Source organism: Hordeum vulgare, chromosome 7H (assembly GCF_904849725.1).
Source record: "Hordeum vulgare subsp. vulgare chromosome 7H, MorexV3_pseudomolecules_assembly, whole genome shotgun sequence".
Taxonomy (NCBI): Eukaryota; Viridiplantae; Streptophyta; class Magnoliopsida; order Poales; family Poaceae; genus Hordeum; species Hordeum vulgare.
Window position 1 is genome coordinate 247,748,131 of NC_058524.1, and position 72,089 is coordinate 247,820,219.

At 47.2% G+C, this 72,089-nt stretch overlaps 2 protein-coding genes and 1 long non-coding RNA gene across 3 annotated transcripts; all 3 read left to right on the forward strand.

Annotated features, from left to right (window-relative positions):
• Positions 1–39,673: 39,673 nt before the first annotated feature.
• LOC123411504 lies at positions 39,674–41,035 on the forward strand. Its single transcript, XM_045104462.1, has 2 exons — positions 39,674–40,189; positions 40,371–41,035. Exon 2 carries the CDS (start codon positions 40,401–40,403, stop codon positions 40,719–40,721), a length of 321 nt encoding a protein of 106 aa, XP_044960397.1. The 5' UTR covers positions 39,674–40,189; positions 40,371–40,400; the 3' UTR covers positions 40,722–41,035.
• Positions 41,036–41,631: 596 nt separating this feature from the next.
• On the forward strand, positions 41,632–43,174 carry LOC123408689. The gene has a single exon (XM_045101749.1). The coding sequence runs from the start codon at positions 41,632–41,634 to the stop codon at positions 42,391–42,393; it is 762 nt and encodes a 253-aa protein (XP_044957684.1). The 3' UTR covers positions 42,394–43,174.
• A 105-nt stretch (positions 43,175–43,279) lies between these two features.
• Positions 43,280–44,762, forward strand: LOC123407588. The gene is made up of 3 exons (XR_006612640.1): positions 43,280–43,606; positions 43,723–43,971; positions 44,276–44,762. It is a non-coding gene; the product is annotated as an uncharacterized LOC123407588 (long non-coding RNA).
• Positions 44,763–72,089: the final 27,327 nt, after the last annotated feature.

The following is a 72,089-nucleotide window of genomic DNA, read 5'->3' on the forward strand; positions in this document are numbered from 1 at the left end:
ACAGACCTTGGTGTATATTTGAGCTCGTGAACGAGGAAGGTTTTTCTCGTTGATTGCCCTTCAGCCAAAGGCTTCATGAGGACTTCCATCATCCCGTTTGGCAGCTCACGCTCACCGTAAAGCTTCACATCCTCCTCTGAGGGAATTGGTACAGGCAGTTCACGGAGGAGCTCAGTAGCAGGAGCCTTGTAGTGAGTGTTTTGTGTCATCCAGTCAAACACCCAAGTGTTAATGTCTTCAGGGTCGCCAGATATGTGAAGAGTGGCATAGAACTGAAGAATGAGCCCACTGTTCCAATCAGAGATGTCGCAGCACATTGGCAGCAGACCAGCGTCATGGAGTACATTGAGGACTGGCTCTAGGCACGGTATTGCTTCAAGTTCAACGTGAGGAATATGCATGTGCTGGAATATCTTGTTTCTTCCACACAGCACAGAGGCATAGTAATTCAGCTGTGTCCTCGTCCAAAACTTCAGATGCCTCATTTGAGGCTTGTCATAGGTATTCTCTCCAATGAAGTACATACATTCTTCAAAGAAATTCTCCTTTTGAAACTGTGGTCGCTTAGAGAATGGCTGACGTTGAACTGGCTGAAGATTTTGCTGAGGAACAGGAGGGAAGACAACAATTGCAGTCTCGGGGTTGAGCACGACGAAGGCATTGTCTTGATCAGGTGCATTTTCCTCAGCATTGTCCTCAGGGTGAGGAATTTCATCAGCTGGGGCTTCAGGCTGAGGAGTTTGCTCTGGCTGGGCATCAGGCTGAGGAATAGGTTCATCTTGCTCAGGTGGATGAGTTGGGTCAGCCTGTTCCTCATCTTGAAGATTTTGCTCACGTGGAGGATTTAGGTCAGCCTGTTCCTCATCTTGAGGATTTTGCTCAGGACTTTGAATTTTATCAGCTTGAGGAATGTCACTTTGTTCTTCCTCAGCTGGCTTGGTGACAGAGGCAGTTTCATCAGCTGGTGCAGTTGATCCTTGTGCAGTGTCTTTCTAAGGAATGAAGGGCTGAGGACTGTCGTCAATACGAATTTCTTCGTCAGTGTGTTCCTCAGAGGCGGCATCCTTCATTTCCTCATCTGTCCCTTTCGCTTGGTCATCAAGGATGACCATTTCATAAGAAGGAGCGACATTTAGGGGCACAGGGTCCAGTGGAGCAGTATCTTCAAGTGCTTTGAGGCGCTTGGCCTCTGTTTCTTCTTCTGCTGAGGAGGCCTTTCTCTATTTGGCTTCCTTCTCAGCAGCCCTGGTTTTATTCACGTCTGATGCAGACGGAGTCATCTTCTTCACCTTTGAAGCTTTTGGTGAAGGGGTTCTCTCAACAGATTCTTCAGTTGGCTGTGAGGAACCAGCTGGAGGAGAGTCATCAGCTTGCTTTGGTGAAGCAGCTGGGTCATGGGCAGTCTCACCAGCTGCAGCAGGTTCATCAGCTGGAGCTTCCATGGTGATTTCTTCAATAGCCGGTACATCCACACTGCTTTCTTGGGCTATTTCCTCAGCTTGAGGAGTTTCCTCAGCTAGAGCAGATTCATCGGCTGGCTCTTCAATCAAGGACTGGGGAGTTGGTGCTGGAGGTGCAGCCTTCTTGTTGTAGTCATCAACAACTTTAGTGGCCAGCTTGATGAAATTGCTCTTGAGACTCTGACGATCTGACAGCTTGGAGTACTTATCAGCCAAATTCTTCAACTCAGCCTGTGTTGACACCAGTGCATCAGGCGTCAAGTTGAGGAGATTCTGCTTGAGGAATTTCTCCTTTTTAAGCTTCGCAACCTTGGCCTGCTTGGCTTGCTGTTCTTCCCACTTGGCTTCATTGATGAATGTGGCCACCATGTGGCTGATGCCAGGGGGAAGTTTCAAATCATCAAGCGGAGTGTTTGGGTCCTCATACCAGATGTTTATGTAGTCTAGGAGGACCTTGGGGTCCATGGTCAGAGGAATGGCACTACCTGATGCTTGAGCTACCCTTTCCTGCTTGTTTCTGATTATCGCTTGTAGGGTTTGATCATCATATTCATCACTGCCCTCTGATGTAGACGGGACTGTGATGATTTTATTGGGGCTTGGCAGAGTTGCTTTTTCAACAGACACCTGAGTGTTCACAGGAAGTGGTGAAGACTTTGTCTCCGAGCTGGTTGCAGCCGGGAGTGAGGAGCTGGAGGTGGCGGTCAGTGGCTTCATGACCCGCTTCTGTGCTGGTATCTCTTGAGGCTTTGGTGGTGGTGCTGAGGATTTTGGAGCTGAGGGTTTTGGCGTTGAGGGTTTTGTAACTAATGCCTGAGCAGACTTCTCTTGAGGCTTTGCATCCCTTGGTTTTGACGACACAGATTGTGGTTGAGGAATTGCTGAACGAGAGGTCTCAGCGGCAGAGGAAGTAGCTGTAGTTGAGGCAGCAGCTGAGGATTCATTGAATTTCCTCACTGCAGCATCTGCCTGCTTCTTGAGCTTAGCCAGATGCTTTTCCTTCTCATCTGGATAGTCATCAATGGTCTTGAGGCTTGAGGGATGTGCTACTTGATGAGCCTCAAGTGGGGCCCGTTTGCCAGGAGGCTTCAGGGCGAATTTCTTCGCATACTTGGCAGTTACAAACCTGTATTCCTTCCATTCCTTAGCCCATCGGCGTTCTATCTTCCACAGCCGAATCTTTCTCTTGGCCATTGTTTCATATTCATCAGGTGCGCAATAGTCCAAGTAAATATCCTCAGGGATATCCAAAGTTGTGTTCTGCTCAAGTTTCTTTCCTCCCTTCTGCTTTCTGTCATCCTCCATTTTCTTCAGCTGAGGATTTTGCCGATGAGATTGAAATCTTGAGGATTCTGATGAGACTTGAAGATTTTCTTCAAGAAACGTTGCAAATGAGTTAATGTGATGAGAACCGAGAGATTCATCAGCTGACATGTGTGTACCTGTGAATAGAGTATAGTTGCGAGGAATTTGGAGAGGTCATATGCGTTCTCATATTTGAAGAAAATGAAAAAGTTTGACAGGTGAGGAATTTAACCAGTGGTTGAGGAATTTTCCTAAGCATACTGTTCTTGGGTTCCAGAGTTGTACAGATCCAAAAATTCGCACAATTGAGGAATCTCGTGAAAATCTTAGATGCTTAGTGAAGTTCATCAATGGTGTGGTGATAGGCAGTGTTTGACGAATCAAGTGCATATCGATTCTTGAGGAAAAACAGATTTCACATAGGAGATGTAAAATAGTAGATCTAACTTGCTGTAAAAATGGGGTTTTTATTTACCCTTGAAGGCGCGCACGAAGAACACAGAAAATTTGTGGAAAGAAGCTCTTCGATTGCGTGTCCAATGCACCCTAACCCGGCAGCAGAGGATGTCTACGGCGGCGGCGGACGAAGATGGTCCGACTCCGGCGTGGTTTCGACGACGGAGAAGTCGAGGCAGTGAAGCTCTTCTTCACCGGCGACGAGACTTCCAGCGGTGGCGCTAAGGTTCGGTGCTTTTTGCTGTAGTAGGAGAGCGATGGGGCGAAGAAGTGTTTGCCGAGGGGGATAAGGACATATTTATAGCCAGACAGTTACTGTTGGCGCGAAGAATTCGGACCAAACAGCCCCTGCCTCTACGTCTCCGTAGGACACGTGTAGTTCCCGAGCAAGGTGGTGGAGATAGTGGAGATCGTGGTTATCCGAACGTGGGAAGTGGGGTTCGGTTACTGTGCATTAAAGAAACAATTTTTGAAGATTTGAGGATTTTTGTTATAAAATCATCAGCTGACAAGGACGCAGTGGATTTTGAACAAAGTTTCAAGTAGAACGCATATGAAGAATCAAATAGACTGGATGAGAATAGCATAGAGGGAAAGTAGGGTCTGATCACATTCACTTAGAAGAAATATCAACTTGAAGAAATAGTTATAAGTGAATGCTGTTGAGGACTTGAAATCACAGTCTATCTAGTCAAAAGAAAGTCATCAAGTGTTTTTGAAGATTTGAGTAACTTGAGGATTTTGTGATAAATCATCACAATGAAGAACAACTGTTTTGAAGAAAAACACATTTTGAGGAAATGGAACATTTGAAGAAAATCAACTTGAGGAATTTCATGTTGGGCGGTGGCGTGACCCACCATATAAGAATGTTGATTACACACGCCGCGTACAATTGTCGTAGGGCCCTGAGAATCAATTTCTTTGTTGATTTCCTCACATTCAGAATGATATTCTTCATCAGTTGAAGAAAATCGATTCATCATGTGTTGCACATCTAAGTCATCAATTTTTCATAAGTGTTAGGATGTGTGCATGTTTTTATAAAACATTTGAAGATTCTAAGATATTTAGCTCACACCGCAACTTGCAAAACCTTTTCTCACCCAAGGGCTTAGTGAAGATATCTGCCAGTTGATCATCAGTCTTCACATGGTCAATGAGGATATTGCCCTTGAGGACATGGTCCCGAAGAAAATGATGACGAATCTGGATGTGCTTGGTCTTCGAGTGTTGTACTTGGTTGTATGCAATCTTGATTGCACTCTCATTGTCGCAGTAGAGAGGCACATTCTTCATGTTGATGTCGTAGTCCTTGAGGGTTTGCTTCATCCATAGTAATTGAGCACAGCATGAACCAGCAGGAATGTACTCAGCTTCGGCAGTGGAGAGTGATACGCAGTTCTGCTTCTTGAGGACCAGCAAACTAGTGATCTTCTGAGGAAATGGCATGTGCCAGAAGTTGACTTGCGATCCACACGGTCACCAGCATAGTCAGAATCAGAATACCCTACTAGATGAAGATTTGAGCCCTTGGGATACCATAATCCTAGTGTTGGTGTGTGAGCTAAGTATCGAAGAATATGCTTCACAGCCTTATGGTGTGATTCCTTCCGTTTTGCTTGAAAACGTGCACCCATGCAAACACTAAGCATTATATCTGGCCTAGATGCACATAGATACAATAAAGAGCCAATCATAGAGCGATATACCTGTTGATCAAAATCTTTACCATTTTCATCAGTGTCGAGGTGGCCGTTGGTAGGCATTGGAGTCTTGGCACCTTTGCATTCATGCATGTAGAATTTCCTCAGAACATCCTTGAGGTATTTCTCCTGTGATATGAAGATTCCATTGCGTTGTTGACGAATTTGTAGACCTAAGAAGAATTTCAGCTCCCCCATCATAGACATCTAATATTCTTCACTCATCATGTAAGCAAATTCATCACTGTATCGTTTGTCAGTACAGCCAAATATGATATCATCGACATATATTTGACACACAAATAGCTCATTATCATAGGATTTAGTGAAAAGAGTTGGATCGAGTGAACCAGGTTTGAAGCCTTTCTTCATGAGGAATTCCTTCAATGTATCGTACCATGCCCGAGGGGCTTGCTTGAGACCATAGAGAGCCTTTTTGAGTCTGAAGACTTTGTGTGGATTCTTTGTATCCTCAAAACCTGGGGGCTGAGCAACATATACTTCTTCCTCAAGCTTACCATTGAGGAATGCACTTTTCACATCCATTTGATATAATATGATGTTATGATGATTAGCATAAGCAAGTAGTATTCAAATAGCTTCAAGTCTAGCAAGAGGTGCAAAAGTTTCATCGAAATCTATTCCTTCAACCTGAGTGTAGCCTTGGGCTACAAGTCGTCCCTTGTTCGTCACCACTTGACCGGCCTCATCTTGCTTGTTTCAGAAAATCCACTTGGTGCCGATGATGTTGTGCTTGCGAGGATCTGGTCGTTTGACGAGCTCCCATACGTCATTCAGCTTGAATTGAAGAAGTTCGTCTTGCATAGCTTGGATCCACTCTGGTTCCAGAAAAGCTTCATCGACTTTTGAGGGTTCTGTGATGGATACAAAGGAAAAATGCCCACAAAAGTTAACTAAGTGTGAAGCTTTTGAGCGAGTGAGAGGACCTGGCGCGTTGATGTCGTTGAGGATTTTGTCAAGTTCTACTTCATTTCAATCCTCGGATGAGCTGGTTGAGGATTTCGTCTGGGCTGAGGAAGTGGTTCTGGTGCAATTTCCTCAGGAGCATCTTCTTGATTTTCATCAGTGATGGGGATCGTTTCTTCACCAATTTCCTCAGTGGGGACAATGTCTTCTGTAGGTGTGCGAGTCCTTCCCATAACCGAGCATAAAACCCTGTTGATGATATGGCATGCAGTGTTGATTGCTTCAGGCCAAAAGCGACGAGGAGTCTGATATTCTTCAAGCATAGTTCTTGCCATCTCAACCAGAGTCATGTTCTTCCTTTCGACGACACCATTCTGTTGAGGAGTATAAGGAGCAGATAATTCGTGAGTAATACCAAGTTCATCAAGATAATCATCAAGACCAGTGTTTTTGAACTCTGTTCCATTATCACTCCTGATATGTTTGATCTTGATGCCAAAGTTCGTCGAGGCCCTTGAAGAAAATCGTTCGAAGATTTCCTGCACTTCAGTTTTATACACTATAATATGCACCCATGTATATCTGGAATAATCATCAACTATGACGAAGCCATATAAAGATGTTGCATTGGTTAGTGTGGCATAGTGAGTAGGTCCAAATAGATCCATATGAAGCAATTCGAAGGGACGAGTAGTGGTCATGATAGTCTTCGAGGGATGCTTGCATCTGGTCATTTTCCCAGATTCACATGCACCGCAGAGATGATCCTTGAGGAATTTGACTGATTCGATGCCGATGACATGCTTCTTCTTCGCGAGCGTGTGCAAATTCCTCATGCCTGCATGACCTAGTCTTCGTTGCCACAGCCATCCTTCTGAGGTTTTTGCTAGTAAGCAAGTGGCTGGTTGAGGACCTGTAGAGAAATCAACAATGTACAAATCCCCTCTTCTTACACCTTCGAAGACTTTGGATCTGTCAGATTCCATGATGACTACACATCTATATCTATCAAAGATAACAATCATATCAAGATCACAAAGCATCGAGACTAACATGAGGTTAAAACAAGGGATTCAACAAGCATCACTATGTCCATATGCCTATCCTTGGAAATAGCCGCTTTGCCAAGTCCCAATACCTTGCTTTTACCTTTGTCAGCATATGTGATTTGCTTCAGAGGTGATGGAGTTAGTGGCATATTCATCAGCAAGCTTTTATCACCAGTCATGTGATGTGTGCAGCCACTATCAAGAACCATTCAGTGTTCTTGGGTTTGTCATCCTGCAGATGAATTAGTATAGCTTACCATCTCATATGCTTCAGATTTGAAGAATATGATATCAATTTCATCAGATGAGAATTTCATCACAACAGAATTATAAGGACGTGTGAAATATTTATATTTCATCAACATTAGCTTGCGTCCTATCAAGCATTTCCTCAGGTCTCCAGCAAATTCTTCAGATGATGATTTTCATCTGGAGACCTAGCCTGTATAAGTGATTAGTTCGATTTCTTCACCACCCACATCTGAAGGGATGGCAAAGCATTCATCATCCTGAGAGCACCATATGAGAAAGGTGGCATTGAAGCTAATGCACTTCTCTTAACAGTAGGAGGGTTAAAGTACTCATATGAATATGCAGAGAACTGGTTTGAGGATTTATGAGCATAATGATTTGAAGAGTAACGCTCATATTCATATTCCTTGTAGTTTCCATGCATGTTAGACGCATTAGCACGGGTGCGAGCATACTTTTGACCAGTTGAGGATTTTGATCCTCTTGAAGATTTTGGTCCTCCTGAGGATTTTGATCTGGGGTTCAGATTCTTCATTGGTGGTGTCATGAGGACATTCACCTAAAGATTTTCAAAACAACTTTTGGGAACCCATATTTTCCTCAAGGGAGGGCCATTCCTATAGTTAGTTCCAACATATCGAGCAAATACTTCACCAGATTGATTTTTGAACAGTTTGTAGTTGGAGTCAAATGACTCATCTGAGGAATAAGATAATTCACAAGAAAAGCTAGTTAGATTAGATGGATCAAAAGGAGGCCCAGTAGCAGCAACCCATGAGGTTTTGGGATACTTCTCAGGTTTCCAATAAGATCCATCAGCATTTAATTTCCTCTCAAAGGCAATTCCTTCTTTCCTCGGGTTCCTGTTCAAGATCTGCTTTTTGAGCACATCACAAAGGGTTTGATGTCCTTTTAGGCTTTTGTATATGCCCGTCACATACAATTCCTTCAACCCTGCATTTTCATGAGTAACATTTGTGTTTTCCTCAAGTGAGGAAATAGACACTACAGGTGCAGTTGAAGAATTTGCAGCAATAGAAGCATTTGATGATTCTGGTGAAGAATTAGCAGTTTCGCGTTCAATGCATTTAAGACATGGAGGAATGAATTCAGCTTGAGCAGCGCTAATCTGTTGAGCTAGTAATGAATGATTTTCCATACGAAGATCATCATGAGAAATCCTCAGCTTCTCTAGATCAAGCTTCCTTTGAAGAAATTCATAGGAAAGTTTCTCATGATCAGCGAGGAGTGTATCATAACGATCTTGAAGATTATCAAATCTAGACTGAAGACTTTTCACATCTTCAGTGAGGACTTGGGTAAGATTCATTTCATCATTCAACAGATCATCACTTCTATCTAGCAGTTTCTGAAGCTTTTCCAGGGCACTTTGTTGTTTAGTGGCAATGATAGCAAGTTTACTGTAACTGGGTTTTTTATAATCATCAGGTTCACAGTCACTTGAATCAGAGGAGGAAACATCATTTGGTACCTTTGAACCTTTTCCCATGAAGCAATAGGTTAGAGCGAAGTCATCAGCATAGTCATCAGAGTGGATGGTGTTATCATCTTCTTCAAGGTTGAAGATTGACTTGCTGACGAAGGTGGTTGCCAGTGCAAAACTAGCCTGTCCGGATTCTGAGTCTTCATCAGAACCCTCTTCTTCATCACATTCCTTTGATTCTGCCTCGGAATCCATTTCCTTGCCAATAAGTGCCCGAGCCTTTATGAAACTAGTCTTCTTGTGCGATGAGGGCTTTGAAGATGAGGATTTTGAAGATTTCTTCTTCTTCTTCGAGTCATCAGAACTGTCATCCTTGTATTTCTTCTTCTTTGATTCCTTTCCCCAACGAGGACAGTCAGCAATGTAATGACCTGATTTCTTGCACTTGTGGCAGGTTCTTTTCTTGTAGTCCTCAGATGAAGATTCTGATTTCCTCATGTCTCTTCTTGAAGATTTACCGAACTGGCCACGTCGTGTAAACCTCTGGAATTTCCTCACGAGCATTGCAAGCTCCTGTCCAAATTCTTCAGGATCACCAATGTTGTCATCTGAATCTTCTTCTTCAGATGAGGAAATTGCTCTAGCCTTCAGTGCACGTGGTCTAGAATAGCTTGGTCCATATAGATCTTTCTTTTCTTCTAGCTGGAATTCATGAGTATTTAGCCTTTCGAGTATATCAGCTGGATCAAGCATCTTGTAGTCTGGTCTTTCTTGAATCATCAGAACTAAGGTATCAAATGAAGAATCCAAAGATCTCAGCAGTTTCTTCACAACTTCGTGATCAGTAATGTCTCGAGCTCCCAATGCTTGCAGTTCATTTGATATGTCAGTGAGGCGATCAAAAGTGTCTTGGCAGCTTTCATTGTCATGCCTCTTGAAGCGATTGAAGAGATTGCGAAGAATATCAACACGAGAGTCACGCTGGGTTGATACTCCTTCATTTACTTTGCACAGTCTCTCCCAGATCAGTGTTGCAGAGCCCAAAGCACTCACTCTTCCAAACTGGCCTGGGCTCAGATGGCCACAGATGATATTCTTCGCTTGAGAATCGAGTTGCTTGAATTTCTTCACATCAACAGCAGAGACACTAGCAGAGACGATGGGGACACCATGTTCCACAATATACCAGAGATCATTATCAATAGCTTGTAGATGCATTTGCATCTTGTTCTTCCAGAAGGGAAAGTTCTTTCCTTCGAAGGTAGGACATGCTGCAGTCACCTTAAACATGCCTGCAGTCGACATAACTCAAACTCCAAGTGGTTAAACCAAAATCACACAAAACAAGGGAGTACCTTGCTCTGATACCAATTGAAAGTGCGTTATATCGACTAGAGGGGGGTGAATAGGAGATTTTTAGAATTTCATCACTGAGGAAATTCCTTTTGAGGAAATTCCTCACTGATGAAATTCTTACAGCAGAAATAGTAAAGGATCAGAAGTGCAAAGTTTCACAACAGCAGTTTTTCAGAGTGAGTAATGTGAAAATAGATTGCACAGTGAGCAGGCACGTAGAAAACAGATGAGGATTAACTAGCGTGAAGAATTTCGGGTTGAGGAATTTCAGAGAAAGTCTTCAGCAAATTCTTCAAATAGTAGCAGTGAAAGTCATCAACACATAATCTGAGGAAAGTAAGGAGTTGAGGAATTAGAACCCGTTTCACAGCGAAGATAGTAGTTGATGACCCAGTTCCAACTGTTGTGACAGTCGTACATCTAGTTTGGAGCGGCTTGGTATTGAAACCAAAGGACACACAGTCCCGGGACACACGGTCCCTACCCTGTTCTCCTTGGGCTAAGAACACACAGTCCTCACCCAACACTTGTGGTAAGTCTTCAGGGTAGACTTCCAAACCCTCACAAACTTGGTCACCCGGCGATCCACAATTGACAGCTCGAAAGCTGTAGACCATGATGCCTAACCGTCTGGAGGATGCACAGTCCTCAAAGGTAAAAGGCTTCAGTCCCACACAGGAACAACTTCTTCAGTGATGCTCAATCCCTAGGTTTGGTTTGTGGTTTCGGTGTATGGGGTATTTCCTCACTGATGAATTACTCTCGAGGACTTTGAGGAATTGGGTTGCTCTTATGACAAGTGTCAGTTTCTAACGGAGCAGTCAGCCAGCTAATGGTTGTGGGGGCGGCTATTTGTTGCCCGGGAGCATCCCGGCATGATTTGACACTAATGCCCTTAAATAATATGACCGTTGGTGTGGATAAGACCAATGACTTGGCATCGCTATCGAAACGGTCGGAACCCTCAACTGTGAGAGTCCTCACGTCACTCGTATTCCTCACTTGAGGCTTCTGGTAGGATTAGGCTTGGGTTGAGCATCATGAGGAAATTCATTCCAAAGTGTAACTTCGACCCCCTTTAACAACACGGTGTTCCTATTACTCAAATGCGAAGAAAATAAAACAGAAAGAGTAAATCTTCATGCTTCAAAGTCTTCAAAATGATTTTCTTCAGGACACACCGAATTCCTCAATTTCAGTATCTTCATGAGGAATATCACTTTCATCGCAGATTCTTCGCGATTCAATTCTTCAGCTCCAGACCAATTTCTTCAATAGAAGATATATATTTTTAGGGGTCGATATTCATCAAATATCTCAAACTCCTCAGTGACTTATAGATCCCGTGTACACTCATAAACACATTAGATACTTAACCTATAAGTCTTCAAACCACCAAAATCACTAAGGGGCACTAGATGCACTTACAGGTTTGAGACTTAGAGTCATCCGGATCAGTGTCGAAGCTTGCATCGACGTAACCCTTTACGACGAGCTCTTCGTCACCTCTATAAACGAGAAACATTTCCTTAGTCCTTTTCAGGTACTTCAGAATATTCTTAACCGTTGTCCAGTGCTCCACTCCTAGATTATTTTGAAACCCGCTTGCCATACTTATGGCAAGACTGACATCTGGTCTTGTGCACAACATTGCATACATGATAGACCCTATGGCTGAAGCATAGGTGACGACACTCATTGTTTCTCTATCTTCTGCAGTCACTGGTCATTGAGTCTTACTCAACTTTATACCATGTAACACAGGCAAGAACCCCTTCTTGGATTGTTCCATTTTGAACTTCTTCAAAATCTTATCAAGGTATTTGCTTTGTGAAAGTCCTATTAGGCGCCTTGATCTATCTCTATAGATCTTAATGCCTAATATGTAAGCAGCTTCTCCCAGGTCCGTCATTGAAAAACTTTTATTCAAGTAATCCTTTACGCTTCCCAAAAGTTCTATATTGTTTCCAATCAACAATATGTCATCCACATATAATATTAGAAATGTTATAGAGCTCCCACTCACTTTCTTGTAAATACAAGCTTCTCCAAAAACTTGTATAAACCCCAACGCCTTGATCACCTCATCAAAGCGTTGATTCCAACTCTGAGATGCTTGCACCAGTCCATAAATGGATCGCTGGAGGTTGCACACTTTGTTGGCATTCTCTGGATCGACAAAACCTTCCGGTTGCATCATATGCAACTCTTCCTTGAGAAACCCGTTAAGGAACGCTGTTTTGACACCCATCTGCCAAATTTCGTAATCAAAAAATGCAGCTATTGCTAACATGATTCTGACGGACTTAAGCATTGCTACTGGTGAGAAAGTCACATCATAGTCAACTCCTTGAACTTGTGAAAAACCCTTAGCCACAAGTTGAGCTTTATAGGCGGTCACATTACTGTTTGCGTTCGTCTTCTTTTAAAGATCCATTTGTTCTGAATGGCCTTTCGGCCTTCAGGTAATACTTCCAAGGTCCATACATTGTTTTCATACATAGATCCTGTATCGGACTTCATGGGCTCTAACCATTTGTTGGAATCCGGGCCTACCATTGCTTCACCATAGCTCGTAGGCTCATTGTTGTCTAACAACAAGATCGATAACTGGGTGATGGGTGTTAGATTTATTACAATGTAATTCACATGGTGATGTGAGGGCTAGATTATTGACTCTAGTGCAAGTGGGAGACTGTTGGAATTATGCCCTAGAGGCAATAATAAATGTATAGTTATTATTATAATTCCTGTATCAAGATAATAGTTTATTATCCATGCTATAATTGTATTGAATGAAGACTCATTTACATGTGTGGATACATAGACAAAACACCGTCCCTAGCATGCCTCTAGTTGGCTAGCCAGTTGATCGATGATAGTCAGTGTCTTCTGATTATGAGCAAGGTGTTGTTGCTTGATAACTGGATCAAGTCATTGGGAGAATCACGTGATGGACTAGACCCAAACTAATAGACGTAGCATGTTGATCGTGTCATTTTGTTGCTACTGTTTTCTGCGTGTCAAGTATTTATTCCTATGACCATGAGATCATATAACTCACTGACACCGGAGGAATGCTTTGTGTGTATCAAACGTCGCAACGTAACTGGGTGACTATAAAGATGCTCTACAGGTATCTTCGAAGGTGTTAGTTGAGTTAGTATGGATCAAGACTGGGATTTGTCACTCCGTGTGACGGAGAGGTATCTCGGGGCCCACTCGGTAATGCAACATCACACATAAGCCTTGCAAGCAATGTAACTTAGTGTAAGTTGCGGGATCTTGTATTACGGAACGAGTAAAGAGACTTGCCGGTAAACGAGATTGAAATAGGTATGCGGATACTGACGATCGAATCTCGGGCAAGTAACATACCGAAGGACAAAGGGAATGACATACGGGATTATACGAATCCTTGGCACTGAGGTTCAAACGATAAGATCTTCGTAGAATATGTAGGATCCAATATGGGCATCCAGGTCCCGCTATTGGATATTGACCGAGGAGTCTCTCGGGTCATGTCTACATAGTTCTCGAACCCGCAGGGTCTGCACACTTAAGGTTCGACGTTGTTTTATGCGTATTTGAGTTATAAGGTTGGTTACCGAATGTTGTTCGGAGTCCCGGATGAGATCGCGGACGTCACGAGGGTTTCCGGAATGGTCCGGAAACGAAGATTGATATATAGGATGACCTCATTTGATTACCGGAAGGTTTTCGGAGTTACCGGGAATGTACCGGGAATGACGAATGGGTTCCGGGAGTTCACCGGAGGGGGGCAACCCACTCCGGGGAAGCTCATAGGTATTTGGGGGGGTCACACCAGCCCTTAGTGGGCTGGTGGGACAGCCCACCAATCCCCTATGCGCCAAGAGAGAAAATATCAAAGGAAAGAAAAAAAAAGGGAGAGGTGGGAAGGGGGAAGGACTCCCTCCCACCAAACCAAGTAGGACTCGGTTTGGGGGGGAGAGTCCTCCCCCCTGGCTCGGCCGACCCCTTGGGGTTCCCTTGGACCCCAAGGCAAGGTCCCCCTCCCTCCTCCTATATATATGGGGCTTTTAGGGCAGATTTGAGACGACTTTCTCACGGCTGCCCGACCACATACCTCCATAGTTTTTCCTCTAGATCGTGTTTCTGCGGAACTCGGGCGGAGCCCTGCTGACACAAGATCATCACCAACCTCCGGAGCGCCGTCACGCTGCCGGAGAACTCTTCTACCTCTCCGTCTCTCTTGCTCGATCAAGAAGGCCGAGATCATCGTCGAGCTGTACGTGTGCTGAACGCGGAGGTGCCGTCCGTTCGGTACTAGATCGTGGGACTGATCGCGGGATTGTTCGCGGGGCGGATCGAGGGACGTGAGGATGTTCCACTACATCAACCGCGATCTCTAATCGCTTCTGTTGTACGATCTACAAGGGTACGTAGATCACTCATCCCCTCTCGTAGATGGACATCACCATGATAGGTCTTCGTGCGCGTAGGAAAATTTTTGTTTCCCATGCGACGTTCCCCAACAGTGGCATCATGAGCTAGGTTCATGCGTAGATGTCTTCTCGAGTAGAACACAAAAGTTTTTGTGGGCGGTGATGTGCGTTTTGCTGCCCTCCTTAGTCTTTTCTTGATTCCGCGGTATTGTTGGATTGAAGCGGCTTGGACCGACATTACTCGTACGCTTACGAGAGACTGGTTTCATCGTTACGAGTAACCCCCTTTGCTCAAAGATGACTGGCAAGTGACGGTTTCTCAAACTTTAGTTGAATTGGATTTGACCGAGGAGGTCCTTGGATGAGGTTAAATAGCAACTCATATATCTCCGTTGTGGTGTTTGCGTAAGTAAGATGCGATCCTACTAGATACCCTTGGTCACCACGTAAAACATGCAACAACAAAATTAGAGGACGTCTAACTTGTTTTTGCAGGGTATGATTGTGATGTGATATGGCCAACGATGTGATGTGATATATTGGATGTATGAGATGATCATGTTGTAATAGAAATATCGACTTGCATGTCGATGGTACGACAACCGGCAGGAGCCATAGGGTTGTCTTTATACTAACATATGTGCTTGCAGATGCGTTTACTATTTTGCTAGGATGTAGCTTTAGTAGTGATAGCATAAGTAGCACGACAACCCCGATGGCGACACGTTGATGGAGATCATGATGATGGAGATCATGGTGTGGCGCCGGTGACAAGAAGATCGTGCCGGTGCTTTGGTGATGGAGATCAAGAAGCACGTGATGATGGCCATATCATGTCACTTATGAATTGCATGTGATGTTAATCCTTTTATGCACCTTATTTTGCTTAGAACGACGGTACCATTATGAGGTGATCTCTCACTAAAATTTCAAGACGAAATTGTGTTCTCCCCGACTGTGCACCGTTGCTACAGTTCGTCGTTTCGAGACACCACGTGATGATCGGGTGTGATAGACTCAACGTTCACATACAACGGGTGCAAAACAGTTGCGCACGCGGAACACTCGGGTTAAGTTTGACGAGCCTAGCATGTGCAGACATGGCCTCGGAACACATGAGACCGAAAGGTCGATCATGAATCATATAGATGATATGATTAGCATAGGGATGCTTACCACTGAAACTACTCCCGACTCACGTGATGATCGGACTTGGGATAGTGTAGGTGGATCATGAACCACTCAAATGACTAGAGAGATGTACTTTTTGAGTGGGAGTTTAGCATGTAATTTGATTAAGTTGAACTCTAATTATCTTGAACATAGTCTAAGTCCACTTTGAATATATTTGTGTTGTAGATCATGGCTCACGCAAGTGTCATCCTCAATTTTAATACGTTCCTAGAGAAAGCTAAGTTCAAAGATGATGGAAGCAACTTTGTAGACTGGGCTCGTAATCTTAAGCTAATCTTACAAGCTGGAAAGAAGGATTATGTCCTTAATGCTGCGCTAGGAGATGAACCACCCGCTACGGCTGATCAGGATGTTAAGAACGCTTGGCTAGCGCGTAAGGAGGACTACTCAATAGTTCAATGTGCAGTCTTGTATGGCTTAGAACCGGGACTTCAACGTCGCTTTGAGCGTCATGGAGCATTTGAGATGTTCCAGGAGTTGGAGTTCATCTTTCAGAAGAACGCCCGGATCGAGAGGTATGAGACCTCCGATAAATTCTATGCTTGCAAGATGGAGGAAAACTCGTCTGTCAGTGAACATGTGCTCAAAATGTCTGGGTACTCAAACCGTCTAGCTGAACTAGGGATTGAACTCCCGCAAGAAGCTATCACTGACAGAATCCTTCAATCACTGCCGCCAAGCTATAAAGGCTTTGTGTTGAACTACAACATGCAAGGGATGAACAAGTCTCCCGGCGAGTTGTTTGCGATGCTGAAAGTCGCAGAGTCTGAACTCCGTAAAGAACATCAAGTGTTGATGGTGAGCAAGACCACTAGTTTCAAGAGAAACGGCAAAGGCAAGAAGGGCAATTCGAAGAAGAGCGGCAAGCCTGTTGCCAATCCGCCGAAGAAACCCAAGGCTGGACCTAAGCCTGAAACAGAGTGCTTCCATTGCAAGGGTATGGGTCACTTGAAGCGCAATTGCCCCAAGTATCTGGCAGATAAGAAGGCGGGCAAAGAAAAATCAGGTATATTTGATATACATGTCATTGATGTGTACTTAACCAGCTCTCGTAGTAGTGCCTGGGTATTCGATACCGGTTCTGTTGCTCACATTTGCAACTCGAAGCAGGAACTGCGGAATAGACGAAGGCTGGCGAAAGACGAAGTGACGATGCGCGTAGGAAACGGTTCCAAGGTTGATGCAATCGCCGTCGGCACAGTGTCACTTCAACTACCATCGGGATTAGTGATGAACTTAAATCATTGTTATTTAGTGCCTGCGTTGAGCATGAACATTATATCTGGATCTTGTTTATTGCGAGACGGTTACTCTTTTAAGTCTGAGAATAATGGTTGTTCTATTTTCTATGAGTAACATCTTTTATGGTCATGCACCGAATGTGAGAGGATTGTTCATATTGAATCTTGATACGCATATACATAACATTGAGACCAAAAGAGTTAGAGTAAACAATGATAGCGCCATATTTTTGTGGCACTGCCGCTTGGGTCATATTGGTGTAAAGCGCATGAAGAAACTCCATGCTGATGGACTTTTGGAGTCACTTGACTTTGATTCACTTGACACGTGCGAACCGTGCCTCATGGGCAAGATGACTAAAACTCCGTTCTCCGGAACAATGGAGCGTGCAAGTGACTTATTGGAAATCATACATACCGATGTGTGTGGTCCGATGAGCGTGGAGGCACGCGGCGGATATCGTTATTTTCTCACCTTCACTGACGATTTGAGTAGATATGGTTATGTCTACTTAATGAAGCACAAGTCTGAAACATTTGAAAAGTTCAAGCAATTTCAGAGTGAAGTAGAAAATCATCGTAACAAGAAGATCAAGTTCCTACGGTCTGATCGTGGGGGTGAATATCTGAGTTTCGAGTTTGGTACTCACTTAAGACAATGTGGAATTGTTTCGCAGTTAACACCGCCTGGAACACCACAGCGTAATGGTGTGTCCGAACGTCGTAATCGTGCTTTATTAGAAATGGTGCGATCTATGATGTCTCTTACTGATTTGCCGTTGTCGTTTTGGGGTTATGCATTAGAAACAGCTGCATTCACTTTAAATAGGGCACCATCGAAATCCATTGAGACGACACCATACGAACTGTGGTATGGCAAAAGGCCAAAGTTGTCGTTTCTTAAAGTTTGGGGATGTGATGCTTATGTCAAAAAGCTTCAGCCTGAAAAGCTGGAACCCAAAGCGGAAAGGTGCGTCTTCATAGGTTACCCAAAAGAGACAGTTGGGTACACCTTCTATCTCAAATCCGAGGGCAAAGTGTTTGTTGCTAAGAACGGAACTTTTCTCGAGAAGGAGTTTCTCTCGAGAGAATTGAGTGGGAGGAAGATAGAACTTGACGAGGTTGTCGAACCTCTCATCCCTCTGGATGGTGGCGCAGGGCAAGGGGAAACCCCTGTGATTGCGACGCCGGTTGAGGAGGAAGTTAATGATGATGATCATGAAACTCCAGTTCAAGTTTTTGTTGAACCACGCAGGTCGACGAGATCACGCGCTGCTCCAGAGTGGTACGGTAATCCCGTCTTGACAATCATGTTGTTAGACAACAATGAACCTGCAAATTATGAAGAAGCAATGGTGGGCCCAGATTCCAACAAATGGCTAGAAGCCATGAAATCCGAGATAGGATCCATGTATGAGAACAAAGTATGGACTTTGGAGATACTACCTGAGGGCCGCAAGGCTATTCAGAACAAATGGATCTTTAAAAGGAAGACGGACGCTGACGGTAATGTGACCGTTTATAAAGCTTGACTTGTGGCAAAGGGTTTTTCACAAGTTCCAGGAATTGACTGCGATGAGACTTTCTCTCCCGTAGCGATGCTTAAGTCCGTCAGAATCATGTTAGCAATAGCTGCATTTTTCGATTATGAAATTTGGCAGATGGATGTCAAAACGGCGTTCCTTAACGGTTTCCTTAAGGAAGAGTTGTATATGATGCAACCCGAAGGTTTTGTCGATCCTAAAAATGCTGACAAGGTGTGCAAGCTCCAGCGATCCATTTATGGACTGGTGCAAGCATCTCGGAGTTGGAACAAATGCTTTGATGAGGTGATCAAAGCATTTGGGTTTATACAAGTGGTTGGAGAATCTTGTATTTACAAGAAAGTGAGTGGGAGCTCTGTGGCGTTTCTAATATTATATGTGGATGACATATTACTGATTGGAAACAACGTAGAGTTTTTGGAGAGCATAAAAGGTTACTTGAATAAAAGTTTCTCTATGAAGGACCTAGGAGAAGCTGCTTACATTCTAGGCATTAAGATCTATAGGGATAGATCAAAACGCCTGATAGGACTTTCACAAAGCACATACCTTGATAAAGTTTTGAAGAGGTTCAAAATGGAACAGTCCAAGAAAGGGTTCTTGCCAGTGTTACAAGGTACGAGATTGAGTAAGACTCAGTGCCCAGCAACTGATGAAGATAGAGAGCATATGCGCTCCCTCCCCTATGCTTCAGCCATAGGCTCTATCATGTATGCAATGCTGTGCACTAGACCGGATGTTAGCCTGGCCATAAGTATGGCAGGTAGGTTCCAGAGTAATCCAGGAGTGGATCACTGGACGGCGGTCAAGAATATCCTGAAGTACCTGAAAAGGACTAAGGAGATGTTTCTCGTGTATGGAGGTGACGAAGAGCTCGCCGTAAAAGGTTACGTCGATGCAAGCTTTGACACAGATCCGGACGACTCTACGTCGCAAACCGGATACGTATTTATTCTTAATGGGGGTGCAGTAAGCTGGTGCAGTTCCAAGCAAAGCGTCGTAGCAGATTCTACATGTGAAGCGGAGTACATGGCTGCCTCGGAGGCAGCTAAGGAGGGTGTCTGGATGAAGCAGTTCATGACGGATCTTGGAGTGGTGCCAAGTGCACTGGATCCAATAACCATGTTCTGTGACAACACTGGTGCCATTGCCTTAGCAAAGGAACCAAGGTTTCACAAGAAGACCAGACACATCAAACGACGCTTCAACCTCATCCGCGACTACGTCGAGGAGGAGGACGTAAATATATGCAAAGTGCACACGGATCTGAATGTAGCAGACCCGCTGACTAAACCTCTTCCACGGCCAAAACATGATCGACACCAGAACTGTATGGGTGTTAGATTTATTACAATGTAATTCACATGGTGATGTGAGGGCTAGATTATTGACTCTAGTGCAAGTGGGAGACTGTTGGAATTATGCCCTAGAGGCAATAATAAATGTATAGTTATTATTATAATTCCTGTATCAAGATAATAGTTTATTATCCATGCTATAATTGTATTGAATGAAGACTCATTTACATGTGTGGATACATAGACAAAACACCGTCCCTAGCATGCCTCTAGTTGGCTAGCCAGTTGATCGATGATAGTCAGTGTCTTCTGATTATGAGCAAGGTGTTGTTGCTTGATAACTGGATCACGTCATTGGGAGAATCACGTGATGGACTAGACCCAAACTAATAGACGTAGCATGTTGATCGTGTCATTTTGTTGCTACTGTTTTCTGCGTGTCAAGTATTTATTCCTATGACCATGAGATCATATAACTCACTGACACCGGAGGAATGCTTTGTGTGTATCAAACGTCGCAACGTAACTGGGTGACTATAAAGATGCTCTACAGGTATCTCCGAAGGTGTTAGTTGAGTTAGTATGGATCAAGACTGGGATTTGTCACTCCGTGTGACGGAGAGGTATCTCGGGGCCCACTCGGTAATGCAACATCACACATAAGCCTTGCAAGCAATGTAACTTAGTGTAAGTTGCGGGATCTTGTATTACGGAATGAGTAAAGAGACTTGCCGGTAAACGAGATTGAAATAGGTATGCGGATACTGACGATCGAATCTCGGGCAAGTAACATACCGAAGGACAAAGGGAATGACATACGGGATTATACGAATCCTTGGCACTGAGGTTCAAACGATAAGATCTTCGTAGAATATGTAGGATCCAATATGGGCATCCAGGTCCCGCTATTGGATATTGACCGAGGAGTCTCTCGGGTCATGTCTACATAGTTCTCGAACCCGCAGGGTCTGCACACTTAAGGTTCGACGTTGTTTTATGCGTATTTGAGTTATATGGTTGGTTACCGAATGTTGTTCGGAGTCCCGGATGAGATCATGGACGTCACGAGGGTTTCCGGAATGGTCCGGAAACGAAGATTGATATATAGGATGACCTCATTTGATTACCGGAAGGTTTTCGGAGTTACCGGGAATGTACCGGGAATGACGAATGGGTTCCGGGAGTTCACCGGAGGGGGGCAACACACTCCGGGGAAGCCCATAGGTATTTGGGGGGGTCACACCAGCCCTTAGTGGGCTGGTGGGACAGCCCACCAATCCCCTATGCGCCAAGAGAGAAAATATCAAAGGAAAGAAAAAAAAAAGGGGAGAGGTGGGAAGGGGGAAGGACTCCCTCCCACCAAACCAAGTAGGACTCGGTTTGGGGGGGGAGAGTCCTCCCCCCTGGCTCGGCCGACCCCTTGGGGTTCCCTTGGACCCCAAGGCAAGGTCCCCCTCCCTCCTCCTATATATATGGGGCTTTTAGGGCAGATTTGAGACGACTTTCTCACGGCTGCCCGACCACATACCTCCATAGTTTTTCCTCTAGATCGTGTTTCTGCGGAACTCAGGCGGAGCCCTGCTGAGACAAGATCATCACCAACCTCCGGAGCGCCGTCACGCTGCCGGAGAACTCTTCTACCTCTCCGTCTCTCTTGCTGGATCAAGAAGGCCGAGATCATCGTCGAGCTGTACGTGTGCTGAACACGGAGGTGCCGTCCGTTCGGTACTAGATCGTGGGACTGATCGCGGGATTGTTCGCGGGGCGGATCGAGGGACGTGAGGACGTTCCACTACATCAACCGCGATCTCTAATCGCTTCTGCTGTACGATCTACAAGGGTACGTAGATCACTCATCCCCTCTCGTAGATGGACATCACCATGATAGGTCTTCGTGCGCGTAGGAAAATTTTTGTTCCCCATGCGACGTTCCCCAACAGAGACATCATAGAACGCACCATATCTAATAAAGTACAATTACGACAATCGGACACACCATTACGCTATGGTGTTCCACGCGGTGTCAACTCTGAAACAATTCCATATTGTCTTAAGTGAGCACCAAACTCGGAACTCAGATACTCACCTCCTCAATCAGATCGTAGGAATTTGATCTTCTTGTTACAATGATTTTCAACTTCAGTGTGAAATTGCTTGAATTTTTCAAACGTTTCAGACTTGTGCCTCATTAAGTAAATATAACCATATCTACTCAAATCATTAGTTAAGGTGAGAAAATAATGATATCCACCGTGCACCTCTATGCTCATCAGTCCACACACATTAGTATGTATGATCTCCAACAAGTCACTTGCACGCTCCATTGTTCCGAAGAACGGAGTCTTAGTCATCTTGCCCATGAGACATGGTTCGCATGTGTCAAGTGATTCAAAATCAAGTGACTCCAAAAGTCCATCACCATGGAGTTTCTTCATGCGTTTTACACCAATATGACCTAAGCGGCAGTGCCACACGAAAGTGGCGCTATTGTTATCAACTCTACATCTTTTGGTCTCAATGTTATGTATATGTGTATCATCACTATCGAGATTCAACATGAATAAACCCCTCACGCTGGGTGCATGAACATAAAAGATATTACTCATATAAATAGGACAAATATTATTCTCTGACTTAAATGAGTAATCGTCTCAAAATAAACAAGATCCAGATATAATGTTCATGCTTAACGCACGCACTAAATAACATTTATTTAGATTCATCACTAATCCCGATGGTAACTGAAGTGAGATCGTGCCGACGGCAATCGCATCAAGCTTGGAACCATTTCCCATGCGCATCGTCACTTTATCCTTCGCCAACCTTCGTTTATTCCGCAGTTTCTGTTTTGAGTTGCAAATGTGAGCAACAGAACCGGTACAAATACCCAAGCACAACTACGAGAGCTGGTGTGGTACACATCAATAACATGTATATCAAATATACCTTGTTTGGCGTTGGCCGCCTTCTTATCGGCCACATACTTGTGGCAGTTTCGCTTCCAGTGACCAGTCCCCTTGCAATAATAACACTCAGTTTCCAGCTTGGGTCCAGCCTTGGGTTTCTTCGTTGGATGAGCAACAGCTTTGCCACTCTTCTAGGAGTTGCCCTTCTTTCCCTTGTCGTTTTTCTTAAAACTGGTGGTCTTATTGACCATCAACACTTGATGCTCTTTCTGGATTTTTGACTGCGACTTTCAGCATCGCAAACAGCTCGGTGAGTGACTTATTCAACCCTTGCAAGTTATAGTTCAACACGAAGCTCTTATAGCTAGGTGGCAGTGACTGAAGAACTTTGTCAGTGATAGCCTCTTGTGGGAGAACAATCCCCAGCTCACCTAGACGGTTTGAGTACCCAAACATTCTGAGTATGTGTTCAAAGCATGGAACCTATCGAAGGTTTCATACCATTCGATCGGGGCATTCTTCTCAAAGATAAACTTCAACTCCTGGAACATCTCATATGCTCCATGACGTTCAAAACGTCTTTGAAGTCTCAATTCTAAGCCATACAAAACTGCACATTGAACTAATGAGTAGTCATCCTTACGCGACTGCCAAGCGTTCAAAACATCTAGGGTCGCCGTTTCGGGTGGTGCATCACCTAGCGCTGCATCAAGGACATATTGCTTTTGGGCAGCCGTGAGGGTAAGCCTTAGATTACGGGCCCAGTCAACAAAGTTGCTTCCATCATCTTTCAGCTTAGTTTTCTCTAGGAACGATTAAAATTCAGGGTTGCTACTACGCGAGCCATTGATCTACAACATAGATTTTGCAAAGATTACTTAGACTATGTTCAAGATAATTGAGTTTAGCTAATCGTATTACTAATGAACTCCCACTCAAATTGACATCACTCTAGTCATTCGAGTGTCGCATGATCCAAATTCACTAACTCAAGTTCGATCATCACGTGAGTTGAGTATAGTTTCAATGGTGAACATCTCCATGTTGATCATATCAACTATATGATTCATGCTCGACCTTTTGGTCTCTTGTGTTCCGAGGCCATGTCTGTACATGATAGGCTCGTCAAGTTTAACCCAAGCGATCCGCGTGTGCAACTGTTTTGCACCCGTTGTATGTGAACGTAGATTCTATCACACCCGATCATCGCGTGTTATCTTGAAACGGCGAACCGTCGCAACGGTGCACAGTCGGGGAGAACACAATTTTATCTTGAAATTTTAGTGATGGATCACCTTATAATGGTACCATCGTCCTAAGTAAAATAAGGTGCATAAAAGGATTAACACCACATGCAAATCATAAGTGGCATGATATGGCCACGAACTTGGGCTTCTTGATCTCCATCACCAAAGCACCAGCATGATCTCCATCGTCACTGACGCCACACCATGATCTCCACCATCATGATCTCCATCATCGTGATGCCATCGAGGTTGTCGCGCTAACTATGTTGTTACTACTAATACTACTAGCGATATATCAAAGCATCTCCAAGCACAAAATAATTAAAGACAACCCTATGGCTCCTGTCGGTTGCCGTAGCATCGACGTGCAAGTCGATATTTTAACTAATACAACATGATCATCTCATACATCCAATATATCATATCATGTCTTTGGCCATATCACATCACATGCATACCCTGCAAAAACAAGTTAGACGTCCTTTAATTTGTTGTTGCAAATTTTACGTGGCTGCTATGGTTATCTAGTATGATCACATCTTACTTACGCAAACCCACAACGGTGATATGCAAATTGCTATTCAACCTTCTCCAAGGACTGCCTCGGTCAAATCCGATTCAACTAAAGTTGAAGAAACGGACACCCGCTAGTCATCTTTATGCAACAAGTTGCATGTTAGTCGATGAAACCGGTCTCGCGTAAGTGTACGAGTAATGTTGGTCCGAGACGCTTGAATCGAACAATACCGCTGAATCAAGAAAATAGTATGGTGTTGGAAATATGCCCTAGAGGCAATAATAAAATGGTTATTACTATATTTCCTTGTTCATGATAATTGTCTATTATTCATGCTATAATTGTATTAACCGGAAAGCGTAATACATGTGTGAATACACAGACCACAACATGTCCCTAGTGAGCCTCTAGTTGACTAGCTCGTTGATCAATAGATGGTCATGGTTTCCTGATCATGGACATTGGATGTCATTGATAACGCAATCACGTCATTAGGTGAATGATGTGATGGACAAGACCCAATCCTAAGCATAGCACAAAATCGTATAGTTCGTCTGCTAAAGCTTTTATAATGTCAAGTATCATTTGCTTGGACCATGAGATTGTGCAACTCCCGGATACCGTAAGAGTGCTTTGGGTGTATCAAACGTCACAACTTAACTGGGTGATTATAAAGGTGCACTACAGGTATCTCCGAAAGTGTCTGTTGGCTTGGTACGAATCGAGACTCGGGTTTGTCGCTCCGTGTGACGGAGAGGTATCTCTGGGCCCACTCGGTAATGCATAATCATAATGAGCTCAATGTGACTAAGGAGTTAGCCACGGGATGATGTGTTACGGAATGAGTAATGAGACTTGCCGGTAACGAGATTGAACAAGGTATAGAGATACCGACGATCGAATCTCGTGCAAGTGTCATACCGGTAGACAAAGGGAATTGCATATGGATTTAAGTGAATCCTCGACATCGTGGTTCATCCGATGATATCATCGTGGAACATGTGGGATCCAACATGGGTATCCAGACCCCGTTGTTGGTAATTGGCCGGAGAGATGTCTCTGTCATATCTGCATGGTTCCCGAACCCGTAGGGTCTACACACTTAAGATTCGGTGACGCTAGAATTGTTATGGGAATTGTATATGAGGTTGCCGAAGGTTGTTCGGAGTCCCGAATGAGATCCTGGACGTCACGAGGACTTCCATAATGGTCCACGGGTAAAGATTTATGTATGGGAAGTCCATTTTCGGCCCCCGGAAAGGTTTCAGGATTTATCAGTATTGTACCGGGACCACCGAAAGGGTACCGGGTGTCCACCGGGAGGGTCCACCTGTCCCGGAGGGCTACATGCGCTGAAAGGGCAAGGGAACCAGCCCGTGGTGGGCTGGTGCGAGCCAAGGGAGGAGGCCCAAGGAGCAAAGCGTCAAACCCTAGGGCGTGGGGGCTGCCTTGGGTGGCAAGCCACCCCCTAGGGCGTCGCCCCTCCTCCTCCTAGGGCTGCCACACCACCTAGGGTTTCCCTAGGGGTGGCCGCACCCCCTCTCCCTCCCTCCTATAAATAGTGGAAGAATTGGGAGGGCTGCACACACACGTCTCTCTCTCCCTCGACGCAGCCTTACCTTTCCAACTATCCTCCTCCGCGGTGCTTGGCGAAGCCGTGCTGGAGAGCCACAAACTCCATTGTTACCATGCCGCCGTGCTGCCGGAGTTCTCCCTCAACTTCTCCTCACTCCTTGCTGGATCAAGAAGGAGGATACGTCCCCAGGCTGTAGGTGTGTTGAACATGGAGACACCGAACGTTCGGTGTTTGATCGGATCGCCGCGAGTACGATTCCATCAACCGCGTTCATAGTAACACTTCCACTTTGTGATCTTCCACGGTACGAAGATGCTCTACCTCTCTCGTTGCTGGTTTCTCCTAGTTTGATCTTGGTGTGACGTAGGAATTTTTTTGAATTATTACTACGATCCCCAAAATAAGGAGGGCAGAAAATTGAACATCAACGCTCACAAACTCTTTTGTGTTCTACTCGAGATATCATCTACGCATGAACCTAGCTCATGATGCCACTATTTGGGAATGTTGCATGGGAAACAAAAAAATCCTACGCACACGCAAAACCTATCATGGTGATCATCTACGAGATGGGAGATCGGATCCACATACCCTTGTAAATCGCTAAGCGGGAAGCGTTAAGAAACGCAATTGATGTAGTTGAACGTCTTCGTGATCCGAATCGCAAGCGTCCCACGAACTCCGTCCCGATCTAGCACCGAACGAACAGCACCTCTGTGTTCAGCACACGTACAGCTCGATGACGATCTCCGCCTTCTTGATCCAGCAAGAGGGCGGAGAGGTAGATGGGTTCGCTGGCAGCACAACGGCATGGTGGTGGTGGTGGTGGTGGAGAACTAATCCAGCAGGGCTTCGCCATGCTATGCCATACTAATCTAGACGAGGAAGACGATCTGTGGAGAAGATGGCAATACGTGGCTTTTTCTGGTGTAGTTTGCCCTCAAACCCTCCACTATATATAGGAGGAACAAGAGGGAGGGTGTCCTTGCCTCCTACTCAAAGTAGGAGGGCTTCGGCCGAGCCAAGGGGAGGAGTCCTCGTCCAATTCGGTTTGGTGGAGGACTCCCTTCCCATTTGTCCACCTCCTTCCTTTTTTCCTTTTCCTTTTCTTTTTGCCTTCGGCCGAAATAGGTTATTGGGGTGGCCTCACCAGCCCACTAAGGGATGTTGCGCCACCCATAGGCCTATTAGGTCCTCTCCTGGGCGAGTGGCCCCTCCCGGTAAAACCCCAGAACCCATTCGTCACTCCCGGTACTTTACCCGTAATGCCCGAAATCTTTCCGGAAGCCAAATGCAACATTCCTATATATCAATATTTACCTACGGACCATTCTGAAGCTTCTCAAGACGCCCGGGACCTCATCCAGGACTCGGAACAACTTTCGTTCACCAACATACATAACTCAATACTACCAAAACGTCACTGAACCTTAAGTGTGCAGACCCTGCGGGTTCGACAACTATGTAGACATGACCGAGACACTCTCCGATCAATATCAAATAGCGGGACATAGATGCGCATATTGGATCCTAAATATTCTACAAAGATCTTATCGGTTGAACCTCTATGTCAAGGACTCGGTTAATCCTGTATATCATTCCCTTTGTCCTTCGGTATGTTACTTGCCCGAGATTCGATCGTCGGTATCTCCATACCTATTTCAATCTCGTTACCGGCAAGTCTCTTTACTCGTTTCGTAATACAAGATCTCGTGCCTAACTCTTTAGTCACATTGCTTGCAAGGCTTGTTTGTGATGTTGTATTACCGAGTGGGACTCGAGATACCTCTCTGTCATACAGAGTGACAAATCCCAGTCTTGATCCATGCTAACTCAACGGGCACCCTCACAGATACTTGTAGAGCACCTTTATATTCACCTAGTTACGTTGGGACGTTTGATACACACAAGGCATTCCTCCGGTGTCAGTGAGTTAAATGATCTCCTGGTCATAGAAACGTATACTTGACATGCAGAAAACATGTAACGACCAAGATGCGGTCCTTTCCGATCTGGGGATCGAGGCCCCCGAATTGGAAAGGAGCGCATCTAAGCGTTTCGCAAACAGGTAACACAGCACATACATAATCATAAAAGATAGACAATCAGGGGTTCAATTGCCTTCTCATAAATATATCAGAGTACATCACGCATACAACCAAAGTAGTTCCGCCACGGACTACAAAACAAGAGAAAAGGGCTATGCTACCGTGCCTGCTGGCCCACGATCACGACCATGCCTCAATCTTCTGGATAGTTCACGTACAGGCGGTCGGTCTCCTCATCATACTGCCACGCCAGCTGCGTGCCGTCGGGATCACCTGTCTCTGGGGTACCTGAACCTGTTGGTGTTGTGGAGGAATCCGTGAGCCACGGGGACTCAGCAATCTAAGACCTTGGTGCCAGAACTAGTCAAGTTATTAGGTTGGAAAGGGTAGAGTGTTTAAGGTTGCAGCATCCTAAGCTTGATATGGTGGCTAACTTACGTAGAACATTTATGAAGGTGGTCTATACTAGCGGTCGAGAATACTTGATCACTAAGTGATCCTGAACACCTACCTACGTCATTCACAACCCCGCCGTGTTCCCGATCGAAGAGAGATCTTCGAGGGGACAGTCACGGTTACGCACACAGTTGGCAATTTTATTAGCTTATGTTTAAGTTATCTATTACCGGATGTTAACAAAATATTCCAAGTTGCCACATAACCGCGGGCATGGCTTTCCGAATGATTAAACCCCGCAGGGGTGCTCCAACTAGTCCATCACAAACGTACACATGCCACAAAGTAATCCTCTATCATGAATCTCGTGATCTCGTCGAATTCCTTAGAGGAAAACCTCAACTCTGGGGAGAACCAAAGCTTCACTAGGATTCCTATACGCAAGATATATCGCTAAGGTAAGGCAAGGCTAGCAGGACCTCCCGACGTGTCGACGACCCTGATAAGAGCCGCGTATCTCAGTCTCAGGACACGCCGGATGAGCGATGGTTACCACGCCAAAACACCAAGTTGCCCCGGGGAGCGTAATAACCTGCTCTGGGTTGGACCGACACTCATGAGGAGCACTGGCCCGGGTTGTTGATTAAATTCCTCGGGTAGGCCATTCCCTATGCAGATTATTATTAAGTGATTAGCAAATTAACACGAATGTTGGGTCCTGCCGGACAAGCCTTAGCACTACGCGATTTATCGAGGGGGTCCCCATAACAACCCCGAACGTGTTAGGAGCGATCATTATGTAATCAAACACCGGTAGCTGGTAACTAAGGCAGCAATAACGGAACAAAGCACCCGGCAAAAGGCTAGGCCTTCTGTTATTTACCAAGTATATAGGTGCATTAATTAAATAACATAATTTAAGATAATGATATCAAGCTCATGTTATCACATGAGACAAAGCACCTGCAACTAGCAACGCTAACATTAGTAGCTGAGCAAAGCCTACTTAGCCATTCAAGTTTGCTAGGAAGGGATCAGTGTTTGGGTTCATGGCATATCAAGAGGCAAATATTTCAGTGGTAGGCAGTGATCATATGACAAAGGAAACGTAATCTAGCATAACAAGTCTAGAGATGGAATCAAGGTCATATCATCTTGCCTGTGAGATCCTCGGCTTGGAATGGTTCTTGATCGTCCTGCACGTACTCTCCTGACTCCACGCATTCGTTCTCCGATCCCGGTGCTACCCAACATAACAATAACATCCGATGAACAACAGCACCTCAAGATGCAACAAGCACATGATGCATGAGATGAATATGAGCATGCATCACTATTTCTATCACTAGCACAAGCTTAAGGAGTTAAAACAAGTTCCTGGACAGAACTGCATGCTAACCTATTTTTGACATGCATGATAATGACATGGTCAGATGCGTCTCATGAAAACGATGCAAAAACCATATAAAGAACATTACAATCGGAGCTACGGATCAACGGGAATCAACGAAACAACATATGAAGCCCTACGTGTCACCACACACTCAAATGGCACAACTCTGGTATTTCCAAGTTTCCAAGACATAAAACAAACCATAATTTATGGGGTGGAGAAAAGAAGAACACCACAACATCAACTAAGCACTCACAAACATCAAAATGAAAAAACTACACAATCTGCCATAAACTGCATCATAGCACTTTGTGAGCTACATGCAAAGCACCTACAGCCACCCAACTAGGACAAATAATATATGTGGCTGTAGCTATCCAAGAATAATACAAGCACCAGCAAGAAACACACAAACAGGAATTAAACACAGAAAGTTACAAAGCTGCAAACTTGCCCAAATCCATCAGTTTTCAGGGACTTAGTGAAAATTCCAGATTCTCACTTCCTATCTATGCTCTGAAGATTTTGACAGCAGCCAAAACAATACCTTCACGGCTCCAAACAGGAAGCTATACAAACATATCAGGTTCAACTTTCTAGTTGAAAGGTAAGGCTAGATCACAACACAATGACCAGCACAACCTCATCAACAGGAGAAGAAAATATAAACAGATTCTCACACTCAGTGAAAATCTCAGATTTTCACTAATCTGGAATTCCAGTCACATACCTACTTTGAGTGGGCATAACTTGCACATATGGAATCCTAATCATGAGATGCGACCAACAGAGGTAGAGGGGGGTCACCCTCTACTAGCACAACCAAGAAACATACACAAAGGCCCACCACAACTCATGAAACCAAGTTCCAAACATAGAAGAAAATGAAAATATGTCATGTCCAGAAAATGTTCCAATGGCAAAAATGAGTTCACCAATGGGTTCCTTGGGAGATTATACCACAAAATCATATAAAATAAGCATACACTTGTTTAGAGCACAACAACAACATCACAAGCACTTCTATCAAGATAAGCACTAGATCACCCACCACACTCACACATCATGCCCTCTCTCATATGAACATGAGGAGGAGCACAAGTGTTGCCAATGGGGCTGTTCCACCACACACACATATCACCACCACTACCTCATGGCAAGCACTTACTCCCAAGAACAATATGAAGGGGATCTACTAAACAAGATAAAACATGGAAGCATCATATCACCACACTCCTACTAGGTACCACATGAGTCAAGCTCATGTGTGTGTGGTACTCACTTACACACACCACACGTACATGCACAAATACTTATATCACTACTCCACATATGCACAGACTGGTTGCAACCACAACATCTACACATACTAGCAAAAGCAATGATACTCACACAAGCATTTAACACTACATACTCACATAACACACACACATCACTCCTACAAGTGTGTGCACAACACATACACACACATCATCCTGCCACTAATTATCTAGCAGGCAAAAAGGAATTAAAATGCCACTTTAGTACCTATTGGATTAGGCACAAAGTGTTGAATCAACAAAAGAAAAATAGAAAATAAAAGAAAGACAAAAATTGGCTACAGGGGCTCCTGGGAATCGAACCCATCACCTCCTGTGCACAGCAACATCACCAAGCCACTACGCCACTGCCACTTTGTCGACAGGGTAGGGAAAGTAACCAAGGTAACATGTCCCTGTTGCTACTGTGCAGTTAAATCAGAAAACAAAAGAGTGCCGAAGGGGGGATCGAACCCGCGCCTTCCAACAGCCACACATCGAGCGGTACCACTATGCTACGGGCAAGGATACTGACAGAGAAGGAGCATAACCCCTTTTGAGCATTCCCCCTTCGAGATACACAGGAGGACCACGGCGACCGAAACAGGGGACTATCCCGCCGGCGGCACAGATCAAATCGAGCAACGGCTCGTTGATGGGAGGATGCCTACGCTCCCACGAACCCATTTCCTATGCTAACTCCGCCCGAGACGAACCACAACAACCTAGCTACGGTGCGCGGCGGTGCCGGCGATAGGGAAGCAGCTCGTCGCCGACCTACGGCTCCTACTCGAAGAACTACAATAGGGAAGGGGTAAGAGATGGATCTGCTCACCCAAGGGAAGAAGAACTCGGCCACGACGGAGAGGAAGCAGGGGAAGAAGAGGTGGCCGTCGATCTGGTCTGCTCGTCGGGGAAGGGTGTCGCGACGTGTAGAAGAGGACGCAGGGGCGCTCTCATTGATCTAGCCGCGGGGATGTAATCCTGGATGTCCCCGCATGCTCGCCGAGTCGTCGGAGAGGAAGAAGAGGCTCGGACGCGACGGCGAGGAGCACCTCAACCCACGGCCATGGCGGAGGAGCCCTTCCCTTACTTGATGTGCTTCGTTAGAGAGAGAGATGGAGAGGGAATGGAGGTGGCGGCGCGAGAGGGGAAACCCTATCTGCACGGATGCCAAGGGGGTCCCTTTTATGGAGGAGAGGGGCGAGGAACGCTCATCGACGTCCGTGACGCCGTCAGTCGCCGTTGCTCTGAATCCCGCAAGCCTGAAGACAGTCTGATGGAGGAAGGGGGACGAGGACGCCGTCTACAGGGGCAGCGATGCTGGGCTATGAGAGAAAGAGAAGATGGGCCGCTAAGTGGGAGGGAGCCCACTTAGTGCGCCGGTTAGAAGAGAGAGGCCCTCTGGTTCTTTCCTAATAAAAATAAACGAGAGAAAACAAAATAGGTACAGGGCAAACTAAAGAAGATAAAATCAATACAAAAATGGCCCTGGACCTGAAAATGAACATACTATTTAAATAAAATACTAAAAGTATTTATGGGGCTACTTTAATAAATACCAAAACAGCATTTAAATAATCTGTTTTGTTATTTATGGATCATAAGGTATGCATGCATGCAATGAAGACATAAGGGTACATGAAATCATACATGCAAAAGGACCTCTCACATAACAATGCCAAGTTGGTCCCACATGGAAGGTTACAGAAAGGGAAAGCTTTACACTTGGGGCACTACAAAACAATAGCAACAAAATGACACGATCACGTGGTATGTTTATAGTTTGGGTCTTGTCCCGTTATCAACTGACAACACTTGTCCATGGCCAGGAAACCTTAGCCATCTTTGATCAATGAGCTAGTCAACTAGAGGCTCACTAGGGACATTGCTTTGTCTATATATCCACACATGCATTTGTGTTTCCATTCAATACAATTATAGCATGGATAATAAACGATTATCTTGAAACAGGAAATGTAATAGTAACTATTTTATTACTGCCTCTAGGACATATTTCCAACACTCCCACCTCTCTCTCTCTCCCTCCCTCCCGCTCTCACTCTCTCTCCCTCCCTCCCTCCCTCCCTCTCTCTCTCTCTCTCTCTCTCGCTCTCTCACTCCCTCCTTCCCTCCTCCCTACCTCTCTCGCTCCCTCCCTTTCCCTCTCTCCCTCCCTCCCTCTCCCTCTCTCTTCATATCCCTCTCCCCCCTCTCTCTCCATCTCCCTCTCTCCCTATCCCTCTCCTCTCTCTCTTTCTCTATCTATCTATCTATATATCTCCCCTCTCCCCCCTCTCTCTCCCCCTCTCCCTCTCTCTCCCTCGCTCCCTACCTCCCTCTCTCTATATACATATATCTATCTATCTACATATCTACCTACCTATCTATCTATCTATCTATCTATCTCCGGAAGTCTATTTGATGTAATCTTTTGTGGTGTGTTTGTTGGAATCCGATGAATTTTGGGTCTATGATCAGACTATTCAATGAAAGTATTTAAATCTATTTTGAGATTTGTTTATGTGTAATTTTATAGCTATGTATGCTTTTTGATCTATGAGTTTTCTCTCCACATCATGTCATCTTCCTTCATGCATTAATCTGTTTGTTATGAACTTGATACCTTGCAATGCATGCTGGATAGCGATCAAGGGGTGGAGTGATAGTAGTAGGCATGAGTAAGTTTAACGGTCTACTTGTCATGAGCGTCATGCCCATATATAAATTGTGCCATGGATGATCATCGTAATTATTCGTTTTTCTATCAGTTGTCGAACGGTAATTTGTTACCCACCGTTATTATGCTCATGAGATAGATGCCACTAGCGAAGCTATGGATCCCGGGTCCATTCACTTCATATTATAAAAAACCTAAATACCTTGCTATTTTTATTACTTTCTATTTTAGCTTTTTTATATCCACAACTATAAAACTTGTTCTTGCAAGTGGCGAGAAAGAAGGGGATTGACAACCCTCTTGCCTTCATTGGGTGCAAGTATTTGTTTTGTGTGTGTGTAGGTACCGCTTATATTGTTTGTGTGGTGTCTCCTATTGGTTTGAAAACTTTGGTTCTTAACTGAGGGAAACACTTTTCCTACTACGCTACATCACCCTTCCTTTTCGGGGAATCCCAATGCCTATCAGTAGTAGCACTCCACTACATATGTTATTGCGAATGCATGCTTAGTGTATATTCATTTCATGTGCAACCTATTGTTGATCTATAAAATCTAGGGGAGCATTGATCCTAGTGTTAGTACTTCGCATTCCAAAAGTAATTCATAATGGTGCTCACATCTAGGGGGAGCCCGTCTATATTACTAGATCAATTGTGCAAATCGTTGCATTGTCATCAACTACCAAAAAGGGGGAGATTGAAAGGGCATTTCCTGCCTTAGTGTTTTGGTGTTGATGACAATTCAAATTGCAAACTAACTGTGTGCCTAAGCTACACAACTCTATATACTACAAGACGGTTGGACACCCTTATGGATGGAAAAGAGCCCCCTTACATCCCCTTACATGCATTCACCTTTACCTTCAAGACATCATATTTATGAAGAGACAAGATAAGATACAAGGTTGATCAAGACTAAGACAAAGAGTTATTCAAGTTGACCAACACAAAAAGTGTAGAAGATGTACCAAGTGGGATCAAGTGATCTCATGGTATGGTAAGTTTTGTCCATTACGCTTTATGTACCAACCCATGATCTTTTTGAGTGGCTAGATATGTTTCATGGGCATGCATCAAAAGGAAGATCCCATACAACCCATGGAGGATGACATCAAGTGGTGATTGTCATCAAGGTTGTGGTGTGCGAGTTCAAGTGAAGCATCACGAAGAGATCGCATGCTTAAAGCTTTTCGTCCATTATGGTGATAATGGACATGTGAAGATGTGCCAAAGAGAGTCTCACCCATAGTGGAGTATGTGGAAGCAATTTACTAGTCTTCATCGAGCTAACGCAATCAAGAAACATGGTCCATCTTGAGGAGGAGAAGATCATCATCATCTAGCTCAAGTGGACTATGCGCAAGACAAAGGTTTGTCCTTGATAGGTTTTCTATTTTACCAGTCACATGGTGTTAGTAGGGACAGCGGGTTATAGGATTGATTGTCGTACTATCAAGGGGGGGCTCTCGAGTGAGTAGCTAGATTGTATCGTTCATTGAGAACTCAAACCATTGCATTCTAGGCATCGTCATATTTCTTGGCTCTTGTTTGGCTTTCCGCTATGTGATTTTTCAAGCATGTGGTCTTCATCGTGATAAGCTCAACCTCATCGAAAATGGATTCGTATGCATCATCTTTGTGTTTTTTGTGTCGGAGATTTTGCCGGATAATATTTAGGAAGGTCATATTCTTTATCCTAGTGGCATTCATTCTCCATTGATTGTTCTTAATATCTCTTGTCGTCCTCTATCCAACAAGCTTGAGTTTGCTCAATTTGGAGCTCGTATGTGAAAGTTACAACAATTCATGTTTTATTGTATCCATCTCTTTTGCTTGGGCTTCTTTGTAGCACTCTCGGAGTAGTACTGCCCTGGAAAGCAATAGTACCGCCTATAAGTGGTACTTCCGCTATCCAGTTCTGTGTCTACTACCGCTGCTTCTAGGGACTCGACTTTTTGTGTCGTGTTGCGCGGCAGTAGAACGGTAGTGTGAGAGGTAGTACCACTTATAAGCGGTAGTACCACCTACCCACTACCGCTCCACTTTCGCTTATCCAGTTGATTCTGAATTTGTCGCGCTCTCATAGGTAGTAGAGCGGTAGTGGGTGTGCAGTACCACATCTTATAAGCGGCAGTACCACTCACACTGGGCGGTAGTACCATTGTTGCGGACTACCACACTCCATTGGACTACCTTATTTTCATAGGCCCTTGAGCTGCAACCCCAGCAGTAGTACCACTAGGGCGAACGATAGTATTGCTCCAACGGAACTATCGCCTCGTGGCTCCTTCCCATTGCACTATTCTGTGGGTACTACCGTCCGAGCGGTAGTGTCGCTCTCCGGAGTCGTAGTAACGCTTATGTGAGGGTTGTGGGTATAACGTTTGTATTTGGGAGGGCCTATTTAAGGGGGGTCTTCTTCCCCAATGGTTCTTATCCTTTGAGCTCATGTTTGCCCCCCTTTATTGACCTTCTTTGAGCTTGCTATCTCTCAATCCCTCCAATGATTCTTGCTAGTTCTTAAGGGGAAAAGAGAGAGGAGATCTAGATCCACATTTCCACCAATCACTTTCTCCTCTATGTGAGGGGAACCCCTTGGATTTAGATCTTGGAGTTCTTTGTGTTCTCATATTCGTTCTCCCTCTCATTTTCGTCCATAACATCAGTTGTTGTGGTGGTATTTAGGAGAGAAGGACTTGTGCACTCTGTGTGCCCTTGCCATTGCATTTGGTGCATAGGTTTGAGTTCTCTATGGTGATACGAGGAAGTCAAGTTTGAGAAGCTTATTACTCTTGGGTGTTTGGGCACGCTAGAGCTTGTTCATCTTGGGTGCTTTGGCGCCCTAGACGGTTGGTGGTGTCTCGGAGCTCAATCATTGTGGTGTAAAGCTTCAAGCAAGCGTCGGGGTCTCCAATTAGGTTCTGGATATTACCTCAAGCTATTTGTACGGGTTCCGATGACCGTCCCCAAGAGTTACCGAAGTGTACGGGTTCGGTGACCGCCTCAAGGGTCCCTTAGTGAAATCACTGCATCTTGCATTGTGCGAGGGTGTGAGAAGATTACGGTGGCCCTAGTGGCTTCTTGAGAGTATTGTGCCTCCACGCCGCTTCAAATAGTAATTAGCATCCGCAATGGTGTGAACTTCAGGATATATCATCGTCTCCACGTGCCTCGATTATTTCTTACCCGAATCCTTACTTATGCACTTTACTTTGTGATAGCCATATTGTTTCATGTTATATATCTTGCTATCACTCAGTTATTTATCTTATTTAGCATAAGTTGTTGGTGCATATAGGTGAGCCTAGTTGTTTTAGTTTTTCTGCCGCGTCGCTCTTCCTTGCCCGCTGCCTCTCACGACGTGCGACGCATATCTCCGATTCCGACCTACGTGTCCAGGCCGGTTGGGCGGACACCCATTGTTGCCCATGTGGGGGAGCAGCAGCCCAAAGGGGCAGGGGATGGCGTGAGGGAGACACGGAATGTGCAGCCCTTGCAAAATTGTGTGCGGGCCGGGAGGGGCGAGCTCCGGTGTCCTCGCTGCACCGGCGGCGGAGAAGTGAGACGGCAAATCTGGAACCGGCCCCGTGTCCATCTTGGACCTCTCTAGGGCAACGCGGAGGACGAGTTCCTCGCCGGCATCAAGGTCAGAGTCTGAGTGCTTGTCGAAGCTCGACATAGTCGCCGGAGTCGTCATACTGGATCAAATTAGAGAAATCACAGGAGGAGGAGAGGAGATAGAGCGAGAGCGAAGTGAGGTTTTTTACTATTTTAAGGGAAAATGGGGAGTTCATGACGACGTCGAGACTCCACAATCTCTCAGTTTAGACGGTGCCGCAAACTCTTCCAGCCGTGATCTATTCCAGCCACACGACACCACGATCTCCAGCCAGACGGCACCGCCATTGCCGCAAATTGGCCGTATCGTTCTTCTGCTTCCTGGAACTGGCCCGCTGACTCATGTCACATCTCACCTCGATTTTCATCAAGTATGCTGCGCACACAAAATCACGGCTAGGCTGTCGCATGTTTTGCTTAAGTAATTCATCTTCTAGTGATATGGAATGCATTTGTTTTTGAATTATATGTGAGGAGTATGTAGGAAATACTCCCTACGTCTTATAATATAAGAGCTTTTTTTATGTTAGTATAGTAAAAAATGCTTTTGTATTATGAAACAAAGGAATATCAGATATTGAGCTCTGTAATCGAATACCGTTACCTTTTTTTTTGAAACTAATACCGTTACCTTTCATAGTAACCAAATAAGACTGAATTTTCCTTCTTTCCGTTTACATTAACAGCCCTAATCCATTCCCTCAAAAAAAAGACAGCCCTATTCCATTATCTTTACATTTCCATTACCTCTCACGAACTAAACACCAACATACTCCTGACCCTCTATTATCTATGGTAGCACATATGCATGTGCGTTGCAACGAAAGAAATAATTAACGTGTCGTTAAAATATCCACCAGCGTGTCCAAGCAAATTTTAAATTGTGTCCGGCCACGATAGGGAGGCGCACACTAAGGTCTACCAGAAATTCATATGATACGGTTTTAGTACGATGATTCTAATTTTAAAAAGGTTAATTTTTAGAAAAAAATCATACCAAGTCATTATTTATAAGTTGTAGCAATGTTTGAAATTTGCATCAAGTCGTAAAAAATCTCAATATAAGAATTATCTCCTTCATATTTTTCTAAACCCCTTTATTTAATCCGGCGTAAAGGCATCTTCAAGACGGACCCCCAAACCTTCGGTATATGTTTGGACCGCAGTGTTCGTATCATTTTTACCATCCAATGGAGACTTGTATATGTCCACCTAACAGTCCAAACATATAGATTCCGGTAAAGTAAACACAAACGTGGAGAGCTTTGCGGGAGTTCGGACATTCATTTTGGACAATCACATGCATGCCCTTCTTTTGCATGTCCAAAGGAAATATCAAGTGTCATTTGGTGTGAGTGTGGCATGGTGAGATGAGGTCACGCATGGATGGGATCGATAGAAAGAAAAGAATGGATCGGAAGGACGAAGAATGATGTGGTAGCGGTGCGTGAGACACAGGTGGTGGATGTGTGTGCTCCCCCTGTCCCACTGCTTTTATCGTCGTTAGCAGGAGATTGACAGGTCTCCCCTGTCCCATTAATTGTGGACGGCGTGAGGTGAGTTCGCCGGAGTTTGCCCCGATCCCCGGTTGGGGCAACTCCTTCAACCTCGCTGCCGACTGATCCAGCCGGGATTCCCGAGGTTCTTTGTCAGATGCAGATGTCTTGTGTGTGTGGCAGGTGTTTCTTTGGCACGGATGTCATCTTTACACCTGCCTCATCCCCCGCACCTCTATTGAATTATTTCTATGGTTGCTTGACGATTGAATCATCAGTGTATACGTATATAAATCGATGAGATTTAGGTGTAAATAAGCGATATGGAATTAAAATCACATATTTTTTCGGCATGATGGATCACATGCGTGCAATGCCAAGATCATCAATATATATAACGACCAGGATGTTTCTTAGGTTGCAAGATGTTTTGTCAGCATCGGCAGGAACGACAAGAATTTTAGCGACGCTTAGTCATGATGTACGGAGCGCTCATTGTTCAATAAACAAGTTACGATTGTTCGACGTGTTACATGGGTTTATTTCATGAAAACCGAAGGGGCATTTTACAAAAATACAAAAAAATGGTTCTATCCTTAATGTCCAGACTGCGGGTTAATTTTAGAAAAGCATAGAGGTTTTTTTGTAAAATGACCAACGATGTATGGATTGTATGAGCCCTAATAATAATAAAGCGTTGATCGCTTCTGTCGTACGTCGGCAGCGTTTTTGCAAAAAGGCCCCTCTATTTTTTGAAAATCAACTCGCGGTCCTTTTGTAAGTTAAAAAACGTTTCGTTCAGCCTATTTTCTAAAACTCCCCCTGTAGTTTCCAGTATTCAACTGCGGTCCACACGCACGAACTCTCCCTCGCCTCCCGATCTCAACCGCCAGGAGGCGACCGACCCCGGCGACGCTCGATACGGTGATGCGTCGCTTCGCTAGTCAAGGCACCGCCGCCGCTGCCACGAGCGGCAATGCGGCCGGTCTTCTTCCCCGGCCGTCTATCGTCCTGTCTCCTTCCCTCCCCCTCTCATGCGCTCCTTTCTTCATCCAGTGCGGCTCGGTGGCTGGGCTCCCGTCAGCGAGGTCGTCGGCGCAGAAGGTGCTAAGAGAGAGGCAGGAGGCGCAGAGAGATCTGAGCATGGGAGTCCTCGGAATGAATCACGCCAAAACCCAAAGCGCGCAACAGAAACACACACCACAACGGAAGCCGACGCCGCGAGACAGAGGTAGACGCAAATCCGTCTCGCCGATCGCTCGGATCGATCTCGCTTCCCGTCCCGTCGACGCGCCAGGAGCAGAGAGGGGAGGACGGCGGGGGAGAGGAGCTGCCCGGATCCGTGGCCTGAGTTGTAAGTGCTCCCTGCTTCGAGATCTTCTCTTATGTTTGGTTGTTTTTGTCAATCTATGCGCGACGAGGGCCTCGTTTTTGTGTTGGGTTCGTTCTTCGTTGGCGGATTGCGTGTTTGATCTGTGATCCGGGCTAGGGGGCTGACGGGATGGGTGATGTTTTGTTTTGGCTGTGGCGTGCAGGATCGGGGCCTGATCCGCAGTTGTGCGGCAATGACGGCCGAGGGGACGGCGCGCAGCGGCGCCGGCGAGGCGCCCACGGCGGAATTGGCGGTAACCAAGGTGGTCTCCCCGACGAGGGAGGAGCGCGAGGGGGTGGGTGGCCCCTTCGTGATCGTCAACGGCGACTCCGACGGCCACTCCGACCCCGGCTCGGACGTGGGCGCCGTGGCCGAGGCGGATTCCCGCTCGGAGGAGGAGGATCTGCCCCGGGCCAATGCAGCCGCTGCTGCTGACGGGGGCGGAGATCACCCCACCGACGGTGGGGGAATTGGCCGCTCTGGAAGGCATCCTAGGCCTTCCGTCTTCCAATGAGCATGCTAGCCCCGCTGTGGTGGAGAAGTCAGAGGATGATGGCATGGTCGAAGTCGAAGGGGAGGAAAGCCACAATTCTGAAGCTGGACTGGGGGAGCAGGGGACTGCTGTCGCTGGAGAGCTTGATGGTCAAGATGCCCCAACAGAACTTAGGATCGACCATGCTGAGGCTGAAGATGATTATGCTCCACCTGCGGTGGAATCTGTGCTTAATGCCAAGGATGGAGAAAGTGAAGAAAGTGTTGCCACTGAGGTTGTTGCTCCTAAAGAACAACAGGATGGAGAGAATGCTCCAGCAGACTCCAGTGGTTCAGATGAGCCCGGATCCGTGGCCTGAGTTGTAAGTGCTCCCTGCTTCGAGATCTTCTCTTATGTTTGGTTGTTTTTGTCAATCTATGCGCGACGAGGGCCTCGTTTTTGTGTTGGGTTCGTTCTTCGTTGGCGGATTGCGTGTTTGATCTGTGATCCGGGCTAGGGGGCTGACGGGATGGGTGATGTTTTTTTTTGGCTGTGGCGTGCAGGATCGGGGCCTGATCCGCAGTTGTGCGGCAATGACGGCCGAGGGGACGGCGCGCAGCGGCGCCGGCGAGGCGCCCACGGCGGAATTGGCGGTAACCAAGGTGGTCTCCCCGACGAGGGAGGAGCGCGAGGGGGTGGGTGGCCCCTTCGTGATCGTCAACGGCGACTCCGACGGCCACTCCGACCCCGGCTCGGACGTGGGCGCCGTGGCCGAGGCGGATTCCCGCTCGGAGGAGGAGGATCTGCCCCGGGCCAATGCAGCCGCTGCTGCTGACGGGGGCGGAGATCACCCCACCGACGGTGGGGGAATTGGCCGCTTTGGACGGCATCCTAGGCCTTCCGTCTTCCAATGAGCATGCTAGCCCCGCTGTGGTGGAGAAGTCAGAGGATGATGGCGTGGTCAAAGTCGAAGGGGAGGAAAGCCACAATTCTGAAGCTGGACTGGGGGAGCAGGGGACTGCTGTCGCTGGAGAGCTTGATGGTCAAGATGCCCCAACAGAACTTAGGATCGACCATGCTGAGGCTGAAGATGATTATGCTCCACCTGCGGTGGAATCTGTGCTTAATGCCAAGGATGGAGAAAGTGAAGAAAGTGTTGCCACTGAGGTTGTTGCTCCTAAAGAACAACAGGATGGAGAGAATGCTCCAGCAGACTCCAGTGGTTCAGATGAGCCCCCCCCCCCCCCGACATGCTGAGTCTGTTTCCGTTGTCTTGGAGTCTGAGGGCAGCGTCGAGCAGAGCAAAGGAGAAGAGGTTGTTGCTGAGATCAAGAAGCCAGGTACAGATCGATCAACTATTTCGGGGGTTACTGGACAGCATGATGCTGACAGAAGTGTGACTACTGCTGATCCCGTGATTAACGCCGACGAGGGCAACCATGAGCATGATGCAATCACAGAGCTGGTGGAGCAGGATGGGAGCAACATGCATGACCATGTTCACCAGATTGTTGATTCTTGCACATCTGCTCCTGAGATCGATGTTGATGGGAGCAAAGGACTGCAAATAGAAGCACTGACTACTGAGCCTGGAGTATTGGATGGAAGCGATTGTGAAGCGACTTCTAAAGGACCTTCAGAAGAGGAAGTTGTCGCAAACGGGCTTGGTTGTGCCAAGGACACTGCTGACACTTCTTTGGAGCTTGAAGGATAGAGCGAAGTTGCCTCTGGTGTTGTTGAAGTGGAAGACATAGTAGGAAAGGATGGTGAGGGGGACTTGCATGATGGCCGCACGGCTGTTGTCCTCTCAACTGACGAGGAAGCAAAACCTTCTGCAAAGGAGGGAACAAATGAGGCCATTCCTGCTGAAGTTGTGAAGGAGGGAATAAGCGAACAAATTGTGCAAGATAATGAATCCGTTAAGGATGATGTCCCTTCTTTCATACTTCACTCAGTAAATTCAGAAGATCCAGTTGTTGAACCTAAGGGGGATCACATACTCCAGGTAGAAGATGCTACAGGTGATGGAAACACGACAGTTTCTGATGTAAAGGTCGTCATGTTGGAAATGAATAGAACATATATCATTCAAACACAAGATCTCAACTCGGCATCTGAAGACAGGGGTGTACCATTGCCTGACAAAGTTGAGGAGGAGGTAAACAAAGAAGTTTTCCCTGATGATGCACTTTTAGCCCAGAATGACTGTTCTTCTGTAAAGACTCGAATGCACAAGCAGTTGGAATTACCTCGCACTCGTGCAGCTGCAGCAGATAAAAGTGACAATCTATACTATTAAAGGGGATCTGCCGTCTGTCGTGATGGTTCGACCTCATACGATCCCGACTTCCTTCCGCTAGCACTTCCACCGATTTTTTTCATCCCTCCGTAAACCAAGAGATTAAATAAAGAAAACAACTTGTTCATTAAAAAAAGGCCCTCTACCTTGACGAAACAATAATCCTCCCCATCTCGCGCAAGTCTTCCCCATCGCTCAGCCCCACTCCCGCCCACCCCCGCCCCCGTCCCACCAGTCCGCACGACGCCTCGCCCACCCTCACCCCCACCCCCACCAACCTGCCTTCTCTTCTACCTACCTACCTCCCTCTCTATCCACGGAGCAAATCCAGCCAGCCCCTCTCTCTCCCTCTCTCACTCGGTTGAGCGCCGCACAGATCCCGGAGCGCCTGACGTTGCGAGCGCGCGGATGGCGTTGACGACGGCGTAATCGCGACCGTCGAAGCTGCCGGGCGGCGGGCCAGGGGAGAGGAGGCCGCCGCCGCCGCGGCTCATCAGGGCACTCTTCGGCTCCGGCGCCAAGATCGAGCCTAGGAAGCTCGGCGCCGGCCTGCTCGTGGGGTGCTGCCTGGCGCTCCTCACCTATGTCTCCCTCACCAAGCTCTACGCCGTCTACTCCCCCGTCTTCGGTATGCGACGTGCCCGCTCCATCCCGATCCACCAATTCGCTGGCCCTACTGTAGCACATTCGGTTGACCCCGCCCTAATCTGACGATTACTGCGGTGCTGCTGATTCCGCCGCCAGCCACCACCTCAGCCCTGGTTCAGAACGCCCCGCCATCGTCGTCGTCCTCGGCGCGGGAGGCGGTGGCTGCTCCGCGTCCGCCCAAAGAGTCATCATTTGTTGGCAGCAACAACGGCAGCGCCGTGGATCGCATCGATTTGAGCCCGGCGACGGCCGACTCTCAAGAGCCCGGGGTGCCGGAGGCGGTCTCGAGAAAGGAACACAACGAGAAGGCGCCGACGCCAGTGAACACCTCGGCGCCAATGCCATGTAAGGGAATCTCTTCTTGAGCTCTGTTTTTTTCTCTTGGCACCTTAATAATACTAAATGGAAGGAAAGCAGAGCAAAATTATCAATCCCAGGTAGGCAGGCAGGCAGGCAATGTCTTCCACGGATTTAATGCTTTGTACTCTTCAATCTGGGCAAAAATTGGTTGCGGCCACCACAACGCCGACTTCAGTCATAATTACTTTTCCGAATTAGTAGTTGATAGAAATGTTCTAGATCTTTTTATAGAAAAGGGAAATGTGCTAGATCTGCTGAGTTCTAATGTTACTTTTGATGATGAATTCAGTTAAGCAAGGAAAGAGGAAGAGCAGCAGCAGCAACAATGTCAACGCCGGCCAGATGAGCTGCGAAGAAAATGGCGTGGACGAGGGGTTTCCCTAAGCGCGACCGGCGGTCTGCGAGCTGTCGAAACGCGCACGTTCCGACGTCATAAAAATACGTAGTGTAAATTATGAAACACGCACGTTCCGACGTCATAAATTTGCAGCGTGCGATAGCATTTTTTAGCATGTGTTTAAAAAATGTTGCGCACGCATTATTTTGCAGTCTGTGCTAGAACTGTCCGGTGTCCTAAATTTTTTGGATTTTAACACGTGGAGCAATTTTTGGTCGTCTCTTGAAGATGCTCTAAAGATACAATCTAGAATGGAGTAGCATCAATTAGTATGAAAAGGATGGAGTAGCACCTAAGGAATACTAAAGCGTTTATTAATGTGAACTTCTACATACACAGTACGGAAGGAATTTGAATTTCAGCAACAATATGTCAGTAATTTGTACTGTCTCTGTAAAATAATATAAGACGTTTTAGTAGATCACTAAACTTTAGGGAGGGAATACTACCGTAGCTCTGCTACTGTGTTTAGTTTATCTAGCTGAACAGATGGAGATCAAAGAAATAAGTACTACTGTCTGCATACACATGTGCAACTTCTATCGCAGCACCACCAAATCCCAATCCCGCCTTAATTCCTGTTAAACTTGAGTTTCGTCAGGTTGGTGCCGACGACGGGCGCGGTCGTCGTTATGGACGTGTCATCTTGCTTGCCGCTCCTCCTGCCCCTGCCAACTCTATGATTGCCATTGTCCGCGCCCAATCCAATGGATAGCTTGCTCAGGGCCTTCCACGCGTCGGTCCAGTACCTCTTGCTCGTGTCGAGCAGCGACGAGATGCCCCACCCGCGGCGGCCCTGCCATTCCTCGCGGCTCCTCTTCTCCCAGCGCGGCTTTCGTAAACCAAGCGATTAAATAAACAAAACAACCGGTTCATAAAAAAAGGCCCTCTACCTTAACGGAACGATAATCCCCATCATCCCGCGCACGCCTTCCCCATCGCTCAGCGCCACGCCCGCCCACCCCCGCACCCACCCCCGCCCCCGCCCCACCAGCCCGCACGACGCCCCGCCCACCCCGAGCACTATTTCGACGGCTTTGCTACACCCTCTATCATTTGTTCCATGCTTGAGAAAACTTGTTGTGTCATTATTAAAGCCTCTAATTTACCCCTATAAAAGCATAAACGAGCGGTTTGCATGGTCGCGTGAATGTCTTCGCCTCCTCCTACCTTCACTCAATCGCTACCATGCCTGGTCAAAAGTTCACTTGCGGTCATCCCTCCTTTCGCCCATCACATGAACAGTTTACCTATTGTGAGTTCAAGCTCAGTAAGATCTACCTCGTTAGGTATTACTAAGTTAATGCGTGTTGCAAATTTGCAATTGGTACATTACATCAGTGTTGTTTTTAACTAGAGGACAATTCAAATCCTCTATTTTTTGTTAGTCGCGTGGGAGCTGGATGGTGGGAATTGTGTTTTTTGTTGTTAATTTTTGGGTGATCAAGGATAGGTTCTGACAACTAAGAAGAAGGATGCAGGGAACATCTCCTTTCTCAATATCATGGGCAAGAAGTTCAGCACCAGGAGAACAACAATCTCCTATGTTAACATGCATGGGGAACATAGTGCTCGATCGGTTGGATCACCGATGCAGAACATTCTAATTATACAAGGCCTATTGTTGTTGTTTTAGGAGTCATACTACCAAATATTCTTTCTCTATTTTGGTAATAACAACATTATTTTCTTCATTCGTTTGAGTCCTATTTTTATTGGTTTAGTTCCTATTTGTTGACACATGATCAATGAAGGTTTAATCTCGCAAGTTTATACTGTACAAAATTTCAAAGTTGCTCATTGCCTCCTTTAATAGTCTATATAGTCTAAATAGCTCTATGTTTTCTCCATTAGACAATAATTCACTTGCATGCTTTATTGTCTTCTTGTTTCGAAATTGAAGCTTTCTCACAGATGATTTGTCACGCCCAAGGTGCGACCCTATCCTCAATTTGGCACGAGGGCCTCGTCAAGGATAGAAGCGCATCTCGTCGTGTCGCAAGAATGGATATCGTTACAAGTACATGTACTGAAAAGAAGAGATATATATGAAGAATTGGCTTACACTCGCCACAAGCTACATCAGAGTCACATCAGTACATTACATAATCATCAAGAGTAAGAGCAGGGTCCGACTACGGACGAAAACAAACGATAAAAGAAGAACGACGTCCATCCTTGCTATCCCAGGCTGCCGGCCTGGAACCCATCCTAGATCGATGAAGAAGAAGAAGAAGCAACTCCAAATGAACAATCAACGCGCTCGCGTCAAGTAACTTTTACCTGTACCTGCAACTGGTGTTGTAGTAATCTGTGAGCCACAGGGGACTCAGCAATCTCATTTCCAAAGGTATCAAGACTAGCAAAGCTTAATGGGTGAGGTAAGGTTAAGTGGTGAGGTTGCAGCAGCGGCTAAGCACATATTTGGTGGCTAACTTATGAGTACCAGAAATAAGAGGGGGAAGATCTACGTATAGCGGACGTGAACTACAGATGATCAAATGAATGATCCTGAACACCTACCTACGTCAGACATAACCCCACCGTGTCCTCGATCGGAGAAAGAACTCACGAAAGAGACAGCCACGGTTACGCACACAGTTGGCCTATTTTAATTAACTTAATTCAAGTTATCTAGAACCAGTGTTAAACAAAGCTTCCACGTTGCCACATAACCGCGGGCACGGCTTTTCGAAAGATTTAACCCTGCAGGGGTGCTCCAACTAGTCCATCACAAATTACCACAAGCCGCATAGAAATCCTCAATCACGAAGCTCGCGATCTCGTCGGATTCCCTAGTGAAAAACCTCAACTCTAAGATTACCCAAAGCATCACCGGAATCCCGATGCACAAGATATTTCGTCAAAGGTAAAACTAATCCAGCAAGGCCGCCTGACGTGTCGACGATCCCGATAGGAGTCGCGTACCTCGTTCTCAGGACACAGCGGATGAGCTAGACGTCGGGATCGCTAAACCTCCGGGTGACCAGAGGGGCACCGGACATCGCTCAGGTGGGGCCAACACTCATGAGGAGCACTGGCCCGGGGGTTGATTAAATTATCCTCGGGGCCCGGGAAGTCCCTATGCAATTTTATTAGGTGATTAGGCAAATGTAGTACCAAAGTCGGGCCTTGCTAGACCAGCTTTAATCTAAAACGAATTATCAAGGGGGTCCCCATAACAACCCCGATCGTGTTAGGAGCGCTCATTTATGGAACATAACACCGGTAGCCGAAACTAAGGGGGCAAAGGTGAAACAAAACACCAGGCTAGAAAGGCCGAGCCTTCCACCTTCTACCAAGTATATAGGTGCATTAAATTAAATAACATTTAAATATGGTGATATAACAAGGAACCCATGTTGTCACATGGAAGCAACTGCACCTGCAACTAGCAACGCTATCAACAGGGTTAAGCAAGCAGTAACATAGCCAATCAGTGGTTTGCTAGGTCGAACAGGTTGAAGGTAATCATGGCATTGTTGAGAGGTTGATATTTAACACGTGGTAGGCAACGAGACATAAACGATAGAAGTGATAAACTAGCATGGCAATGATAGTAATGGTATCTGGGGAAATGATCATCTTGCCTGAGATCCCGCTTGGAAGAAGAACGCCTCCGTGAAGCAGAAGAACCGACGTAGTCGAACGGGTCCTCACAATCCGGCACGCTGCGGAACTCTATCGAGATGAAGCAAACCGGAAACACAAATCAACACACGAAATTCACCACACGATGCACAACACATATGATGCATGAGCTACTGAATACATGCAAGTCACGACATGACAATTCACACAAACAAACACTACACATTAAGTGAAGTTCAATATGCAAGGAGTTGCATATTGACGAAACTCCACGTTTATTATTTAGTTCTATCCCGATTAGATACACGGCAATATTAAATGTGGTTAAACATGGAAAGAGGTGAAGTGCAATTAATCTACCTCTCTAGGCATTTTAAATGAGGTCGGAAATGACATATAGCATCTTCGAGACGACCTCACATGTCAATTTACAATTCTGTTCAGATCTGAATTAACGCATTAAATTGGTTGGTAAACGTCAAAACAAATAGGTTCACGTGATTCTACGCGTCAAGGCAAGCAATCTACACATAAAGAACATCTCCAACGGAGATACGGTTCAAAAGATACAAGCACCGCAAGATATGATGGCATGAATGCAATATGTGTGCCACGACGGTCACGAGCACTTCAAAACATACAAACAGCAAGAGAACATGAAACTACACGAGATTCTAAGCAAGTTTCATGTAGGACACGATCAAATCGGAGCTACGGTTCAAAAACTACGAGCAAAACAAGAAAACACTACAATCTGCCAAAATCAGCCACATATCACTTTCTATGCCCCACAACTATGGCTACACAACTCCGATATGCCCAAGCAAAGCATGGCATGGAAGAGGTCAAGAAGCACTACTACTAACAGCTAACAACAACTAGCATGGCAGCAAGGAACACTAGGGAAAGAAGTCACAAAATGGCTTCCCACACACTATTTCAGACTTGGTGAAAATTACACCTCATGAAAGTGCAGTTTTCGATCTGAAGCAATATTGACAGAAGCAAAACCTATAGCTACAGGACTCCAAATGGCATGAAAATTTACAGCATTCTAGAGAAACACAAGGGGTACAACTAACTCCATTGGACCAACCTCAAACGAGCTACACATCACAAGATGCAAGCAAGACAAGACAGCAACAAAATATAACAGATTCCAGACTTAGAAATATTTCAGCTCCTCCAAATCAGCACTATTTCTAGCAACTTGAGGGCTATCGAAACACACCTAAACATGCATTTCTATTGCAACCAAAAATACCAGGGGCTAAACAAAACATCCAAGAAGAACTCCCTAGTTGACAACTCCGTCAAACGACGCATGGAATAAATCCTACGAATTAAACAAAAGGGCAACATAGCAAAATATCTCGCGAACTAACTTACTCGAAAGTCAAAACTAATTGCACAGAAAAATCCATGGGATTTTTCTACCCCGGAAACATATAAAATATGTGGGGTTTGCAACACAAAATAATGCCGCACAAAATGCAAGAAAATAACCTATATACGGGAAAATAAACTACCGGCAATCCATACACGCAAAAATACAAATGACTGGTCTAAAATACATGGAAAATGATTCCTAAAACGTGGACATTTCTAACATGGCATTCGAGCAATTCGAACACGCTCGAAAAATAAATGCGGGCACTTTCCTATTGAGACAGCACGTAAACCCATGCATTAGGCACTCTAAACGGCGTCAAATAAAAATGCAAGTCTTATAATCTAAACGGCGAGAAACTACACGTTTTACATATATAATACGTTGCGAACCGACTAACGGTTGAAAAGATACATGCGTTTTAAAATACGTCTATCTCCTGGAAAAAATAACTAAATTCGTAATAAATCCTAAAATACTATTGGGCCGACTCTAACTATTGGGCCTACAGTACACGGACGTGAAAAACTAGACAACGCACTAGGCGTACAATAGAGGTGCAGTGGGGGGGCTAGTCACCTGATGGGCTCGGCCCATAACGGAGGTGGGGCGTTGGACCGGCTGATGGAGAGGTGGAGCAGATGGGGCGGTAGGCCGGCCCACCTGGCGCTGGCCCACGCGGCGGCACAAGCCCAGGCGGGGCGATGCGAGCACGCTCGCCACCAACCGCTTCCCCGATCCGGATCGGGATCGCGTGGGAAAGGAGCTGGGGCGGCGCACTCCGGCGGCTGGCGCGGCACAGGGCCCGACGGGACACCGGCGAGCGGCGAAGGCTCGAGGACGCGGGGCGACGCGGGGCGGCCGGGGCTGGGCGCGGGCGGTTGCTGGCGATTCTGCAGGGCTCCGGCGAGGTGCTGCACTCCAGCCAGATCGAAGGGCGCCGGGAGGCCAGCGATTCGGCTGCGGCCTGGCACGGGCGGCGGCGACCTCCGGCGAGGGCAGCGGCAACCTCCGGCGAGGGGCGAGATGGCCGACTCCTGCTCACGCGACGGGAACGGCGGGGCGCCACGGGAGGCGGGGAGGAGCTCGACTTGCTGCTGCACGGGTAGGCGGCGGCGGCGGATGGGCCTGCCCGGGCCCGATCTGGGCTCGGCGGGCCCGCGGCGGCTGGGGAACCGAGGGGAGGAGAGAGAGGGTGCGGGAGGCTAGGGTTGGCATGGTTTTCGATGCCGAGAGAGAGGGGGCTGAAATAAATGCTTGGGCGTCTTTATATAGACAAACGGGGGGGCTAGGTTAGCCGGAATTTCGTTCTGGATCCAACCGTGCGGTCGGATTCGGACGATTCCGAACGCGGGTATGGGTACGCGGCCGTGTAGAGGGATATCCGAGGACGAGAGGGAGAATGGGCGGCGCGGCAACGCAATTTAAAACACCGGAACACGTCCGACGGTAGACCGAATACGGTGCCGCTACGGTCGACCGTTGGGATACCAGACGACCTCCGATCGCGACGAAATTCGACAGGCGGCCTAGCTATAACTAAGTACGACCGCACGTCAAATCTCAACCCGATCAGAGAAAGTTTTACACACACTTTAAAAACAGGGTTTTGACGGTACCGCGGGCGCGTGCGAGTGCGGTCGGACTCGGAACGAACAACGACGAGAACCGACAACTAACAACGAATGCAAGTTTTGAAAACTGGCAGCACGGAGATGCCAATGCAATGCTGATGATGCGCATGATGCGATGATGATGCGACAAATGAAAATACTCATACGATGAAAACAGAAAGAAAGGGGAATCTTCTGGAACGTCGGCATCGGGCTGTCACATGATTACTCATGGATCCTGATATTTTTTGCTATTTACCTAAAAAATAGGGCAGAGGAAAGATGTATGAACCACTTCTGGCCCGAACTATATTGCTTAGTCTCAGTTCATGCGACCAAAGTTTTATGTAAAATTGATGCCCTTTTGGCTCCCCTTTGCATTGTTAATTAAGAAGGAAACTTGAGAAGAACAAACAGTAAGCATTCACATGACTTTTACCATTGTTAATTTAGAAGCAAAGATGTAGAGTTGTACCTCGTAAAAAAACTTCCATTCAGACTTTTGATTTTATCCCGATGTAGTCTAAAAGTGAATTTATAAATTTAAGTGGATATCTTTAGAACATATTATTACTGGATCTTTGGGACATTATTTTGATGTTGTGTTTTAGATGTTGTGTTGGGCTGGACAGGAATATTCCCAGTCGGGTGGATTTGGAATGGTAAGGCGCCGGTGCAGTGGTGCCGGGATGAAGGTGCGGTCGTTGCAGTCATGGGCAGCGCTGGTTCATGCACATGTCCTATCCGTAGCAATGGTAATGTTCTTTGTGATTTGGGGTATCTATTTTCATTATTGTTTTCTCATGTATGTCATTCACTGGGCTAAAGGTAGTTATGATCTCTCAGCTGTTCTGGAGAAGAGAAGGTTGAGACTTGGGAAAGCAGTATATCAGGATCTGAATGGAGAAGCCGAGTTGGATGAGCAAGGTGTACTCCATTGGTCAATCCTTCGTCTCTACCGGAGTTCATGTGAGTGCCCTATGGAAGATTTTCCAGAGACCAATAAGCATCTAAATGTCATATCCTTGAAAATTCAAATGATGCCTTTTCATAGTATGTAAAGGAGTGCATAGATACTTTCTATCGCAAGAAAAAGGAACTCAAAGATATTTTACTTGATTTTTTGAGTTCATGTTGGCCTTAACTATCAAACCTTTTCTCCACCTTTGCCATGGGATCAGAACCACGGTTACACAAGAAAGGCTATTGTGTTGTATTGTCAAGCTTGTTTACGCACTTTGAATTTTCCATGAGTGAACCTGTAAGGTTGTACCTTCTGCAAAGTGCTACCACCTACATATTATCCAAACTTTTTCTAAATTTCATGAGGCATGAGCCAAAAAATTTCTCAAGAATAACCTTTGGTATATATAAGGCACACATCCAATTTTAGTAATTCTCTCTGATGGGGTTATAGTCCTAGGGTAGGGTCATAGGCCTGGCCTAAAGGTCCAACCCAAGGACTACCCCTCACAAGGGACAAGGCCCTTAGTCAGTTCCGACTGAACTAAGGAGTTCCATTCATCCAGTCGGTAACAGATCCTCGACCGTCCAGTCGGAGATTAGCATTCGGAGTTTATTAAACTAACCGACTGGATTCCAGTCTGTGCATCATAACCCCCCAGGAGGGAAAACCGTCATACGTTTCTATATGCCTTAATTAGCATTTAAGACGTACGTTACCTGTAACGTAGACATTTATTTGCCACTACTCCACCCCTCTGCACCGAACCGTTGTGGAGGGCAGCGCACTCTATATAAGCCACCCTCCCCCTCTGGTGCAGGGGTTAGCAATTCACTGTATTGGATATTCCACTTGACAACAAGCTCCTTGAGCACTGAGACGCAGGGCTATTACCTCCACCGCGGAGGGGCATGAACTCATACAACCTCGCCGTAGCTAAGGCTCTGCCCATTCCTTTCGTACCCTACACATCTACTGTCAGGCTTATACCCACGACAGTTGGCGCCCACCTTGGGGCAGGCGTCTAAGCAACTTCCAGCGAGTTTGCGACTACATCACTTCGTCATGTCGTCCGGTGGAGATTCGAGCATGGGTCATGAGATCCTCTTCGGCGCTCTCTCCTTCATCGTCGACGATTCGGCATGGCTTCGGGACGCCCCTCTCGATGTCGAGGCGCTTCTCCGTCGCGGGGCTACGCACTTCCATGCCGGCGCCCGCGACATTCTTCTTCTCCAGCAGTCGGCTCCGGTGTCGACCTACACCGCCGTCACGCGCCGCAACAAGCGGTCCCACCGTCCGCGGCTCCAGCGTTGGGTGCAACACGCCCAGGCGCGCCAGAACGCGTCTTCACAAGTGGCGGTTCTAGAGTCGGTTGTGGTTGCCCAGCGCTCGGGCTCGGTTCCGACTGAGTTTCCTTCCGAGTACGCGGGTCGCGGGCCTGCAGCAGAAGTACACATGGCCAATTCCCATGAAGATCCCCGTCAAGCTAGCCGGAACGAGCACGAGATCGGCGAAACGTCCGACGCGCGTCATCCGCCTCGCCGTTCTGCCAGTCGGCACACTCGGCGGAGCAACGTGGAGCTGTTCCGCACACCCCTCCTCAACTTGGCCGCGGCTGCCAAAATAGTCGATTCCCTTCAGCCGACTGATTCAGAGGCTGGCAGGGGAATCGAGCAAATCCGCGCCCTGTTGCACACGGCGCAGCAGCAAAATTCGGCGGTCTCCCAGTCGCACAACAGGATCTACAATAGTTCTGTTCATGCGAATACGCATCGGTCAGTTCATAGCCCTGGTTCTCATCAGTGACACAGAGGAGGCAGTTGTTCCACAAATCCCGAAGATCGTCGCCGTTCACGCACCCCTCCGCGGGTTGGGCCCTACGGGCCCCAACATCATGATGATCGGCGTTCAGTCGGCGGCACTTACGACCCAAGGCCCGACGCGAGAGGGCATATCGCCCAGCGGAGGGTCGACAAGGGCCGAGCCCACCGCGATGGTTACGATATTGACCGTCCGAGTGGAAGCAGGACCATCGTTTCTGGTCCCGAGTGTTTCAGTCGAGCCATCCGTTCGGCTGACATCCCTCCCAACTTCCGATTGGCGACGGGAATTAGCAAGTTTACAGGAGAGTCCAAGCCAGAAACGTGGCTGGATGATTACCGAGTAGCAGTCCAGATCGGAGGAGGAGACGACCATGTCGCCATGAAGCACCTCCCCCTGATGCTCGACGGCTCGGCGCGAGCGTGGCTGAACCAGTTGGCCCCCTCAAGCATCTACAGCTGGGCAGATCTAGCTTGAGTGTTCATCAGGACCTTCGAAGGGACGTGCAAGCGCCCTGCTGGCCTCGTGGAGCTCCAGCACTGCGTCCAGAAGCAGAATGAGCCCCTGCGTGATTTCATTCAGCGCTGGACAACTCTCTACCACACGGTGGAGAACGTCACAGAGCATCAAGCAGTCTGCGCCTTCAAGGCAGGCGTGCGATACAGGGATCTGTACCTGAAGTTCGGTCGAACAGGCGACATCTCCATGAGCAAGATGATGGAGATAGCAACACGCTATGCAAATGGCGAAGAAGAGGACCGCATCCGAAGCGGCAAGCACAAAACAGCCGTCGATGGAGATGGGGGCAACACTCGGAAGCAGAAGCAGAAAGCTCCGTCTACTCCGCAGGCAGAAGCTGCAGCCGTAACCAATGCCAAGTTCAAGGGCAAAGGGAAGGCTCAGTTCACCCCCAAGAAGAAACAGTTCAATAACCCCATCCTGGACCAGCCATGTCCGGTTCATACGAAGATGGATGAAGAGGGCAACCCCATATATGCAAAGAATACCACTCGACAGTGTCGCCTCCTGATCCAAGGGTTCAGCGAAGGGCAACCGAGTGAGAAGGACAATGAACAGGATGAGGAGGATAAGGAGGATCCGTTCCCCCAAGTCCATGCAACACTGATGATTTTCGCTGACGTCGAGAGCAAGAGTCGACTGAAGCTGGTGAACAGGGAGGTGAACATGGCCACCCCTACCAACCCCAAGTTCCTCAAATGGTCCCAGACTGCGATCACCTTTGACCAGTCAGATCATCCAGAACACGTACCCACCCCAGGGAGACAGGCTCTGGTCGTCGACCCGGTGGTGGAAGGAGTCCGACTGTGCAAAGTCCTCATGAACGGTGGCAGTGGCTTGAACATCATGTATGCCGACACTCTCAAGGGGATGGGCATTCCAATGTCCAAACTCAGCGAGAGCAGCATGCAGTTCCATGGAGTCGTCCCTGGACGAAAGGCCAAGTCACTCGGCCAGATCGCGTTGGACGTCGTTTTCGGCTCCGACAAGAACTTCCGCAAGGAAAAGCTAACGTTCGAAGTGGTCGACTTCCAGAGCGCTTACCCCGCGATTCTGGGCCACCCAGCGTATGCACGTTTCATGGCCCGTCCATGTTACGTATACCTGAAGCTGAAGATGCCGGGCCCGAAGGGCGTGATCACCATCACAGGCAATCGGCAGCGGGCCGAAGAGTGTCTGCAACAGGGATCAAGAATCGCTGACCAGCATATGGCCGTCCTCGAGCTTGACGAGTACAAGAAAACAGTCGACCCCGCGGACTTGATGCGTTCGAAGAAGCCAGCTTCGGAGTCTGCATTCCAGTCGGCGGGAGAGACGAAAAAGGTCAGCATCCACCCGACGGACGCCACTGCTGCCCCGACGAACATCTCCACCACCCTCGATCCTAAATAGGAAGCCGAGCTCACCCAATTCCTCCGTGAGAACTGGGACATCTTCGCATGGAAACCCTCTGACATGCCAGGTGTACCTAGGGAGTTGGCTGAGCACCGACTGCATGTGGATCCCACCGCTCGGCCTGTCCAAGAACGCCTGCGTCGGTCCGCCGCGCATAAGAGGAAGGCAATCGGAGAAGAGGTGGCCAAGCTGTTGGCAGCCAACTTCATTCGCGAGGTTCACCACTCCGAGTGGCTCGCCAATGTTGTCATGGTGCCCAAGAAGGACAAGTCGCTCCGAATGTGCATCAACTTCAAGCACCTCAATAAGGTCTGCCCGAAAGACCATTTTCTGCTCCCCCGCATCGATCAAATCGTCGATTCGACTGCGGGTTGCGAGCGTTTGTCATTTCTTGATGCCTATTCGGGCTATCATGAGATCCGCTTGTATGGCCCCGATGAATTAAAAACAGCCTTCATCACCCCATTCGGGTGCTTCTGCTACATCACTATGCCATTCGGTTTGAAGAATGCAGGAGCTACCTTTATGCGCATGATCCAAAAATGTCTCCTCGACCAGATCGGTCGGAATGTGGAGGCGTATATGGATGATATCATGGTCAAGTCACGCAAAGGTTCCGACCTGCTGACTTACTTGGCAGAAACGTTCGCCAACCTTCGTAGGTACGATATCAAGCTCAACCCCGCCAAATGTTCATTCGGTGTTCCCAGCGGGAAGTTACTCGGTTTCTTCGTTTCCGAACGAGGGATCGATGTCAACCCCGAAAAGATCGGGACCATCGTCCGAATGGAGAGGCCGGTCAGAATACACGATGTTCAACGTCTCACAGGTTCCCTAGCGGCTTTGAGCAGGTTCATCAGTTGACTCGGCGAGAAAGCACTTCCTCTGTACCGACTCATGAAGAAATCAGATACTTTCGAGTGGACAGACGAAGCCCAAGTCGCATTCGACGACCTCAAAGTCCTACTTTCCACCCAGCCGGTTCTTACTGCTCCGCTTAGTAAAGATCCCCTTCTTCTGTATATCGCGTCTACAAATCAAGTCGTCAGCACTGTTCTTACAGTCGAACGAGAAGAAGAAGGCAAAGCATACAAAGTTCAGCGGCCAGTGTATTACGTCTCCAAAGTCCCGACTCCTTCCAAGCAGAGGTATCCCCACTATCAAAAACTCATATATGGGATTTACATGACTGCGAAGAAGGTAGCCCATTATTTCCAAGACCACTCGATGTCTGTCGTTTCTGATGCTCCGTTGTCGGAAATCCTCCACAATCGAGACGCATCAGGCCGAGTGGCGAAGTAGGCAATGGAGATGTTGTACTGGATATCAAGTTCGAGGCCAAGAAAGCTATTAAGTCTCAAGCTCTGGCTGACTTCATAGCAGAATGGGTAGAACAACAGCAACCGACTCACATCTACTCGGCTCATTGGACAATGTTCTTTGATGGATCCAAGATGTTGAATGGCTCCGGCGCTGGCGTTGTGATCGTATCGCCAAAGGGCGACAAACTCAAATATGTGTTGCAGATACACTTTGATTCCTCCAACAATGAGGCAGAGTATGAAGCTCTCCTTTATGGACTGCGTATGGCCATCGCACTCGGCATCCGTCGCCTGATGGTCTATGGCGATTCAGACTTGGTGGTTAATCAAGTGATGAAAGAGTGGGACCTCAGGAACCCCACCATGACCACATACTGCAATGCAGTGAGGAAGCTTGAGAAGAAGTTTGAAGGTCTAGAACTCCACCATGTTCCGCGACTGAAGAACCAAGCAGCTGATGAGTTGGCAAAACTCAGATCCACTCGGAGACCAGTCCCGAGTGACGTTTGCCTCGAGCACCTCCACCTTCCCTCAGTCAAAGAAGATCCTTTCACAGAGGAACCAGCACAACCAAAGAGCTCGTCTGATCCGATTGAAGTCGACGTACCTGCTGTGGTTGATCTGATCATGGAGATTCTTGCTGTCATCCCCGATTTGACTGTGCCGATCATTGCATATATCCTAAGGCAAGAATTACCAGAAGACGAAGTCCAGGCCCGGCAGATAGTCCGCAGGTCGAAGTCGTTCACTGTCATTGATGGCCAGTTGTACAAGGAAAGCGTTTCAGGCGTTCTTCAACGATGCATCTCCCCGGAGGAGGGACAGTTAATCCTGGAAGATATTCACTCGGGAACCTGCGGTCATCACGCCTCTTCGAGGGCGATCGTCGCCAAAGCGTTCAGAGCTGGTTTCTTCTGGTTGCAGGCAAACGAAATGGCTAAAGATATGGTGGACCGATGCGAAGGCTGTCAGTTCTACTCCAACAAGTCCCACAAGCCAACATCTGCGTTGAAGACAATCCCTCTTGTGTGGCCGTTTGCAGTATGGGGATTAGATACAGTCGGTCCATTCAGGACAGGCCAAGGAGGATACACACATTTGTTGTTGGCAGTCGACAAGTTCACAAAATGGATTGAAGCCAAGCCCATCAAGAAGCTCGACGCCCTAACAGCCATCAAGTTTGTCAGGGACATCATCTCCAGATTCGGCGTACCTCACAGCATAATCACGGACAACGGGACAAACTTTGACTCGGACAGATTCAAAGGTTTCTGTGCAAGCCAAGGTATCCGAGTGGATTTTGCTTCCGTGGCGCATCCTCAATCCAACGGACAAGCAGAGCGGGCGAATGGACTTATTCTGCAAGGTTTGAAGCCCCGACTCCTGCGAGAGGTGGGACATGCCGCTGGCGCATGGGTCATCGAACTACCTTCAGTGCTTTGGGGTCTCCGCACAACCCCGAACAGATCTACAGGGCGATCACCGTTCTTCCTCGTTTACGGAGCAGAAGTAGTCCTTCCGAGTGACTTGTTTCACAATGCTCCACGAGTCGAACTCTTCTCCGAAGCTGAAGCAGAACAAGCAAGGCAAGATGGAGTGGACCTTCTAGAGGAGGAGCGCGAGATGGCACTGACTCGCTCAACCGTTTATCAACAAGATCTGCGGCGCTTTCACGCACCCCACGTCAGGAGTCGCACGTTCCAAGCAGGCGACCTGGTGCTCCGAGTGGATCAGCAAAGACCTCACAAGCTGGCTCCTGCCTGGGAAGGACCCTTCATCATCTCCAAGGTGCTAAACAACGGAGCATACAGACTCTACAACATCGACAGGGAGACAGACGAGCCGCGAGCATGGAACGGAGATCTCCTGAAGCGCTTCTACACATGACCGTCGACTGAAGCGATGTAAAAAGCAAGTATTGATGAAATAATATAAAGCAGATTGAGCTTTTGTAGATTCAGAATTCTTCTGCGGTCACAGACTCCGGTATAAAAAAAACTTAGCTGCGATCCAGAATCGCCTAAGTACTTTCTCCGAGTGTGCACTAAACGTCGCACTCGGGGGCTTAGTTGCGATCCAGAATCGCCTAAGTACTAACTTTCTCCGAGTGTGCACTAAACATCGCACTCGGGGACTTAGCTGCGATACAGAATCGCCTAAGTACTAACTTTCTCCGAGTGTGCACTAAACGTCGCACTCGGGGACTTAGCTGTGATCCAGAATCGCCTAAGTACTAACTTTCTCCGAGTGTGCACTAAACGTCGCACTCGGGGACTTAGCTGTGATCCAGAATCGCCTAAGTACTAACTTTCTCCGAGTGTGCACTAAACGTCGCACTCGGGGGCTTAGCTGCGATCCAGAATCGCCTAAGTACTAACTTTCTCCGAGTACGCACTAAACGTCGCACTCGGGGACTTAGCCGCGATCCAGAATCGCCTAAGTATTAACTTTCTCCGAGTGTGCACTAAACGTCGCACTCGGAGACTTAGCTGCGATCCAGAATCGCCTAAGTATTAACTTCCTCCGAGTGTGCACTAAACGTCGCACTTGGGGACTTAGCTGCGATCAAGAATCGCCTAAGTAATAACTTTCTCCGAGTGTGCACTACTCGTCACACTCGAAGACTTAACTGCGATCAAGAATCGCTGAAATGGGAAAGCTTCCCGCGACTGTATCCTACAGATACACTCGGGGACTCAGCAGACCCTCATTGAGGCTCATGTGGATGTCAAGACAACTGACAATTACATGAGTAACAACTCGATCCGAGTGCAGCATGTCCGTCGCACTCGGGGACTTAGCTGCGATCAAGAATCGCCTAAGTACTCTATTACCTTCGAGTGTATCCTACAGATACACTCGGGGACTCATCAGACCCTCATTGAGGCTCATGTGGATGTCAAGACAACTGACAATTACATGAGTAACAACTCGCTCCGAGTGTAACATGTCCGTCGCACTCGGGGACTTAGCTGCGATCAAGAATCGCCTAAGTACTCTATTATCTTCGAGTGTATCCTATAGATCCACTCGGGGACTCAACAGACCCTCATTGAGGCTCATGTGGATGTCAAGACAACTGACAATTACATGAGTAGCAGACCCTCATTGAGGCTCATGTGGATGTCAAGACAACTGACAATTACATGAGTAGCAGACCCTCATTGAGGCTCATGTGGATGTCAAGACAACTGACATGGGTAAGAACTCGCTCCGAGTGCGGCATATCTGTCGCACTCGAAGACTTAGCCACGATCATGAATCGCCTAAGTACTCTATTACCCTTGAGTGTATCCTACAGATCCACTCGGTGACTTGGCAGACCCTCAGAGAGGTTCACACAGATGTCAAGGAAACTGCCAATTACATGCTCCGCATGTTTGCCATTGGCTTCACCAAGAAACGCCAAACAAAAATCGAGCCAAAATTGCAACAGAAGAGCAAACGATTTGATTCAAATTCAAAGTTCACCTAAAGATGGTTCACTCGGTGCGGATCAAGCTTACCCACACCAAACCAAGAATGTGATGGCCAACAGAAGTGACCAAGGTTTCTTACAACCAACACTCGGCATACCGAGGTAAAAGTTTTCTTACGCGTCGTCCGGATTGGCGCAGGACTGGAGGGCTCCACGAATGTGTCCAAGTCGATCCCGTCGGCGATGCGGGTGGCACTCTCAAGGAAGGTTTCCATGAAGTCTTCGAATCGAAGTTTCTTCGTGTTGGCGACCTTCAACGCTTTCAACTTCTCCTCGCGCACCTCCTTGCAATGCACTTGGACCAGGGACAGAGCAACGTGTGCACCACAGCGAGCCGCAGATTTCTTCCATGACTGCACCCGGTTTGGGACCTCCTCCAGTAGAGTCATCAAGTTTTCCATCTCATGCCGCGACTCATCTTCCGGCCAAAGCTCCTTGTCAATCCGGCCGACGACTTCTCTCAGTCGACCGATGAAAGGACCAACTTTGCCCACGCGAATGTGCGCTGCGAGCAGATCTCGATTGGCGCCCTCGCCGAGTGGAATGTTCTCACAAATCGACCGCTCCACGTCAGCCGCTTCAGCTTCAGCGTCCATGCAAAAATCTGCAAACACAGGACAAGCAAACAATAAGCGCCGAGTGTAGCGCATGTACCACAAGCACTCGGAAAAACAGGACTTACCACCCAGACGCGTCATCATCTGCCGAGCCCAGTCACCGACGTATTTCTCCTGCGCTATACACCGCTTGTTCAGCACATTCATTTGCCCCATCAGATCACCTTTGCGCCTTCATCTTCTCAACTTCAGCAGTCAGTGCCTTGTTCGCTTCACGAGCCTGCTCCAACGACTTCTCTCGTTCCACCAGAACCTCCTTCATACCAGCCATTGCAATCAGTGCCGCATCCAGCTCACCGGCAAACTGAACCTTTTCCGCCCTAAGAGTCTCGTATGTTGTCCACATCTCACAAGTTTTCTGCTAGCCAGCACCAAGAGACGATCAGACAAATCCAACACTAAAAAGTCTAAGTTCTTCAGACCCCTGCCGACGCAAGCAGTCGACAGCGGTCTCGGGGACTACACCCAGTGGGTTCACTGAGAGTGACCCCACTGGCATGAAACTCAAACAGGTCCACCCTATTGAGATACATGACAACACCTACGCCTACAAGGCTAATACTACCCGACCTGAGTAAAATTATTCTCGGGGACTCTTACAGTAGGTGCACTCCGAGTGCCCCAACTGTTAGCAGTCGATCATATTATTTACGGATCTGACCAAGTCAAATACAATATGCGTAAAGACAACTGTCGGTGCAAGCACTCGACAGAAGTCTCGGGGACTACACCCACTGGGTTCACTCAGAGTGAACCCATTGCAAACATCATACGGTATCCGAGCACACCCACTGGGTTACAAGAGAAAAGTAAATACTTACTAGCCCACTTACTCGGATATCGTCCCGCAGCTCCAAGCTCCGCTGGTACAAGGATGCGATGGAGTCGTACGCCTTCTTGGCTTCTCCCGCCATCAGCTCCGCCTGCACCATGGCCCCCTTGGCCACTCCCACCTGATCCTCCGGGAGGCGCTGGACGTTGAACCCGACAATCGACGGGCCTGGCATCGTTGGAAGCTCCTTGGGCATCCCAAAGCCCGCCCCAGTCGATTCAGCAGCCACCAGCGCCTCCTCAGTCGGCGGCATCGCTTCAGTCGGCGGCACGTCCGCGGCGAGAGCAGTAACTGGCGGGACAGCCTCAAGGACAGGCTCTGCAGCTTGCTCGGGTCTCCCCTGATCACCCTCATCCACATAAATCACCCCTGCCAGACCGAACGGCGCGAGATCTCAGGAAAAGAAAGGGGCAAAACCGAAGACAGAATTCGCGATGCGATAATATAAAACTTTCGGAATCGCTACAACGCACCTGGCTGGGACGAGACGACGTTGTCCGCGTCCATGGGATCATCCTCCTGGCGCGCCGGAGAGGTGGCAGAGGTGGCAACCCTGTCGAGTGAAATTCATTCGACCATCAAACAGGAGTTCAATCGAATATCAGAAGAAGAACAATGCACTTACGTTGAGGTGACGGGAACAGCGACCCCCATCCGCGGCAAAGCCTTCCGAGGTTTAGATCCGCTCGGCTTAGCCACCTTGGAAGGCTGACCCGCAGGCTGAGCAGCAACGTCCCTGGTCCTCTTGGTGCTCCGAGCACTCGGGACCACGGGAGCAGTGGGCGGAGCACTCGAGGATGCTCGAGGGGCCGAGGGAACTGCAGGTTCGTGTCGGCGCTTGGTTCCGTGCTCCGGCAGCGGGGGCGGCGAGTCCTGCTCTTCGTCTTCCTCCTCCTCCTCACTAGACTCTTCCACCGTTTCCCCGCTGTCGGAGACATACTCGGCGCTCTCCACGCTGCCCTCTTGGGTGTCCTCCTCCTCCTCATCGGCCGGGTTCCCGTTCGAGACAGGGGAAAACCAGTTGGTCCACTTCTGCATAGAATACGGTCGGTGACATCAGGCGCGAGGCAGAGATTCAAGAAAGCAATTCACTGTATTGGATATTCCACTCGACAACAAGCTCCCTGAGCACTGAGACATAGGGCTATTACCTCCACCGCAGAGGGGTCTGAACTCATACAACCTCGCCGTAGCTAAGGCTCTGCCCATTCCTTTCGTACCCTACACATCTACTGTCAGGATTATACCCACGACACTCTCTTTTCAGCTCTCATTTATTTGGTGGCTGAGAGCATCGTAACATAGCTCTTTGAATATCCACAAATGATTGGTTGCCTGATTTAGATGATTCTTCTATGTATTTAGTTACATGATTTTAATTTGATTATCTTCTTTGAATATTTTCTTTTGCTGACTATTAGTTGATTCACATGTGTATGATGTTTTATTGGTCTTTAGAACATTGGGGGAGCGTAAACATGAAACATCATGTGTAGCAGATAGCGCTCTACCTACACTGGGCGGCGGAGCATGGGGCCACGACCGTGGCCGATGTGCTACTGGAGAACGACATGAAGTTGGAGGTGGCCATCGTGAATCGCCACCGGGTATGTAATTGTTTTCTATTCTTTTTTCCTGAATTTGTACTCTCTTTTGCGTCTTTTGTAATGTTGTGGGATTTGTATTCTTTTCCCTCAAGGTGATGAATCAGCGAAGCGAGGGACTTAATTCTTCAGTGAGGCCAACAGGGTATCCCATTACCTGCATTTCCTCTTAAGTATGCTGACCAGATCTCGAGAGTCTTGGATGCTTCTTTCTTGGTCCATTTAAATATATCATTATTTTTACCAGGTTGTACACGTTTTTTCTCTCAATGTGCACTCTCACAATCATATACCTTTTTTGATCTTGAAAGTGATTTGTTGATGGTATAGGATATCACCCAAACAATGTCTTCTCATCAAGTATTGGGATGTGTTCTCCATACAACATATTGTCTAGGGTATGTTTTTCTGTCCAATAAATTGAACTGCTTCATAGACAATTATATGTAATACCCTCTTCTCCATAAATAAATGATATTTACTTGGTTGTAGGCCATGCTTGGCAGCCTCTCCTCCTTCTAGTCTTCGGTGCTTCTGCAGGAACTAAGCGTCGGTGTGGTCGAGCCACATAGCACACCAACGAGCTACAACAGCGCACCACTTCGTAAGTTATTTTTGCTCCTTTTTTGATAAATTCGTAATTGGAGACCTACATGTGTATATAACTATATATAGGCCTCATTGGAATTCAGGTAGCTATTCTTCATAGTATTAAACACGTTAAATTAGTTGATAATTCATAGGAATATTGATAGAAGACTTCTACAAATTTATCTATGATATTATGACTATGTTCTTACTACAGTTTATGGTATAATGTATCTTGCAAACTATGTAGGAAAAAATTATGACGTATTTAACAGTTGAGAGAATGGTGTCAAAATGTGGATGATTACCTTTCAAATTGTGTTACAGGATTCAACGATTTATGTGTATACAATATACTTCCATGTCTACTTGATTCTTTTATATAGAATATGGATCCAGGTGGTTTGGAATGTTAAATATGTGCTCATACGATGTCTGGATTGACCAATCTATTTACCGACGGCCGATTTTTAATGATGTCTTATGAAGTTGTGAAATTCCGTGAGGAAAAGTTTGTGAGTGGAATTAATTAGTATGTTGCGTGTGATGTTTCCTCCAAAGCTCTTTTGCAATCAATAATTCCTATATTCTTATGTGTATAAATTCTCCCCTAAACCCTGGAGTACATATTTCTTCCATATTGTTCACCTGTTCCATTGTATACATGCACTTTGGAAGGCAGATGTTAATCTTGGTTGGTTACCCCATAAGTTAAAAAGGCTAAAATCTTGAGTTGTGTCGAGCATAGTCCTTTTCTTGAAGTTTCTGATGGACTATATAACATTGACCATTGAATCATTCCATCAGAATGAGACAAGGGCACTGTTACATGGTTCGATAGAGATTGAAAGTATATTGCTTTACCGATTCAGATATAATGTTTCTTCTTATTCTTGATCGTACCTATAACATGATACAAGCAATTATTCTGAAAGCCCGTTCAGTCACACGGTTTGGTGACTAGAGCTGCATTTTGAATATTGTACTGTATAACTGAGGCACCATCATATTTTAGTGTGTGGAATGTGCCCATGTGACAATCTTTTTAGAAGCTACAAAAAAATCTTGAAATTTGATACTATACAATCAAATTAGATATCATCGTAAATTTTAATCTCTCGCGAGACAAAGGGATTGGAGGTTTCCTCTCGAGAAGAGGGAGGGAGAGGATGACGATGAGATGTATTTATCTACAACTTTAGGGCCATGAGATATCATATGTGGATAGTCTATTCCTCATGTCACATTACATTTTTCTTGATACACACATTTTGTTATCCCGTGGCAACGCACGGGTAATATACTAGTGTTTTGGTAGAGGCAGAACCAGGTAAAGAGATGGAGGTTGTTGAAGACGTTGCATTGCATGTGGTTGAAGCATCTACTTTCCATAATGAGCCAAGGTCCATTGATTTCATTGATAACAAGTAGGTAAAACTGGACACTGAGTTGAGAAGTTGTGATCATGTACAAGCGGAGGAGCGTAATTCTGATGAAATATCTAGCACCGCTATCGATGAAGTTACTGGTGTTTCCATGGAACATGGAACTGCTGTGGCAGATGACGTTGAACTCATATATGATACAGGAGATGCATCTCTTAGCGAAACTATTGTTGACCAAGGTGAAGTTGTTGCATTGATTGATGATAAAGTTGTTGTTGTAGATGAAGTTAAACCCTCTTCTGCTACATGAAGTGAATCTGATGTGGCTCGTGAAGCTGGTGATGTTTCACAAATAGTCGTGGGGGCATGAAGGAGTTGTGGCGGTGGCGAGGGCCGGAGCGTTCACCGAAGGACGGCGAGGCAGTTGAGAAGGCGGCAGAGGGCCGGTGCAGGTACTCGTTGGTACAGTCCTTCACAGGGGGACAACGAGGAAGCGGAATCCGCATGGATGGATGGCCGCGGTGCTTCCAATGAACTTGTTGGTGGTGAAAACACAGATACCGTTGTCTTCATCTGTGCTGGGACATGTGGATAGTGTCGAGGGGGCAGTGGGGAGAGCAGGCGGCTGAAATATTAGGGCCTTGAAGAAAAAAAAACTTCCATGGATCGAGTACCCTCATAAAAACAATTGTTGATGAACTAAATGAAAAGGATTTCTCAATATGAAACTTTGCGAGCAAGGTCCAAATTATCTCTCGAAAATAAAATATAGACATTGTACAATTTATTATTTTTATGAACAACTCTTACTGTCATTTGGTTTTTATATATCGGATGTGTCCTTTTGGATCACTGGATCCAATCATTTTATACGGTCACAAGCGTAGAAAACATTCAGTCATGTTTTACTGAAAAAGCTAATAATTGTCTTAATTGAATATATTTGAAATCCGTAATCATGCATGTCATCTTGTGGTATGTGGATGTTAAATTTTATGAAAAAATAAAATAAGATATTGTTAAATAATGACCATTGGAATTGATATATCTCTTACAACAATCAACTTTTAAAGTTTGCGCCAATCAGTTTCTACCTTTATGTACAACTTAAGTTTCAATTGCTACCGATAGAGACGCAAGTAGCTGCTCTTCGGACCTCCTGGGCAACCTTTCACATGGAGGAAACTGTTTCTATTAGTACCTTTTATTTTGTTTAGTTTTTATAGGTGTTACTCCCTCTGTTTCTAAATATAAGTCTATTTAAAGTTTCTATTAGAAAACAATATATGAATGTATATAGACATACATTACAGTATAGATTCACTCATTTTACTTCGTATGTAGCCTCTTAGAGCAACTCTAGCAGACCCCGCATTCGTCCGGCCCACAAAACGTGTTTGCAGTTCACGTAAAAACGTCTATGCGGAACGACGCGCACGGACGCAGATGCAGACCCCGCATAATGGATCCGTAAAAGAGCATATTCACGGAATATGCTTTGGTGGAGAAAGCGCGGGCTGAAATGTCCCACACCAACCGCTTTCGCTCATATGCGGGACACCGCAGCGGCGAGGTGGAAACCCGCGAATACGCGGGTTGGGACTGAGATTTTGCCGTGCCCCACAAGAATATTTGCGGGTCGGGACGGGATGCGGGGTCTGATCGGGCAGGTTTTCCCGCCCCGACCCGCATTTTGACGGTTATTTTCCGGGTCGGGGCGGAATGCGGGGTCTACTAGAGTTGCTCTTATTAGAATTTCTAAAAAGACTTATATTTAAAAACGGAGGGAGTAGTTGCTATAATGGTTTATCGTATGTTTAGATATCTACTTGCACTTCAATGACGGTGCAAAGTTCAACTAAATGTTGACGAAGGACATGAGGGGAGGGGATTCAAATATAAAATTCATGATTCGAAAATCAATAATCTAACCCGATGCAACGCACGGGCACTTTTACTAGTAGATATAAAAGAAGAAGAATGCACCTAATGAACCAATGGTCAAACTGGCGAACATCCGGTCCGACCGATGAAAACCTGGAGCATTAAGCTCGCCGGTCCGGTTTTCCAAACTAAACGTGAAACATTCCTCAGAGTTGGCATGCCGCTCAATTTTTTGCTAAACCAGAAGGCGCGAGGCGATATTCAACGGTAACCTGAATCGACTGCAATCTTTTTTTCTTTTTTCTTTTCAAATTTGAATGGTTTGAAGACTGCAATTCTTGATCTCGAATGGGATGGCAGATCGTCTCATTAGGTGGCAGCCACCTATGCTGAGATACGCGGCCGCGGGCAAGCTCACCAAACGAATAATAAATCAAGCGACGCGCTTACCATCCATCATCGTCGCCTACATTCTTGCAGCCTCATTCATCGCAAGAATTGCAGCTCCCAAGCGGCACCATCGCGACGCTTGATCCGACCCCGCGCAGCAATGCGGGACCTGTCCTGCGGCGACGGCTCTGTCGCGGTCTCCGCCGCGTCGGCGGCCTCTGTCTCCGGCCGCGGCTGCGCGCTCGACCGCTTGCTGCAAGCGGCGACCACCAGCGTGTACGACGCGTCTCTGTCCTCCGGCAAGGAGATCCTCATTCGTGTCACGTGGAGCCGGAGCACCGCCGGAGCCCCGGGGCTAACCGTCGCCTTCGACAACAAAGCTTTCCTCTCGCCGTCGTCGTCGTCGTCGAAGAGCGCCGCCCAGCAGCACGTGCTGCGGAAAAAACGCGGGAGCAGGTCCATCGTCACCGATTCCGGCACGGCCGTCGGCGTCCATTGGGACGTCACGGCGGCTGAGTACTCCTCCTCCCCGGAGCCCTCCGGCGGCGACTACTGCCTCGCGGTCGTCGCAGACGCCGAGCTCGCCCTCCTCCTCGGCGCGGGCGACCTATCCCGCCGATTCGCCTCCGTTCTCGCCGCCGCCGCCGGGCACCTCGTGAGCCGCCGGGAGCAACTGCGCTGCGGCGACGCCGAGGCCACGGCCGCGCACGCCACCCGGTGCAGGTTCCGCGAGGGCGGGGAGGAGCACGAGGTGGCGGTGCGCGCGTGCGGTGGAAGGGGCGGGGTGGAGGGGGAGGTGCGCGTCAGCATCGACGGAGAGGAGGTGGCAGCGGTGCGGCGAGTTGGGTGGGGATTCCGCGGCAACCGCGCGGTCGTGCTGGCCGACGGAGAGGTGGTTGACGTCATGTGGGATGTGCATGACTGGTGGTTCGGCCGGCGCGGGGGCGGCGCCGGGGCGCAGTTCATGGTGAGGTCGAGGGCGGAGAAGGAAGGGAGGCTGTGGATGGCCGACCAGCCGTCGGCAGCGCCGCCCGGCGGCTTCTTCTTGCATGTGCAGTGCTACCGTCGCTGATGGCCGAACCGCCGTTTGTTGTCTTCCGTCAACAGCTTGTTCTGCTTAACTTCCTTTCAACAACCATTTCATTTCATGATTTTCTATATTTTGCTCGTTCTGTCAATGTACCTCGTTTATGTACATAGTGCTCATTACCATAGCAAACACCACAGATTTGAAAAAAATATAGGGTCTCAACTTTCACAAACAAACCAGTCAAATGAAAGCTTAGATTAATGGCCACCTACCCCATACCCACCCTGACGCTGAAGTTACTCCACCCACCACATCGAGTGCGCGAGGGGTTCCGTAGTCTCCGCCGCTCCCCACACGGCTCAATCCCTCCTCTCGTCGCGCAGATGGCAAATTCGCGATGGAGGAGACGAACTCGTCAACTTCGACCGCAGGTGCAGGTGTCGGCGCCGGTGGTGATCCGGGAGGTGGAGCGGATGCCGATGGAGATGCGTCCGCAGGTCGACTCGCGCTCGCCGGAGGCGAGGGAGGAGATCCTGCGGGTGGTGAGGGAGAGGTTCCCGATCCGCGATGCGTGGCCGGAGATTTGCGTCGAGGTCATCCGGAACAGCACGATCGCGGAACGCTGCCGGTTCACCGGCGACGATGGAGGGATGGATTACGACCTAATCTTCTGGGCCATCCAGGAGGCGGAGTCGTCCGATCCACTGCAAGCGGCGAGGTGGAGCCGATTCAAGTCAACAAGCCCATCCAGGCTCAATATCCGGCCGCCATCGATCGTGGAGCTGGCCAGCATCCCATTGGAGCACCTGCCTCCAAGCGTCAGTCCGCCTCGTCTTCCCTGATGGATGATGCCTGTGCCCGTGGCCGTGGAGCACGTCGCGGGCGTCCTGTGGGGGCTCAGATTGGAGAGCCTCCTCCATGGATGGGGATTCGAGGTGAGATTCCTCTGGAATCGAATAAGGTACGCAAATTTTCTCTGAAGTATACTTTTCCTGCTTGTGCAGAAGATGGGATTGATGGATTTGGGGTTAGGAATTCGGGGATTGTTCCTCAGGTTTCTGTTAGAGGGATTAGGGAGAAGGTTTTAGCCCCAGAGATTGGGGAGGTTTCTCGTGTTCTTCCTCTGGGGGCTGATGGATTTGTGTCCAATGCCCCATCTCTGGTGAGCCCACAATCGGCAGTCGTCCCTGTTTATGCAGGAGAGTCTAGCAAGGTTTCCGATCTTAGGATCAACTGTGTTGAGGATAGAAGAGGTGATCCAGCTTCGGGAGCTTGTGTTGATTCTCATGCTCGATCTCCGATAGATGGTGGGTGTGTGCCCATGGCTCAATCGTTGGTGAGGCCACAGCTAGCTAGCGGTACTGTTTTTGTAGAGGAGAATAGTGAGGATATAGACAAAATTTGGCCTCCTTTGGGGGCCCAAGATACTGTTGTACCTTTGATCTCTAGATCAGTGGTGGAGGGGAAGACGGTAAAAGGGAAGACGCCTTCCGGCTAAGTTAACAGCAACGAAGAAGAGGTGGAGCAGTTTTATGGGCAGCTGTGGGTCATTCCCTCCCCCCAGCTGCCGCCAGTCCAACCACAAATATCGTCGCCCCCCCCCCAAAAAACCTAGATCGGCCATTGGTAGCCACCTGTTCTGGATCAAGAGAGACCTGCTCAGATCTGGATGCTTCTCTCTAGAAGACTACCATCCTGTAGCTCGTCCTGGCCGATTTGATCCCACTCCCACAAGATTTCGGATCAGTAAGGAAGGTGGAACTAGAGGGGTTTCGTTTGCATCTGTGATGAAGGGGATCATGGATCCTCGGGGATAGCAGAGACCTAAGAAGAACCCCCCCCCCTGAGAAAGGGATACAGGGAGCTCCTCCACCACCTCCTGTGGCTCCTGCAGCAAAGGGGACAATGGCAGCTCCGAAACAATCACGTAACGTTGCTAAAGGTGCTCCAGTTGCCAATGTTCAAACTGCAGGCCCTGCTCCACCTCCAATCCCAGTTTTTGCTGTGCAAACCCTAGACCCAAGGTATAAGGATATGATATGCTTCAACTGTAGCTGGCGTGGGCACTATGTGGGTAATTGTGTGTAACCAAAGAGGTGTTTTATCTGCTCTGGTACACACAATGTTAATAATTGTATTGCTTCGGCACGTCTTCAACCCACTGCTGAGTATTTTGGTAGTGGAGCAGTTGGCCTGGGATTTTACCATATTGATATCCGTGTTGCAACTGAATCCAATTGGTTGAATTACAAGAACTGTGCAGTCCTGAAGGTGCTCAAAGGAGAGGTTTCTGCTTCTAATCTGATAGTGCAACTGAATGTGATATTCTGCAAAGGAAAAGAGTGGCCTTGGCAAATCAGTGAGTTGGAAGAGAAGAAGTTCCTGCTGAGATTCCCACCATGGAAGAAAGTGGAGGATCTCATTGAATTCCCTGCCTTTGACATCCCTATTGATGGAGTTTCTGTTAAGATTTGTGAATGGGCTAGGATGTTGGAACCTTACGGAGAGTTGACTGAAGTCTGGATCCAAGTGGAAGGTATTCCACCAAAATGGTGTGCTTGGAAGGTGTTTGCTCAAATTGCCTCATGTTTTGGCATTTTGGTTGATGTGGACCGGAATGGGATTTTCAAGAGTTTCTATGAAAAGGTCAGAATCAAGGTAGCTTGTAGAGACCCTACCAAAATTCCCTATGAGAGATTGGTGGAGATGAAAAAGAAGTTGTACATCCTGTTCTTTACCGTGGAAGGGTTTGATCAAGAGGGAGAAGGATCTGAGGGAGATGGAGATGACCCTGATCTGGATGTTGAAGATGATGACAAGGGGGAGGAAGAGTTTGATCAAAATAGAGAGTATATGGATGGGGATGCTGATGAACCTATTGATGAACTGGATAAGGCAAATTTCTCCAAAGGCAAGAGTGTTGGCTCTGGAAGCAAGGTGGAAATGGCTTGTATCTCTGCAGCCAATTTTCATCCTGAGATGATGAAGGATGTGATACATGAACAGTTTATTGTAGAAGCTGAAGCTAAAACCCCTGTTGCTCAAATGGAAATTTCTAATGATGATCTAGAGGTTATGAACCAAGAGGATATGGACATTGGCTCTCATATGGAGTACTGCTCTGCCCAGCTTAGGAAGATTGAGATGGTTGATTCTAAAGGGGAAGAGGAAATCATCCTTCCCGAGATGGTGTGTGTAATGCCCCAGAGTGTAACTTGCCATATTTGGAACCTTCTTGTATGTGGGTCCATCATGTCATTGAATGAGAGTTATATTTCATGTG

Coding starts and splice junctions, on each gene's coding strand:
- LOC123408689 (XM_045101749.1), top strand. CDS start 41,632: ATGGCGTGGTCAAAGTCGAAGGGGAGGAAAGCCACAATTCTGAAGCTG.
- LOC123411504 (XM_045104462.1), top strand. CDS start 40,401: ATGACGGCCGAGGGGACGGCGCGCAGCGGCGCCGGCGAGGCGCCCACG.